Source organism: Triticum dicoccoides, chromosome 6A, assembly GCF_002162155.2.
Source record: "Triticum dicoccoides isolate Atlit2015 ecotype Zavitan chromosome 6A, WEW_v2.0, whole genome shotgun sequence".
In the NCBI taxonomy this organism is placed as follows: domain Eukaryota; kingdom Viridiplantae; phylum Streptophyta; class Magnoliopsida; order Poales; family Poaceae; genus Triticum; species Triticum dicoccoides.
Genome location: NC_041390.1, coordinates 458,474,849 through 458,546,937, shown reverse-complemented (window position 1 = coordinate 458,546,937; position 72,089 = coordinate 458,474,849). Strand labels below are relative to the sequence as shown.

Sequence of the window (72,089 nt, the reverse complement as noted above, 5' to 3'; positions counted from 1 at the left end):
AACGGCGGGCCACGGCCGTAGTAGTTAGGGTTCCCGCCGCGACCGTTGCCGGTTCCGGGAGGGTACCTGGCGCGCGGATCCATGGGTGAGAGGAGGGATCGGATCTTGTGAGGAATCGGCGAGAGAAGGGGCAGATCGAACAGCGACGAGGAGATCGCAAAGGGGAAGTGGATTCGGATGGTGGAATCAAGGTGCTCGGCGCCCGGATCAGGCCGAAATTTGAACCCTTTCTGCCTAGTGTTCGTGCCGGGGAGGAGGAGCGAGACGACGGAACGGAAGGGATGGGAGCGTGGCCGAACGTCTGAAGCTAGGGCAGCGGCGAGTTGGAATTGGAGGAGGGAGACAATTACAACAATGCCCTGCCAAATTTATCTGGGTACGCCTGGAAACGGAAAAAATTACTACTACTTAATCGAGCCATAAACTTCTAAAGCCGAAATCACCATACCAAACTATCCTGATCTATTTTGAACCTTGAGGAAGTTCCCAAACAGGGATTCATCAACATGGCAGATCGAATCAAAAATTGTTGGGTTATTTTTTAAAGAAATCTCGCTTCGCTTTATTAAGCATCTGAAATGTCCATAGATACAGAAATTGGGTCACGGGAATGTCCCAACCATAAGGCCTCGTTTGGTTCCGAGGTACCCTCTCGGGATTCCCGTCGTTTCCCTGGGTGGGAATACCACGAGCAAATTTCGGCCCGGTTTTATGGGACCCATTTGGTGCTAAGCGGGGGAGGCATTTTCTTCTTCGATCCACGCCAGTTCCCTGGGTATGAAACCATCGCCTCGACAGGTCAGGAGAATTCTCCCCATCCTTCTCACGACGAGTCTTAGAATCGTACTCCGCCTTGCGACCTCCTCTGCTAAAATGCGATGGCGCCTACCTCCTCCGCTGATCTCCTCAACCTTCCCAAGCACACACCAAAGGGCCGCGTGAATTTTTCACAGGTATTTTGTTTTGCCAAGATTATTTCACCCAGGGCGTCTTTTCCCTGGAGATTTCTCCCTCCGTGTCCAAACAAAGCCTAAGCGGCGACCTATACCTAGCACATAGGCGTGCTTGACAAAAAAATAAGCTTCAAAATTAAAGTTTCTACTTCAAAAATAAACTTACAACTATGAAAAGCGGTTTTTTTGCATGTATCTCGTGAATAATCATTGCATGTGTTTCCCAGTTCCTTCATCGATATCTTGTATCACACCCTTGCGATCTGTCGCAATGTGAATTCTTGCAAGATTATTGGGTGCGGTTGAGGGAGGGGGCACCACAAGTATTTGGGCCGGCCCACTATACCACAGCAAGGTATGAAATGCTCGTGGTATTAAAATTTTGTTCAAATTTGAAAATATGTTCATGTTTGCAAATTCTGTTCATAAATTCAAAACATGTTCATGTTTTAAAAAACATTTTCAAAAAATGTTCAAAAATTTCAATAAAAATGTTCTTATTTTTAAAAAATTGCGCCATTTTTCAAAATATGTTCATCTTTCAAATTTTGGTCATAAAATCAAAAAATGTTCAGTAATTCAAAATATATTCATGCATTTAATATATTGTTCATAAATTAAAAAAAGTTTTATTTTCTATTTTTGATCACAAATTACAAAATGTTTCGTTTGGAATTTCAAACAATCTTCAAGATGTGTTCTTCAATGATTTCTTCTTACGATCTGATGTCCATATGTGAGTAGTCCGGTAAGATATGGGATGAGGCATAGGCCTTGCAACCCTTTGTATTTGTTGTGGGGATCAATGGAATGGCTTTGAATTAACATCCCATATGTGTAAAATAAAATTGTTCCGTAGATATATCTTGTCTTGTCCGTGATCTTCATCCCTGTAGGTACGCAGAAACATGGAAATCGAGCAACGGGAAGGCTAAGTGCGGGGAGAACATGAAGTGTTATGCTGAACACTAGTGATAGAAAGGTTTAGTACGGTAATACAGATCCAATCCTTAGGGATTTAAGAGGTGTGGTAATCAAACGCCCAAAGCTCTTGTCTGATATTTATTATCTTAATTATCGAGGCAATCCCATGCGATGGATAGGGTCTGCGGTAGGACAACTGATTATTGATGCAAGACTCATGCCGGTCAAGATATTATTTGGACATATCCACTACTAGAGAAAATCTTATACATGGAGGCTTATCAGTAGCGCGTGTTAAAATAAGGCACTACTGCGGTCACTAAGGGCGCTACTGATAATTACATAGCAGTAGCGCGGCTTCAGGAAAACGCACTACTACTATAACTACCACATTATTGCCCACAAGCTAGGTATAGTAGTAGCGAGCTTCCAACAGACTTGTTACTGCTAAGTATATAGTATTAACAAGTTTTTAGGAGAGGGCGCTACTGCTAAGTTTGAATCGTGTCACATGACGGGCCCCACATAGCAGTAGCATGTTCCACAGGAGCGTGCTACTGCTACGTATTTTAGCAGCAGCGTGTTTTCCTAACCCACGGTACTGCTAAAAGTAAACCAAATAAATGAAAATAAAATAAACAAAAAGAAAGAGAAAATAAAATGAAAAACAAATATAAAAGTAAATGAAAATAAAAAAGAAATGGAAAAGGAGAAAAGAAAATGTAAAGAAAAATAAAATAGAAAGAAAAATAAAAAAAGAAAGGCATAGCAGTAGCGCTGGTCTCCAACCAACGCTATAGCTAAGGTAGCAGTAGCGCGGGCTGAGAACCAGCGCTATAGCTATCAGTAAGCAGCAGTAGCGTGTGTACCTAACTGATGCGTCCATTTTGCATCATGTTTTCCTACTGTTATTTATAAAATTTTGTATGTATAATAATGATTTATGAAGTAATTTTAATGCATTTTCTCTCGTAATATGCAAGATTTACACGAAGAAGGAGAATGCCGGCAGCTGGAATTTTGGACCTGGAAAAGTGTCGAGTTCAGCGGGAGTAGCAGCGGTAGTAGGAGCGGTAGTACCGCTCATAAGCGATGGTACCGCACTTACCACCGCTGCTAGTGTCACTCGAGGTTTGTCTTCTCTTCCCCTTCTCCCTGTGCTCGTGTAAGATGCTGAGCATGGTCCCAACGATAATATCGTTGGGCCAAGCGGTAGTACCGCTCCCATGGGCGGTAGTACCGCGCACTGCAGACTTAGAGTGGGGATAACGGTTGGATATTTTCTCCCACTGTAAAAGGTGGTCTTCTTCTTTAAGAAGACTCACCTCTCCCCCCCCCCCAAACTCCATTATTGCTTCAAAGCTCATTTTCGCCCGATCTATTTCCCTATCCAATCAAACTTGTTGATTTTCTAGGGATTGGTTGAGAATGCCCGAATCTACACTTCCGTGCGGATCTTGTTACTCTTGGATGTTTGAGCACACTAGACGGTTGAGGTCACCTTGGAGCCACATTCCAATGTGGTGAAGCTCTGTGGTGTTGTTGGGAGCCTCCAATCAAGTTGTGGAGATTGCCCCAACCTTGTTTGTAAAGATTCGGTCGCCGCCTTCAAGGGCACCACTAGTGGAATCACAACATCTCACATTGTGTGAGGGCGTGAGGAGAATACGGTGGCCATAGTGACTTCTTGGGGAGCATTGTGCCTCCACACCGCTCCAACGGAGACGTATTCCCTTCAAAGGGAAGGAACTTCGGTAACACATCCTCGTCTTCACCGGCTCCACTTGTGTTTATCTCTTACCTTTACTTTGTGCAAGCTTTACTTGTGTTTTATCCTTTGCTTGCACTTGTTGTTGTTGTTGTTGTTAGCATCATATAGGTTGCTCACTTAGTTGTACATCTAGACAACCTATTTGTTGCTAAACCTAATTTGTGAAGAAAAGCAAAAAAATTGGTAGTTGCCTATTCACCCCCCTCTAGTCAACCATATTGATCCTTTCAGTTCCAAGACCAGGTCCATACTAGGTTTGTCAAGTTTAAGCCAACTATTCTACATGTGCAAAATTGGTTTACGCCCGTTGTATGTGAACGTAGAGTCTATCACACCCGATCATCACGAGGTGCTTTGAAACGATGAACTTTGGCAACGGTGCATACTCAAGAGAACACTTTTATCTTGAAATTAAGTGAAGGGATCAACTTATAATGCTACCGTCGTTCTAAGCAAAATAAGATGCATAAAGGATAAACATCACATGCAATCAAAAAATGTGACATGATATGGCCATCATCATCTTGTGCTTTTGATCTCCATCTCCAAAATATCGACATGATCTCCATCGTTACCGGCACGACACCTTGATCTCCATCGTAGCGTCGGTGTCGTCTCGCCAACTATTGCTTCTACAACTATTGCTAACGCATAGCGATAAAAAGCAATTACATGGCGCTTAAGTGAATGACACGCAGGTCATACGATAATTAAAGACAACCCTAAGGTTCCTGCCGATTGTCATACTCATCGACATGCAAGTCGTGAACTTATTACAATACATGATCATCTCATACATCAACATATATCACATCATATCTTGACCATATCACATCACAACATTCCCTGCAAAAACAAGTTACATGTCCTCTACTTCGTTGTTGCAAGTTTTACGTGGCTACTACGGGCTTCTAGCAAGGGCCGTTCTTAACTACACAAAAAACCACAACGGTGATTTATCAAGTTTGTTGTTTTAACCTTCTTCAAGGACCGGCCGTAGTCAAATTCGATTCAACTAAAGTAGGAGAAACAGACATCCGCCAGCCACCTTTATGCAAAATAAGTTGCATATCAGTCGGTGGAACCGGTCTCATGTGCATGGACATGTAAGGTTGGCCTGAGCCGCTTCATCCCACAATACGGCCGAATCAAAATAAGACGTTGGTGGTAAGCAGCATGACTATCACCGCTCACAACTCTTTTGTGTTCTACTCGTGCATATCATCTACGCATAGACCTCGACATGGACGGAGGAGGAACTAGAACTAGAGGGAGACGGGGCACCGCACACGGCTTGGGGATCGTGTTGTATGTTGCCCCTGTCCCTCCTCTCATATATATAGGGTCGCGTTATTCGTCATCCTGGGTGAGGAATAGTTATTCTTCACCCCCTCTTTATTTTGACATCAATGCAACGTATTTTTACGTTTCGTAAATTTTGTCTTATTTCATACATAAAAAGAGAACTTCAGAAAATATGTACTCGTTGTAAAAAATATTTTATGTTACGTAAAATTACGAATGTAAGAACATAGTGTAAAACATACATAAAATTTGATTTTTCTGGTCTTATGACCTTTTTTATTTTTATACCAAATTTTACATATTGAATCAATATGCATGTAACTATTTACATTGTAAACATAATGTATTTAGAAAGCGATCGTAAGATTACCTCGGATGAAGAATAATTTATTCTGCACCCTGGGTGATGAATAGTAACACTATATATATATATATATATATATATATATATATATATATATGAGAGGATGGACTATTATGATCATGGTATTAGAATAACTATTTGGATCACGGAGCGCTCTATATATACGCGCGAGGCGGATGCTCCCGAACCAGTCCGTAGGAAAAAAGAAAAAGCCTGGCCCACCCTATCCTCGGATCTCCCCAACCCTATCGCCTCCCTCCCTGCAACCACTCGGCCCGCCGCCAGCCGCCATCCCCACCGCTGCTTGGCGCGCCGCCTCAGCCTTCCCCAGCGCGCCGCACCTGCTTCCCCACACCTCCTCACGAATACCATCCCTATTACCCTAATAACCCACAAGTTTAGGGGATCACAACAGTTTTCGAGGGTAGAGTATTCAACCCAAATTTATTGATTCGACACAAGGGGAGCCAAAGAATATTATCAAGTATTAGCAGCTGAGTTGTCAACTTAACCACACCTGAAAACTTAATTTCTACAACAAAGTGTTTAGTAGCAAAGTAATATGATAGTAGAGGTAATGATAGCAAAAGTAACGATAGCAAAAGTAATGTTTTTGGTATTTTGTAGTGATGATAACAATAGTAACGGAAAAGTAAATAAGTGAAGAACAATATATGGAAAGCTCGTAGGCAATGGATCAGTGATGGAGAATTATGCCGGATGTGGTTCATCATGTAACAGTCATAACATAGGGTGACACAGAACTAGCTCTAATTCATCAATGTAACGTAGGCATGTATTCCGAATATAGTCAGACTTGCTTATGGAAAAGAACTTGCATGACATCTTTTGTCCTACCCTCCCGTGGCAGCGGGGTCCTATTGGAAACTAAGGGATATTAGCCTCCTTTTAATAGAGTACCGGACCAAAGCATTAACACATGGTGAATACATGAACTCCTCAAATTATGGTCATCACTGGGAGTGGTCCCGATTATTGTCACTTCGGGGTTGCCGGATCATAACACATAGTATGTGACTATAGACTTGCAAGATAGGATCAAGAACTCACATATATTCATGAAAACATAATAGGTTCAGATCTAAAATCATGGCACTCGGACCCTAGTGACAAGCATTAAGCATAGCAAAGTCATAGCAACATCAATCTCAGAACATAGTGGATACTAGGGATCAAACCCTAACAAACCTAACTCGATTACATGATAAATCTCATCCAACCCATCACCGTCCAGCAAGCCTACGATGGAATTACTCACGCACGGCGGTGAGCATCATGAAATTGGTGATGGAGGATGGTTGATGATGACGACGGCGATGGATTTCCCTCTTCGGAGCCCCGAACGGACTCCAGATTAGCCCTCCCGAGAGAGTTTAGGGCTTGGCGGCGGCTCCGTATCGTAAAAGGCGATGAATCTTTCCCCCTGATTTTTTTCTCCCCGAACACGAATATATGGAATTGGAGTTGGGGTCGGTGGAGCTCCAGGGGGGCCACGAGGCAGGTGGGCGCGCCAAGGGGGGGCAGGCGCGCCCCCACCCTCGTGTCTAGGGTGTGGGCCCCCTGGCCTTGATTCTTTGCTAGTATTTTTATTATTTCCAAAAATAATCTCCGTGGAGTTTCAGGTCATTACGAGAACTTCTGTTTCTGCACATAAATAACACCATGACAATTCTGCTGAAAACAGCATCAGTCCGGGTTAGTTCCATTCAAATCATGCAAGTTAGAGTCCAAAACAAGGGCAAAAGTGTTTGGAAAAGTAGATACGACGGAGACGTATCAACTCCCCCAAGCTTAAACCTTTGCTTGTCTTCAAGCAATTCGGTTGACAAACTGAAAGTGATAAAGAAAAACTTTTACAAACTCTGTTTGCTCTTGTTATTGTAAATATGTAAAGCCAACATTCAAGTTTTCAGCAAAGATTATGAACTAACCATATTCACAATAACATTTAGGTCTCATGTTTACTCATATCGATGGCATAATCAACTAGCGGGCAATAATAATAAATCTTGGATGACAACACTTTCTCAAAACAATCATGATATGGTATAATAAGATGGTATCTCGCTAGCCCTTTCTAAGACCGCAAAACATAAATGCAGAGCACCTTTAAAGATCAAGGACTGACTAGACATTGTAATTCATGGTAAAAGAGATCCAATCAAGTCATACTCAATGTAAACTAACAGTAATGAATGCAAATGATAGAGGTGCTCTCCAACTGGTGCTTTTTAATAAGAGGGTGATGACTCAACATAAAAGTAAATAGATAAGCCCTTCGCAGAGGGAAGCAGGGATTTGTAGAGGTGCCAGAGCTCGATTTTGAAATAGATATGAATAATATTTTGAGCGGCATACTTTCATTGTCAACATAACAACCAAGAGATGGCGATATCTTCCATGTTGCACACATTATAGGCGGTTCCCAAACAGAATGGTAAAGTTTATACTCCCCCTCCACCAACAAGCATCAATCCATGGCTTGCTCAAAACCACGAGTGCCTCCAACTAACAACAGTCTCGGGGGAGTTTTGTTTGCAATTATTTTGATTTGATTTGCATAAAGCATGGGATTGGGCATCCCGGTGACCAGCCATTTTCTTGTGAGTGAGGAGCGGAGTCCACTCCTGTTGAGAATAACCTGCCTAACATGGAAGATACGGACAACCCTAGTTGATACATGAGATATTTGAGCATACAAAACAGAATGTTTATTTGAAGATTTAGAGTTTGGCCCATACAAATTTACTTGGAATGGCAGGTAGATACCGTATATAGGTAGGTATGGTGGACTCATATGGAATAACTTTGGGGTTTATGGGATTGGATGCACAAGCAGTATTCCCGCTTAGTACAGGTGAAGGCTAGAAAAAGACTGGGAAGCGACTAGCTAGAGAGCGACAATAGTCATGAACATGCATTAAAATTAATCAACACCGAATGCAAGCATGAGTAGGATATAATGCACCATGAACATAAATATCGTAGAGGTTGTGCTGATTTTGTTTCAACTTCATGCCTGAACATGTGCCAAGTCAAGCCACTCAAATCGTTCAAAAGAGGATACCACCCTATCATACCACATCACAACCATTTAAATAGCATGTTGGCACGCAAGGTAAACCATTATAAGCTCCTAGCTAATTAAGCATGGCATAAGCAACTATAATCTCTAATTGTCATTGCAAACATGTTTATTCATAATAAGCTGAATTAGGAACGATTAACTAATCATATTTACAAAAACAAGAGAGGTCGAGTTCATACCAGCTTCTCCCATCTCAATCAGTCCATCATATATCGTCATAATTGCCTTTCACTTGCACGACCGAATGATGTGAATAATAATAATAGTGCATGTGTATTGGACTAAGTTGGAATCTGCGAGCATTCAATAAACAGGAGAAGACAAGGCAATATGGACTCTTTTGTCAGATCAACAATAATGCATATAAGAGCCACTTTAACAATTTAATTATGGTCTTCTCCTATCGACCCCCAAAGAAAAGAAGAGAAATAAAATTATTTACACGGGAAAGCTCCCAACAAGTAAAATAAGAACAAGAAATCTTTTTGAGTTTTCTTTTTAATTACTACTACAAGCATGGAAATTAAAACTAGCTAAAAGCTACAACTAATTTTTTTCTCGGTTTTTCTTAAGGTTTATTAAACACACAAGAAGAAAGCATAAAAAAGAAATAAACTAGCATGGATATTACAATGAAAAAGTGTGAGCATCGACATCTAGCAATGAGTGTGTGAACATGAATGTAATGTCGGTGAGAAATACGTACTCCCCCAAGCTTAGGCTTTTGGCCTAAGTTGGTCTATTGCCACGGATGGCGTGGCGAATATCCAAAGTTGTAGTTGGGGTCATACTGTGATGGATACTCAGATTGCCACTGGCTGGCAATCACCTCCGGATCCCACTGGTAATCAGACTGTCGTGGAGGATCAAATTGTGGTTCCGGCTCTGGCTCTGCAGCTGGTGTAGGGTTCCGGTAGGCGTGAATGACCTCCAACGGAACAAGGTACTTGCATGCAGATAAATCAAACAAGGAAGGAGCAGGCAGGGTAATAGTCTCAGGATGATGTTTATCAAAGAACAATTTCTATTTAAGCTCATTCCCCTATTCTTAACAATAAAATCATGTGATACCATACTCTTATAATCTAAATAAATAGTAGGCAGCAATTTTTCTTCCTTTTCATAGTGCCTAATAGGTATGTTATAGTATGCAGCAAGGCGTTAAGCATAGACACCTCCAAAGATGGGGCCCTTTGTACGGTTCAGACTTAACCGTTTGACAATAATACCACCCATACTAACAGAGTCGTCACGGAATAAACCATGGAACAAAATGATAATATCAAGAATCACTAAGGTTTCCACAGTTTCCGCGACCAATTAAGCAACGGCTAGCAAATATTGCAAAGTAGCGTAAAAAGGAAAATGTATGCTAGTGATTCTTGCATCGGAAACTTTCCTAGTTTCCCCTACAGTAATAGTGTCAATAAACCTATCCACATCTCTACGATGTGGTTCCTCTAAGCTACCCTCGAAAGGTATTTTGCAAACCCTGCAAAATTCATATAGTGACATCTTCTTAACCACATCATATAAATGAGACTCTACTGAAGGAGGTGATTCCCTAGGATAATAGTAGAAGTTTTGCACAAAAGTATTGGTGAGCAAGAGATACTTTTCGCGTTGGTCGCGGAGGAAGTCGGTGAGGCCCGCATTCTTAGCCAACTCATAAAAATCATCATAAATCCCGGCTGCTCTCAAGAAATCATCGGAAGGCCATTCACACGGCCGAACCTCCGTGGTGCGAGGCAGATTATATCTGGGCCTCTCTACTTCTTCATTTTGCTTTTCGTTCGAGCTTCGGCTCGATGAGACCCTAAAAAATCTCTTCATTATTTTCTGAAAAATTCTGAATTTTTTAGTAACTTCAAATAAAAGTAAACCAAACTCAACAAAATTGATAGCAACTACTCCTACAAGTGCCCAGAGCCTATATCATGCATTAGAACTACTTGGAGCCATATAAATTTGACATGCAAGCTCAAGAACATGGTCACCTAGGCAGCATAAATTTGCAATGAATAAAGCACTAGAACAAAAACTAATTGGACCAATGGAGGAGTCACATACCAAGGAATAATCCCCCAAGGCAGTTTTGTGAGAGATGCTTTGAGCAAGGAGATCAAAAATCACAGCAAAGTGAGCTAGAACTCGTGCTTGAGCTGGCTGGTGATTTTTTGGGACGAAGAAGAAGTGTATGGGTGCAGGAATAAGTGGAGGGGAGCCACCATGGGCCCATGAGGCAGGGGGGCGCGCCCAAGGGGGTGGGCGCGCCCTGGACCCTTGTGGCCTGGTGCCAGCTCCCCCTGCTGTGTTCTCAGTGCCAAATATTCTCAAATATTCCAGAAAAAATCATATTTAAATTTCAGGGCATTTGGAGAACTTTTATTTTCGGGGTATTTTTTATTGCATGGATAATTTAGAAAACAAATAGAAATTACTATTTTTGCTTTATTTAAACTAAATAACAGAAAGTAAAAAGAGGGTACAGAGAGTTGTGTTTTCTAAATTCATCCATCTCATGCTCATCAAAAGGAATCCACTAACAAGGTTGATCAGGTCTTGTTAACAAACTCATTCCGAATAACATGGAACCAGAGAATTTTCGAATAACACTAGGTTACCTCAACGGAGATATGCACATCCCCAACACTAAGAATATCATATTTCTTCTTGACAGTAGGAAGAGGAAATTCAAAACCTCCAAAAATAATCGATGGAATTTTTCCAATAGAATTGATACTGGGGACTTGAGGTTGTTTCCTCGGAAAGTGTACCGTATGCTCATTACCATTAACATGAAAAGTGACATTGCCTTTGGTGCAATCAATAACAGCCCTTGTAGTATTCAAAAAGGGTCTTCCAAGGATAATAGACATACTATCATCCTCGGGAATATCAAGAATAACAAAGTCCGTTAAAATAGTAATGTTTGCAACCACAACAGGAACATCCTCACAAATACCGATAGGTATAGTAGTTGATTTATCAGCCATTTGCAAAGATATTTCAGTAGGTGTCAACTTATTCAAATCAAGTCTATGATATAAAGAGAGAGGCATAACACTAACACCGGCTCCAAGATCACATAAAGCAGTTCTAACATAATTTCTTTTAATGGAGCATGGTATAGTGGGTACTCCCGGATCTCCAAGTTTCTTTGGTATTCCACCCTTAAAAGTATAATTAGCAAGCATGATGGAAATTTCAGCTTCTGGTATGTTTCTTTTATTAGTAAAAATATCTTTGATGTACTTACCATAAGGATTCATTTTAAGCATATCAGTCAAACGCATACGCAAAAAGATAGGTCTAATCATTTCAGCAAAGCGCTCAAAATCCTCACCGTCCTTTTTCTTGGATGGCTTAGGAGGAAAAGGCATGGGTTTCTGAACCCAATGCTCTCTTTCCTTACCGTGTTTCCTAGCAACAAAGTCTCTCTTATCATAACGTTGATTCCTTGATTGTGGGTTATCAAGATCAACATCAGGTTCGGCTTCTACATCATTATCATTGTTAGGTTGAGCATCAACATGAACATTATCATTAACATTATCACTAGTTTCATGTTCATTACCAGATTGTGTTCCAACATCAGAAATAGAGATATCATTGAGATTCTCAGGTGTGTCAATAACAGGTTCACTAGAAGCATGCAAAGTCCTATCATTTTTCTTTTTCTTCCTCTTAGAAGGACTAGGTGCATCAATATCATTTCTCTGAGAATCTTTCTCAATTCTCTTAGGATGGCCCTCAGGATACAAAGGTTCCCGGGTCATTTTACCACCTCTAGTCATAACTCTAACAGCATTATCATTTTTCTTACTATTTATTTCATTGAGCAAATCATTCTGAGCTTTAAGTACGTGTTCTACTTGAGTGGTAACCATAGAAGCATGTTTACTAATAAGTTTAAGTTCACCTTTAACTCTAGACATATAATCACCCAAGTGTTCAATCATATAAGCATTTTGTTTCAATTGTCTACCAAAATAAGCATTGAAGTCTTCTTGCTTAACCATAAAGTTATCAAACTCATCCAAACATTGGCTAGCAAACTTAGTAGGAGGGATTTCAGCTTTATCATATCTATAGAGAGAATTTGCCTTTACTACCCGTGTCGGGTTATCAAGACCATGTATTTATTCAATAGGTGATGGATTAAAACCATATATTTCTTCAACAGGCGGTAAATTAAGACCATGTATTTCTTCAATAGGATGTAAATTCTTAACATCTTCAGCTTTAATACCCTTTTCTTTCATGGATTTCTTTGCCTCTTGCATATCTTCAAGACTGAGAAACAGAACACCCCTTTTCTTCGGAGTTGGTTTAGGAATAGGCTCAGGAGTTGGCCCAGGAAGTGTCCAATTATTTTCATTTGTCAACATATTATTTAATAGAATTTCAGCTTCATCCGGTGTTCCTTCCCTGAAAATAGAACTAGCACAACTATCCAGGTGGTCTCTGGAAGCATCGGTTAGTCCATTATAAAAGATATCAAGTATTTCATTTTTTAAGAGGATGACCAAGCAAAGCATTAAGTAATTAGAGAAGCCTCCCCAAGCTTGTGGGAGACTCTCTTCTTTAATTTGCACAAAATTATATATATCTCTTAAGGCAGCTTGTTTCTTATGAGCAGGGAAATATTTAGTAGAGAAGTAATAAATCATATCCTGGGGACTACGCACACAACCAGGATCAAGAGAATTAAATCATATCTTAGCATCACCCTTTAATGAGAATGGAAATATTTTAAGGATATAAAAGTAGCGAGTTCTCTCATCATTAGTGAATAGGGTGGCTATATCATTTAATTTAGTAAGATGTGCCACAACAGTTTCAGATTCATAGCCATAAAAAGGATCAGATTCAACCAAAGTAATTATATCAGGATCAATAGGGAATTCATAATCCTTATCAGTAACAAAGATAGGTGAAGTAGCATAAGCATGATCATATTTCATTCTAGCATTCAGAGTTTTTTGTTTAAGCTTAGCTAATAATTTCTTAAGATCACTTCTATCATTGCATGCAAGAAAGCCTCTTTTAGTTTCTTCATACATAACATAGCCCTCAGGCACAACATGCACTTCATATTTATTAGGAGAGGCTTCATCATCACTTTCATCAATATTATCAGTTTCAATAATTTCATTCTCTCTAGCCCTAGCAAGTTGTTCATCAAGAAATTCACCAAGTGGCACAGTAGTATCAAGCATAGAAGTAGTTTCATCATAAGTATCATGCATAGCAGAAGTGGCATCATCGATAATATGCGACATATCAGAATTAATAGCAGAAGCAGGTTTAGGTGTCACAAGCTTACTCAAAACAGAAGGTGAATCAAGTGCAGAGCTAGATGGCAGTTCCTTACCTCCCCTCGTAGTTGAGGGATAAAATTTTGTTTTCGCGTCTTTCAAGTTCTTCATAATGATAAGAAAATCCCAAGTGACTCAAAGAATAGAGCTATGCTCCCCGGCAACGGCGCCAAAAAATAGTCTTGATAACCCACAAGTATAGGGGGTCGCAACAGTTTTCGAGGGTAGAGTATTTAACCCAAATTTATGGATTCGACCCAAGGGGAGCCAAAGAATATTCTCAAGTATTAGCAGGTGAGTTGTCAATTCAACCACAGCTGGAAACTTAATATCTGCAACAAAGTGTTTACTAGCAAAGTAATATGATAGTAGAGGTAACGATAGCAAAAGTAACGGTAGCAAAATTAATGTTTTTGGTATTTTATAGTGATGATAACAATAGCAACGGAAAAGTAAATAAGCGAAGAACAATATATGGAAAGCTCGTAGGCAATGGATCAGTGATGGAGAATTATGCCGGATGTGGTTCATCATGTAACAGTCATAACATAGGGTGACACAGAACTAGCTCCAATTCATCAATGTAATGTAGGCATGTATTCTGAATATAGTCAGACGTGCTTATGGAAAAGAACTTGCATGACATCTTTTGTCCTACCCTCCCGTGGTAGCGGGGTCCTATTGGAAACTAAGGGATATTAAGGCCTCCTTTTAATACAGTACTGGACCAAAGCATTAACACATGGTGAATACATGAACTCCTCAAATTATGGTCATCACCGGGAGTGGTCCCGATTATTCTCACTTCAGGGTCGACGGATCATAACACATAGTAGCTGACTATAGACTTGCAAGATAGGATGAAGAACTGACATATTTTCATGAAAACATAATAGGTTCAGATCTGAAATCATGGCACTCGGGCCCTAGTGACAAGTATTAAGCATAGCAAAGTCATAGCAACATCAATCTCAGAACATAGTGGATACTAGGGATCAAACCCTAACAAAACTAACTCGAATACATGATAAATATCATCCAACCCATCACTGTCTAGCAAGCCTACGATGGAATTACTCACACACGGCGGTGAGCATCATGAAATTGGTGTTGGAGGATGGTTGATGATGACGATGGCGACGGATTCCCCTCTCCGGAGCCCCGAACGGACTCCAGATCATCCCCCCCGAGAGAGTTTAGGGCTTGGCGTCGGCTCCGTATCATAAAACGCGATGAATCCTTCTCCCTAATTTTTTTTCTCCCTGAACAAGAATATATGGAGTTGGAGTTGGGGTCGGTGGAGCTCCAGGGGGCCCACGAGGCAGGGGGCGCGCCCAGGGGGCAGGCGCGCCCCCACCCTCGTGGCTAGGGTGTGGGCCCCCTGGCCTTGATTCTTTGCCAGCATTTTTTATTATTTCCAAAAATAATCTCCGTGGAGTTTCAGGTTATTCCGAGAACTTTTGTTTGTGCACATAAATAACACCTTGGCAATTCTGCTGAAAACAGCGTCAATCCGGGTTAGTTCCATTCAAATCATGCAAGTTAGAGTCCAAAATAAGGGAAAAGTGCTTGGAAAAGTAGATACGACGGAGACGTATCATACCCCCGTGCGAACCTCCACCAGGCGCCGCCGTCGAGGTCCATCGGCCTGTGCTCCCTGTTCCCACCGCCGCCAAGGTCCCCAGGATGTCGTTGCCATGCCCATCCATGGAAAGAAGATTCGGCCATCGCCTAGAGTAGCTGTGTCGCCGTCGTTGTTCCAGGCGGGCGGCGGTGTTGTCCCCACCTCCGAGCAGCCTCAACTGAGCAGAGGAGCTCCCGCCCGATCTGCTCGCTTGACGCCAGAGTGGAGCCGCACGCGCGTCTAGGTGGAGGCGGAAGATTGGAGTTGCGCGCGCAGGTCCAACCTAATCTGGTCGGTGTGCTACCCACCACCGCTGGTGGCACGATCCACAGGCCACTAGTAGCCAGTCTCCTTCTCTCTTGTTTTCTCCCCCGACACGACACATGCACAATGACCTCCTCCTTCCCATTCGTCCTTTAGGTGGATTCCTGGCGAGAGTTCATGTCTATCTCACTATCGGACATTGGTCCATTCGGGCATCTGAACCTGAACTGCACCTAGGATTACCATGGGAGTGTGGATTAGCAGGAAAAAATAACATGGTGTCTGTTGTATGAAAAGAATGGATTCAGAGTAGGCCACCGTCGAGCTCCTCTACAAACGAGCTAGCTCCATGGTGTCCCACGACCATGGTGGGCTCTGTACACGACTTGGTTCTAGCGCTCGAGCCGCCGCCGCCCATGAGGTCGCTGTCGGTGTCAAAATCGATGGATCTCTGGTAGGGGGTCCCGAACTGTGCGTCTAAGGCTGATGGTAACAGGAGGTGGGGGACACAATGTTTACCCAGGTTCGGGCCCTCTCGATGGAAGTAATAGCCTACTTCCTACTTGATTGATCTTGATGATATGAATATTACAAGAGTTGATCTACCACGAGATCGTAGAGGCTAAACCCTAGAAGCTAGCCTATGATTATGATTGTCGTTGTCCTACGGACTAAACCCTCCGGTTTATATAGACACTGGAGGGGGCTAGGGTTACACAGAGTCGGTTACAGAGAAGGAGATCTACATATCTGAATCGCCAAGCTTGCCTTCCACGCAGAGGAGAGTCCCACCCGAACACGGGATGAAGCCTTCAATCTTGTATCTCCATAGTCCAACAGTCCGGCCAATTTATATAGTCCAGCTGTCCAAGGACCCCCTAATCCAGGACTCCCTCAGTAGCCCCTAAACCATGCTTCAATGACGATGAGTCCGGCGCACAGATTGTCTTCGGCATTGCAAGGCGGGTTCCTTCTCCTAATACTCCATAGAAGATTTCGAACACAAGGATTGTGTCCGGCTCTGTAAAACAAATTCCATATACCACCATAGAGAGTATAATATTCCACAAATCTAATCTGCTGACAACTTTTCATAACGTGGCATCCTGCCATGGTCTCGTCATTACAAACCATTTTTCCCAGCCTGCCACTACACGTGTTGCGAGGCGGTTTTATTGGCACATCTTGTTGAAGCAGAGATCGTGTTCCCCTTATCATGTGATTCTCATCAATATGGGTGTGGGTAACCCAACCGTGCCATCAATCGCGGCGCTTGGGGAATAAGCGATTTTATGGGGCAAGTGGGGAGGCGCACAGTTTCTACCGCCTTTATAAAGGGACAAGGATTCCTCTTTCACCCACGCCTCCTTCCTCCCCTACCCATCCATTCTCGCGCACTCGAGCTCCAGCGCCCAAGTTCTCATCTTCTCTGCAAAGCCATTCCAAACATGTCCGGAGCGGGAGGCAAGTGGATGGTCTCCTCTGTTACGGAGGAGGACATTACGAAGCTCCGGGAAGCCGGATACCTGGCCGCAGACATCGCGCACCGGCTCCCAGACGCGGGGCAGATCGTCCCTACTCCAGAACCCCATGAGAGGGTTGTATTCCTCACCCACTTCATCCGCGGACTGGGATTTTCCCTCCACCCATTTTTCCGCGGGCTCATGTTCTACTACGGGCTGGACTTCCATGATCTAGCCCCCAATTTCATCCTCAACATCTCGACATTTATCGTCGTGTGCGAGGCCTTCCTCCACATCAAGCCCCACTTCGGCCTGTGGCTGAAGACCTTCAACATGAAACCGAAGGTGGTGGTCGGCCAGCAAGCAGAGTGCGGAGGCGCCATGGTGGGAAAAATGCCCAACGTCACCTAGCTCGAAGGATCCTATGTGGAGACCATGAAGGGGTGGCAATCGGGGTGGTTCTACATCATCGAGCCGCGCGACACCAACTGGGTGACGGCCCCTGAATTTCGATCCGGCTTCCCCACGCGGCTTACCTCCTAGAAAGAGAAGGGCCTATCCCGGGGTTCATCGGTGGAGCTGACCAGACTCCAGAGTTGTGTTAAAAATATGATAAGCAAGAAAGTCAAGCTTGTCAACATGGTCCAGGTCATGCTCTTCCACCGGATCCTTCCGTGTCAAAGACGGGCATTCAACATGTGGGAGTTCGACCCGGCCGAGCACCAGACGCTGCGAGAGCTTTTCGACATGATACACAAAGACGTCTGGAAGGTGCTGTTCAAGGCCGCCGAGGTACCTCCTCCCCTTACCGAGGATCGCGGACTCAGCACAAAGCGCCCTGCCAATCTGGTAAGCTCTTTATATCTCACAAGATGTTCCTTTCCCCAGTACAATCATGTGAGGGATCTGAGCCTCCATGCCATTTTAACAGGACTGGGTAGCGACAGCGGAGCGGATCGATTGTCCGGCCCCACTACCCGAAGATCCAGCAAAGGCTCTCTTAACGAAGATGCTGGTTCCGACGCCCTACGAGGCACCGAAGAAGAAGGCCGCGGGGACCAGGAAAGGTCTCCAACGCAAGGTTGTAGCGGACTCATTGTCCGAAAACACCGTGTCGGTGTACAAAAAGAGGGGTACACTTTTTGTACCCCTATAACTGTGCACGGGCAGTCTGAGCCACGGGCACCACCACACCAAGCAAGGCAAGGGAGGTGAGCCAGGGTAAGACCGAAGCTCAAGAGAACTAGAACGGCGCCAAGGCCAAGACCATGAAGAGCAAAGGGGACGAAGCAGACTCCCCCGACAAGATCCTTGCCGGGAGATAGTTCTAGCAGCCCCGGCAAGACCCTTGCCGCGGCGACTCGTCCCGCGCCTACGGAGCAAATCACCCTTGGGTCCACTGCCCCCAAAGGGCAAGGATTCGGGAGACATCCCCGTGGCGGCATGCAGATCTTTGTGAAGACATTCAAGATCAGATACGCACTAAGGAGACAACAACCCTTGGCGGGATCCCAGCCGAGGAAGACCACAAGGCCCCCGGCAAGCGCCTTGCCGGGGATGACAGCAGGCGCCTCGGCAAGACCCTTGCCGGGGCCCCGGCAAGGCCCTTACCGAGAACACCCGCAGGGCCACCATCAGGCCCACGCCGACTAAACCTCCACCACCGCATGCATGCAGCTGCCGACCCAACCAGCTGGGCAGGCACCTGCGTGGCGGCATGCAGATCTTCATGAAGACCCACCACTGTGCCACCTCAGCTGCCTGCCTACCTACGTGGCATCACAGGGGTCGCTGGCCAGGGCGCCTGTCGACACAAGAAGGAGCGGCGACGGACGAGATAGATCTCTCCCCCGTCCCCGATAAAGCAAGGACACCTAAGCAAGACGCATTAAATGCGCCTTGTCATGTAATGCGAGGGATAACCTCGCATCACTGTACCCTTTCCACCTCCTGTGTGTCACTGTGGCAACCCCTTTTTCTATAAAAGGAGGCCCGAGGCGACCAGAGGAAGGATTCGGCTTTTTGGAGCTCCTCACGCCCCATAGCTAGCTCAAGAACACAGATATACAATCCACCAAAGCAGGAGTAGGGTTTTACGCATCCTCGCGGCCCGAACCTGGATAAACGAACCGTGTGCTATCTGTTTGATCCGCTCTTCTCACGACCCCGCGCCCCGCTAACCACAGTAGGGATTCTTGTGATCCCATAGGTGTCGTTCCCACCGACATCTTTGGTGTGCCAGGTAGGGGGCGCAGTTGTGAGAATCGGCTTTAGCAGTTAGTTCGGCGCTTCTTCATCATCATGGTGCCCAAGAAGAAGATGACGGTGGCGGTTGGACAGTCGGAAGCCGGACAGCCCGTCCCGACGCGGGCGAGCAGCAGACCGGTCGCAGAAAGGACCCGGGGCGCTGCTCGCGAACACCAACACCATCCCAACATCCGAAGTTTGGGAGGCGACGATGTTTGTGCGCCTGGTAATGGGCCACACATCGCCAAATCCAAAGGCGGAGCCAAGCCCTTCGCGGGTGGAGCGGGGCCTTCCAAGGTCATCGCCGCCCCGCCCGAAGGCGACGCAAGGGCCTCCAAGACTCCCACGCCGGCGCCAACAGCGTGCTCCTCCCAGGCAGCGCGCGACGAACGGCGTAATCACGCCGAAGATCCCGGGCGTCGCCGCGGGAAGAGCCCCGAGCGCCACTCCCGGGACGTAGAAGACCTGCCCACTCGCTGAGGCGCTGGTGAAAACGGCATGCGACCGCAGGGTCATGATAGAGCTCCTTCTGGCATGGTCAGAAGTCAAAGCGCGTCGCGATCCGTGCAGGTTTCACTGCCACCGACGCCAGCAGAGGCCCTGGCGCGCGCGTAGTTGCTCCTCGACTTTCCTCCCACTACGGGGAAACTCGACGAATGGAGAGCCACTATCCGAAGCCTTGTTGCGGTGGCCAACAAAGACGAACCAAGTCCGGTGGGGCCCCGGGTCGACGCTCCGATGGAGTCCCACAGACCAGTGGCGGAAAAGCCGGCGGCGCCGCGACCACGGTGCATTCACCTCTTCCCCATCCGGTACCGCGGACGCCGGCTCGTCGCGACGTCGCGGGCGACAACATCTCCATAGCATCGTCTGACCCGCGGACCCACTGTGACCAGCGCCAAGTTCTTCGGGGACGAGCCCATGAAGACGCTCGAACCACTATCGAGCGCCGGCGCGGAGCGCGCCATCAGTCAGACAGGCGAGCAGGGCCTTCTGTGAACCATCCGGCCCCGGAGAGCCCTGGAGGCCTACCTTACGAGGTAGGTTGTCTGGCTTTTACCCGTGAGCTGCGGCAGTTCCAGTGGCCCACTCACCGCACCTTCAAACCTGACGTTGGCGAAAAGTACAACGGCAAGACTCACCCGTCTGAGTTCCTCAGCATCTACACCATCGCGATGCAAGCCGCCGGAGCCCGCGACGATAAGGTGCTTGCGAATTACTTTCCATTGGCTCTTAAACCCAACGCCATGTCGTGGTTGATGCACTTGCCGGTAGACTCTATTTCCTCCTGGTCGGATTTGTGCCATGAGTTTGTGGGCGCCTTTACTGGAGGTCACCAAGCCCATGGCCAAGCAAGCGACCTGCATGTCATTCCCCGGAAGGGAGGCGAGAGTCTGCGCAAGTATATACAGAGGTTGCGCCAGGTACAGTACAATATCCCTGATGTTCACCCTGCCGCCATCATCAGCGCGTTCCATCAGAACATGCGTAACCGCAAGATGCGCGAAGAACTGGCAATGAACAAGGTGAAAGATGTGGCAGAGCTCTATGTTCTTGCTGACAGATGTGCCCGAGCTGAAGAGGGAAGGAAGTACCCCGGCGAAGATGCCAGCGTGGAAACCGACTCCTCAGATGAGGATACTGCCGCCTCGGCGAAGAAAGGCCGGCGCCGCAACAGGAAGCGCAAAGGTAAAGCTGTGCTTGGCGTCGAGGGATCTGACGACGCCGGCTCCGCCAAGAAAACCAAGGCAGATGACCCCGGCAAGGGAATTGCCGGATGTGTCGCCTGCCGGGCCTTGGCGGCTGCCGAGAAGCTAGGAAACTCCGACAAGCAATACTGCAAGATCCATCGCACCAAAGGCCATGATCTCCAGAACTGCCGACAGGTTGAGCTCCTTGCTGAGAAGCAGAGGGCTGAATATGAGAGGCGGTACAAGGAGAAAGGCCAGGACAGTGCCGAGGGGTCCGACAAGAAGCGTGATGGCCATGCGGGCCATCGCGGCAAAGATAAACAGCAGCAGAGGCCCGCCCGGGGCCGTGACTAAAAGCCAGAAGACGATGATCACGAAGAGGACGATGAGTCTGGTGACCAAGAATTTCAGAAAGCTACAGAGGCCATGTGCGTCGATGGCGGCGCCTCGCTGCATACCTCTCACCGCCAGCTTAAACAATGGGCGCGTGAGATTACAGCGGCGGAACCATCGTTTGATGCCCAAAGGCCGCTGAAGTGGTCCAGCACACCTATCATTTTTGACACTGAGGATCACCCTGATCGCACTACTACAGTCGGGTGCTTGCCATTGTTGGTTTCACCAACAATACACAACCTCAAGGTGACAAAGATGCTAGTCGATGGTGGGGCCGGTCTGAACTTAATCTCGCCTGCCGTGATCGAGAAATTGCAGATTCCTGATGAAGACCTCGAAGAGACGGGCACGTTTCAGGGGGTCAACCCAGGAAGAAGTCAACCAAAGGGAAAGGTCACGTTGCCCGTGACTTTTGGGAGTGATCTAAACTACAGGGCAGAAAGGATTGTGTTCGACGTTGCCAAGATCCCCTTGCCTTACAACGGGATCCTTGGCCGCCCAGCGCTGGCCAAGTTCATGGCGGCGTCACATTACGCCTACAACACCCTGAAGATGCCGGGGCCTATGACGATCATCACCGTCCCATCAGACAAGAAGGATGCGCTAATTTGCGCTGACCAACTCTACCAACAAGCAGTTGCAGCAGCCGCCACTGCTAAGGCGCTTGCTCCTGCCGCTGGAGCCCCAGGAAGGCAAAAGAAGAAGACCGATGAGACCTCAGGCACCCACTCCGGCAAGCGCACCTCTTCGGAGTGTAGCGCTCCCGTCGAGGACGTGCCAGAGAGCTCCGCCGACAGAAACAAGAAGTCCAGGGCCACACCGCCAGGAACCAAGAAGGTTTCTGTCAAGGAGGACGGCATGGGAGGAGCTTTTACCATAAGCTCCACCCTTGACGACAAATAGGAAGACGCGCTCGTCACCTTCTTGCGGGAGAATGTCGATGTGTTTGCATGGCAAGCATCCGGCATCCCTGGCGTTCCCAGGGAGGTGATTGAGCACCACCTTGCTGTCTGTCCTCATGCGTGGCCCGTCAAGCAGAAGGTCAGAAAGAAAGCTTTGGAACGACAAGAGTTCATCACAGAGGAGATCCGGAAACTGGAAGCAGCGGGTTTGGTAAGAGGAGTGCTCCATCCAACGTGGTTGGCCAATCCGGTGGTAGTGCGCAAGGCAAATGGGAAGTGGAGGCTGTGTATTGATTACACAAATATTAATAAGGCTTGTCCCAAAGACCCCTTCCCGTTGCCGCGCATCGACCAGATTGTTGACTCCACAGCTGGGTGTGATCTGTTGTCATTCCTCGATGCCTACTCCGGCTACCACCAGATCTTCATGACAAGGGAAGATGAAGAGAGAACGACATTCATCACCCCATGTGGTACGTATTGCTTTATACGGATGCCTTTCGGGTTGAAGAGTGCTGGTTCAATGTTTGCAAGGGCGGTCCAGATTGGTTTTGAACCCCAGCTCCATAGAAATATGGAAGCTTATATGGATGATATAGTGGTCAAAACCAAGAACAGGGCAACCCTCATATCAGATTTACAAGAAACATTTGCAAACCTACGCAAGATCAATCTCAAGCTGAACCCTGAGAAGTGCGTCTTCGGCGTCCCGTCTGGCAAGCTTCTCGGGTTCTTTGTGTCACATCGTGGGATAGAGGCCAATCCGGACAAGATCAAAGCTATAGAGCAGATTGAAGCGCCCAAGCGAATCAAGGATGTGCGTCGGCTTGCTGGTTGCGTTGCCGCCATGAGCAGGTTCATTTCCAAGTCTGCCGAGCGCGCCCTTCCCTTTTTTCAAGATTTTGAAAAAGGCAGGCCCGATGGAGTGGACGCCAGAAGCCGAAGCAACATTGCAAGATTTGAAGAGGTACCTCTCCTCCGCGCCAATACTAGTTGCGCCTAGGCCACAGGAACCGTTGCTGCTGTACCTGGCGGCAACGAACTAGGTGGTCAGCGCCGCACTAGTGGCGCAGAGAGAAATTGATGATGAGGTAATAGCAGCGACGGAGCCTGATGCCACCAATGCCGAGACGACGCAGCCAATTGAAGTGCCGCCGAAGAAGAAAATGATGCAGCACCCGGTCTACTTTGTTAGTTCCCTTCTACAGGGGGCTAGATTGAGGTACTCTGGTGCGCAGAAACTGCTCTTCAGCCTTCTTATGGCCTCGAGGAAGCTGCGTCACTACTTCCAGGCGCATGAAATCACTGTCGTCACTCGCCTCCCTCTGCAACGGATATTGCACAATCCAGACGCAACGGGAAGGATCGTAGAGTGGGCACTGGAACTGTCCAGCTTTGGCCTCAAGTTTGAGAGTACCTCGATGATTCAAAGCCGAGTCCTGGCGGAGTTCGTTGCAGAATGGACCGCGACGCCTGACGAAGAAACTCAAGAGACTGCTCTCCCCGGCAAGGAGGCAAGTTGCGACTAGATCATGTACTTTGATGGAGCTTTCTCCTTACAGGGCGCCGGGGCTGGCGTACTGCTTGTCGCGCCCACCGGAGAGCACCTCAAGTACGTGATTCAGATGCACTTCCCCAGGGAGGTGTCAACAAACAATACGACTGAGTACGAAGGGCTGCTTGCCGGTCTTAGGATCGCGGTGGACCTCGGAATCAAGAAACTCGTCGTCAGAGGTGACTCGCAACTTGTCGTCAAGCAAGTCAACAAGGATTACCAGAGCCCGTTGATGAAGGCCTACGTCGATGAAGTGAGAAAGCTGGAAGAGCGTTTTGACGGTATACAGGCAGAATACGTTCCCCGAGCAGAGAATGATATCGCCGATTACCTGTCAAAACGCGCTGCCCTCAAGCTACCCGTGGAACCAGGTACCTTTGTGCTTCGGCTAACTTAGCCATTCGTTGATCCATCAACAAAGCAGAACAAGAGGAGAAAATCAGGGCCCGACAAGTACTTTCCCGCCGAGCTCCCCAAAGCCGCCGGCAAGGATGTTGCCGGAGACACTGAGCCCGCCACGGGATGGCTAGCTCCGACAGAGCATCAAGCTCTTGCCATGGAGACAGCCGCTCCGATAGCGGAGGAAATGCCTTTAGTCCTCGCCGTCGAGCCCCAGGCTCCAGCGTGGGCACAACATACCATTCGATTCCTCCAAACAGGGGAACTTCCTGAGGAGCAGGAAGAAGCGGAAAAGGTAGCCCGTCGCTCTAATATGTACCAGTTCGTCGATGACGTCCTGTACAGAAAGAGGCCAAACGGCGTGAAATTGAAGTGTATCCCTCGAGAGGAAGGACTGGGGCTGTTGGCGGAGATACATGGAGGCATATGTGGATCCCACATCGGGTCAAGGGCCCTTGCCGGCAAAGCGTTTCGGCAAGGCTTCTTCTGGCCCACCGCCCTCCAGGATGCGACGACACTAGTCACCAGGTGTGAAGCGTGTCAGTTCCATTCAAAGAAGCTTCATCAGCCAGCTCAAGCCCTTCAAACCATTCCTCTCTTCTGGCCTTTCTCGGTCTGGGGGCTCGACATACTCGGCCCTTTCCCCCGTGCTGTCGGGGGCTTTGAGTACTTGTACGTTGCAATCGACAAGTTCACAAAGTGGCCAGAAGTGGAAGCAGTGAGGAAGGTCACAACATAGTCAGCCGTCAAGTTCTTCAAAGGACTGGTGTGCCATTTTGGTGTACCCAATAGGGTTATCACCGACAACGGCACACAGTTCACAAGCCACACCTTCATGCAATATATTCAAGACCTCGGCAGCAAGGTCTGTTTCGCTTCCGTTGCTCACCCACGAAGCAATGGTCAAGCTGAGAGGGCAAATGCTGAAGTACTGCGAGGCCTGAGGACAAAGACCTTTGATAGACTGCAGAAGAGTGGAAGGCGCTGGATTGATGAATTGCCGGCGGTTCTTTGGTCAATCAAAACGACACTAAATCGAGCCACCGGCCAGACACCCTTTGCCCTGGTATACGGGGCAGAAGCAGTTCTCCCCACGGAACTCAAATACGGGTCACCTCGAGTACTTGCTTATGACAAGCTTGAGCAAGAGCAATTGCGGCAAGATGACGCAACGCTCCTTGAGGAAGATCGTCTTCGGGCGGCTGTGAGAGCAGCGCGCTACCAGCAAGCCTTGCGCCGCTACCATAGCCGCAAGGTTCATGCCCGAAGCTTTGAGGAAGGTGACCTTGTTCTTCGGCGCGTTCAATCAGCCAAGAATTCCAACAAGTTGACGCCAAAGTGGGAAGGCCCTTATCGGGTAATACGAGTCACCAGGCCCGGCGCAGTCCGCCTGGAGACCGAAGATGCCATTCCGGTGAGTAACTCCTGGAACATTGAGCATCTTTGCAAGTTTTACCCGTGAGGCGCGGCTTGTCGGGCCCCCCGGCAAGCCACCTTTTGTATGAGCCTTGCCGATGACGCATGTAACCCTTTGTACAAAGCCAGGCGCAGACCCTGAGTATAAATAAATGAAGCGCTGGCGCCCTAAGTTACAGCATGCATGCTAGGTCGAGTCTCGTCCTTGGTTAGGGTTGATAGTGCTTAGCGGCGACTAACCCCTAGCTTAGAGGTCGAGTGTGCGTCACTTTGTCTTTCTTTTGTCTTCTTTGGTTCACAGGACACACAGATATCTGTGCCGAACCACTTGGAGAGAAAAAAAAGAGGAACAGACCAGCATCTAGCCCCAGCAAGCCAGTATTGCCGGGGGCTGCAAGAGCAAAGATTCACCCACGGCGAACCAGGGTTGCCGGGGACTACAGCTTCAGATAAGTTCTTCATCCCTTATCATGCATTATATTATGGACTAAGGTATGTGAAACCTCGTTTTCCCCTAAGCTACCGTGCTCCCCTAACTCTAGGCCCTAGGGCTCGTTCCTGGGGCCAAGTTTGGTCGTAGTCACGGCAGCGAAAGGATGAAACAAGGAGCCTGAACCCGCCTCATCCCTGCCTCCACCAAAGGCGTGAGGAAGGTCAAGCAAAGTGGGGAGACGACAAGGCCTGTTGCCGGGCAAGGAAATGTTTATCTTGAAGATATCAAGGATTTACTCCTTGTCGTGGGTTCCACCCGCAAACAAATGACCCGGCAAGCATCCCTTTTTCATTAAAAAAACATTCCACTCAGGTACAGTCCATAGGGAATGAAAAACATGAATGATGGGATTACAAGTTTTAAATTCAACAAAGGCCCGAAGGCTTACAAACTAAAAAGAGATAAGGTGCCATAATACCTTTCTTGTCCCTCTCCTCAGGAGGCAGGTCAAGGAGGCGAAAAGGATAAAAGGAGCGCCTAGGCGAGCTACGGGTGGCAGAAGACACCAAGAGAACATCTTGGTGGCCGTCCAAAGGCTGGATGGTGATGGCGGCGCTGGAAGCAGAGCTCGAAGACGAGGCGGTAGGACGTCAGCACACGTCGAAGGCATCGATGCCCGCGTACTCCGACTTGACGGCCTTGCCGCCCGCCCTCTTCCTCTTCCACAGCCTCCCAACGCCAGCCGCCCAAGGAGACGACCCCGAGAAGTTCAGGGAGCCGGCGACATGGATGATGGGGTCGCCGGTGCCGCACGGAGCGGCACCCGACACCTAGTCGGACCCGTCATCCTGCCGCCTACTACCCTCGCCATCGCTGCCGCTGTCCTCCTCGTCACTCCTGCCCGAGGAGGAGTCTTCACTATTAGAAGAGCTCTCCACGCAGCACCTTGCACGGGTCCCAAAGAGCCCAAAGACCTTGACAGAGGGAAGGCCACCCTCCATCAGCTTAAAATGGAGAGTGAGCCCCTCCATCAAGCGGTGGATATGAGCAAATGTCTTCCATCCCCGACGAAGATACATCACGTCAGGGGCAGGGAAGTCGACACGGACCCGCGTGCCACTGATCCCGCAGCCCCTCATGTGCAGCCGCAACGACTCCGGCGGATCCAACTCCATCTCCCGTGCAAATGGAGTTGGGAGACGAAGGCGACGGCGCGGCGGCCGGCACAGCCTGATGAAGAACTCACAAGGGTCATCCCCAACATGGCCCTCCATTGGAGGAGGAGCTGCTGGCGAAGGCGAGGCCGGCGCGCCGCCCCATCCTCCTCTTCCCCGAGCGCCCCGGCCTCGCCCACGGACTCGCCCCCTCCCCTTCCCCTCGCGGCTGGATCTGCCACTGCAGGCGCAGGAGAAGGAGGGACGCGTTGTCGAGCGGCGACCCTCGCTGCGACTGTTGAAGGACCGTGATTCCCTCTCTCCATGACAGATGGAAGGGAGGAGTAGAAGCTGAAGGAAGAAGAAGATGAAAGAATGCGGGACGCCATCCCCCCTCCCGCTCTTTATAAAGGATCGGGGTTGGGGCTCGGCCGCCCCGCTCGGCCAATCAAGATACGGAAGGCGCAGGGAGCCAGGACCGACCCGCCGCCCCAACCAGCGACGGCCCGGTTTCCCGCCTCCACCGTTTGCCACCCCAGGCGCATGGGAGACACGTGGAGGACGTGCAGAACCGAGGGGACGGGTGAGACGACCACTCCCCACCCTGTGATCGTGGGGAGTGGATGCCTTGAAGACCGCGCCTCAGCCCCATTTGGTAAATGGGCCGCGCCTTCGCGCCTACCTCCGTTTATGGGGAAGGCGTGAGCCGCCCCTTTACTACGATGTGACGCATGCCTGCGGGAACCAACCCCATGCATGCCGCCCACGTCACACGCGCCTTCCCACGCCGCGCCACACGCGGGAATCGTGGGGAGCGCAGCACGCGAAGAATCTTACCGCGGTAAAAACTGCCCCGCCTGCCTGCGCACCGTTTTTTGGCCTAGCCCAACAACGCGTTGCGCTTATGTGTGGCCCAGGCCCGGGGGCTCCTGTCGGTGTACAAAAAGAGGGGTACACTTTTTGCACCCCTATAACTGTGCACGGGCAGTCTGAGCCACGGGCACCACCACACCAAGCAAGGCAAGGGAGGTGAGCCAGGGTAAGACCGAAGCTCAAGAGAACTAGAACGACGCCAAGGCCAAGACCATGAAGAGCAAAGGGGACGAAGCGGACTCCCCCGGCAAGATCCTTGCCGGGAGACAGTTCTAGCAGCCCCGGCAAGACCCTTGCCGCGGTGACTCATCCCGCGCCTACGGAGCAAATCACCCTTGAGTCCACTGCCCCCAAAGGGCAAGGATTCAGGAGACATCCCCGTGGCGGCATGCAGATCTTTATGAAGACATTCAAGATCAGATACGCACTAAGGAGACGACAACCCTTGGCGGGATCCTAGCTGAGGAAGACCACAAGGCCCCCGGCAAGCGCCTTGCCGGGGATGAGAGCAGGCGCCTCAGCAAGACCCTTGCCGGGGCCCGGCAAGGCCCTTACCGAGAACACCCGCAGGGCCACCATCAGGCCCACACCGACTAAACTTCCACCACCGCATGCATGCAGCTGCCGACCCAACCAGTTGGGCAGGCACCTGCGTGGTGGCATGCAGATCTTCGTGAAGACCCAGCACTGTGCCACCTCAGCTGCCTGCCTACCTACGTGGCATCGCAGGCGTCGCTGGCCAGGGCGTGTGTCGACACAAGAAGGAGCGGCGACGGACGAGACAGATCTATCCCTCGTCTTGGTAAAGCAAGGACACCTAAGCAAGCTGCATTAAATGCGCCTTGTCATGTAATGCGAGGGATAACCTTGCATCACTGTACCCTTTCCACCTCATGTGTGCCACTGTGGCAACCCCTTTTTCTATAAAAGGAGGCCCGAGGCGACCAGAGGAAGGATTCGGCTTTTTGGAGCTCCTCACGCCCCATAGCTAGCTCAAGAACACAGATATACAATCCACCAAAGCAGGAGTAGGGTTTTACGCATCCTCGCGGCCCGAACCTGGATAAATGAACCGTGTGCTATCTGTTTGATCCTCTCTTCTCACGACCCCGCGCCCCGCTAACCACAGTAGGGATTCTTGTGATCCCATAGGTGTCGTTCCCACCGACACACCGAGGCGCACTCCTACCATGAAAACAAGGAGGCGGAAGAGGAAAGTTCTCCCCCCAACCGGGGGCAATAAAAGGAAGGTCGCCCCATCTGGGGAGGCCGAAGGGTCCAAGAAGGGAAGGACCCTCCTTCCGGACCACTCCACAACAGCCGCTTACAGCGACGAGGAGTGGTTGCCCAGGGACAAGCCCCTGGCAAAGTTGTAAGTATCCGGATACTATAATAGTTCTGGTATGTTTTGTTTTATTGCTTCTTATCATGTCAAACATGATTGTGCAGTCCATCCAAAGCCCATATCAACGTATCCTCTTCGGATGGGTCTTTGGGCCAGCCGGCGATGAACAACGATTCACTCCCGACAGCCACCTCCCCCCGGCCCACAGACGACATCGATGTGTTGTCTCAGAGGGTACCAGACCAAGGAGAGATAATTCTGGAGGCGCCCCAAGGCGACATCCCAGATGCCGGGCGCATGGGGGTAAGACCCCCATGGGTTCTAATGACGGGGGCCGCAAGAAGTTTGACCCCCAGCCGGATACTACACCGGAACCTCCAGTGGTTCCGGATTTTGTCAGGCGACCCCTCGCTAAGGAGGGAGAGCCATCTGTGTCGATGGCCTTTGTCCATCCAGAGGCATCAGACAACTTGTTGGAAGCACTTCGCGACGCTTCCATTGACGAAGAGCACCGCACCATCATGAGTGCGGTGGTCGAGAAGGTTCGGTCCGCCAAAAGCGGATTGACCGAAGCCTGTGCCAGCCTCCTAACAGGCTTTGAGGTAAGTAATCAAATTATGAGAAAATATCACAGCATAGACAGTAGCCCCTGATGCTCTGTTTGGTATTCGCAAAGAAAGGCCGAACAGAGGATCAAATAACAATCACAGGAGTCTAATCAGAATATGTCTATGTGAATAAGCAGGCTTCACTGTTGGCCTCTGCCGCTCGTACTGCAGAGGTCTCCGGACTAAAGCGGGACCTTGAGCGGTCCGAGGAAGAGCTCGGCCTTACCAAGAGGTAGCTCGAAGAGAACAAAGGTAAGTGATATCCTGTCTGTATATTGATAAAGAAAAAAGTGGGCATTAGATCGTAGGATCATCATGAATTTTGCTAGGGGCCACGACCGAAGTGGCGGCCCTGAAGAAGGCGCTGTCCGAGGCCGAAGACAGAGCGTCCAAGGAGCGCATCAAGCGCGAGAAGCAAGAGGCCCGAGTCGGCGAGGTTCAACAAGAGCTCCAAGATCTCATCAAGAAATACGAGTCCTTGGAGCGTGGCTCTAGGACGCAGGGGCCCGAACTTGCGAAGGCCCTCGAGAACGCACAAAATGCCAAGGCCAAAGCCCAAAGGCCCTCCAGGAGATTCATGCGGTTAAGAAGATAGCGGCGGGTAAGGCCTTCATTTTGCAAAGCAAGCATGTGAAGGAGACTTTCCTTTTACTTACCCGTATTCGGAGCTCTCCAGGAGCGTTCGCAGATCTACCACGTAGCATATCAGATGCCACGGAGTTCTACCAGGCCGAGGAAGGGAGCTTGATGGAAAAGTTGTTCTGGTCTCAATATGCTGGGACTGAACATCCGATGCCCTTGAGCGACCAGCTGAAGCAACTGGTCGAGCTTCACAAGGCGGACGAACTGGCCATGAAGGGTCTCATAGTCCGGATGTGGCCTGGCGAGCCCCTGCCTGGCAGCTACTTCGGCCTGGTAAAGCGGCTTGTGAATGCCTGCCCACGGTTTGAAGTCATAAAGCGGTCCGTCTGCATTGAAGGTGCGCGCAGGGCCTTTGCCCGTGCGAAAGTGCACTGGGCGAAGATGGATGCCGAAAAGCTGGTGAAGGAGGGACCACCGGAGGGCAAGGAGCATCGCCACCCCGAAAAGTATTATGATAGTGTCCTGAAGGGTGCCCGCCTTGTGGCGGAGGAATGTGCTAAGGATGTAATATTTGAATGAATGTACTCATGCGATCCTGTAATATGAAAACGAGTTCATGTGTGCTATATAACGCTTGTCGATTTAAAATATTACCTTCTGCGCGGCCGTTTATAAAATCTGAGAGTTGGCCAGTCGTCGGCTTCTGCCCCCATGTAACTAGTACTAAGGTGTTCGGGGTAAATCTTAAACACTCTTTATCCAAAAAAATTGGTCCTTTAAGGAGGTGTTTAGCGCAATGAACAAGGCAATCGGACTATACAGCTTTATCACTCTCACTTAGCCATAGAAGTCCACAATTTTAAATTTTAGCGAAGCCCCTAGTATTCGGAAGGCCGAACTTGGGGCGCTATATACGCCTAAATCGGACAAGGCCGATTCCTCGCCCGAAGTGTAAAAAATCTTTAAGGATTTGAGACCTCTCGAACAGCGACCAACTCTCGCCGCATGATGACAGTCAGTTTTCGGCTTTCTCTATTGAGGTGCTCGTCCGGAAGAACCGGGACACAATCGCAGTAGTTCTCCCAGTGCTACCTTAGCCGATATAGCGGAACGTAAGGTACCAAAACATGGGAGCTGGGAAAACCCAACTATTGACCCAAGACATGATTCGGAGCTAATGCATATAATGCTATAAGTTCGGGGTGCCACACTATCGAAAGTGTTCGGACTTTTGTTTCCATGTTATGGGGTACACTGAAGCCCCTGGCGCACTGGACGTACCAGAATGTACGGGGTGCAATTTCTCGTAAATAAGCAGACAGGGAAAAAAGATGAAGAAATGCAATAATAGGCTAACATTGTACATTGTTATTTAAATGATACGTCAAAGCGTATGTATACAAGTAGTGCAATAGGCAAAAATAGGACTATTTGACATGTCCTATCCAAGGGCAAGCTGCGTGTGGGTATGTAAAACAGGTATAGCGATCGTTAGCAGAGACCACCTGGGGATTCCCTTGTACGTCAAAGCTTCTTGCTTCTTGGTGTTTCCTTCCCGTGATGGGTCCGATAATTAGGCTATCGGAGAGGGCCTTCAGAGAATAGGGTCCTGAAAGGAAGAAAATGGTAAAGATATACGGGTCCTGAGGCGGTTGAGCCGCATTGTGGGCCGTGCCATAGCCGTGCCTCCGCCTATGCCCATGGTATCTTTAATGCGTAATTATGTACGCGCGACACAAATTTCGACGCTTGACTGGGACTAGGACGGAGGCCGAATTGCTAGGCGAGCTCTGAATGTGCCGGGCGATCCTGTTGCGGGGTACTCCGGACTCGCTTGAAGGTGTCCGGGGGCTTTATCGCCGAATTTGTGGTTTGCCTCAGAAGGCTGCTTTGTACTTCTGCTACGAGGGCCGCAGTGTGCTCCTCCGTACGGAGCGAGCGTTCTATGTTTCCATTAACTGTTATAACCCCGCGAGGTCCTGGCATTTTGAATCTGGCGAATGTGGTTCGTCCGAGCAGTGCGTGATAGCCACTGCAGAAGGGGACGATATCGAAGATCAACTCCTCGCTTTGGAAGTTGTCTGGAGATCCAAAGACCACTTCTAGTGTGATTGAGCCCGTGCAACATGCCTCTACACCTGGTATGACACCTTTAAAGGTGGTTTTTGTGGGTTTGATCCTCGAGGGATCGATACCCATTTTGTGCACTGTATCCTGATAGAGCAGGTTCAGGCTGCTGCCACCGTCCATAAGGACTCAAGTGAGGTGAAATCCGTCAATGATGGGGTCAAGGACCAATGCGGCAGAACCGCCATGACAGATACTGATAGGGTGGTCCCTGTGATCGGAAGTGATCGAACAAGAAGACCATGGGTTGAACTTTGGGGCGACTGGCTCCATCGCATAGACGTCCCTTAGTGCACGCTTCTGTTCCCGCTTGGGAATATGGGTTGCATATATCATGTTTACCGTTTTCACTTGGGGAGGAAATTTCTTCTGTCCTCCTGTGTTCGACGGCCGGGGCTCCTCCTCGTCATCGTTATGCAGCCCCTTTTCCTTGTTTTCGGCATTCAACTTGCCGGCCTGTTTGAACACCCAGCATTCTCTATTGGTGTGGTTGGCTGGTTTATCGGGGGTGCCGTGAATTTTACATGAGCGATCGAGTATGCGGTCCAAACTGGACGGGCCCAGATTGCTTCTTTTGAACGGCTTTTTCCACTGACCGGACTTAGAGCCACTGAATCCGGCATTGACTGCCGTGTCTTCGGCGTTGTCGCTGTTGTTGCGGTGCTTGTGTCCGTTGCGATGTGGCTTGCCATTGCTATCTCTGGCATCTGAATTGCCAGGATTTCTTGATGTGTTGTTGCTGCGAGCTAGCCAGCTGTCCTCGCCCGCACAAAAGTGGGTCATGAGTGTCGTGAGGGCTTCCATGAACTTCGGCTTCTCTTGGCCGAGGTGTCGGGCGAGCCACTCGTCGCGGATGTTATGCTTAAATGCCGCTAAGGCCTCGGCATCCGGACAGTCAGCAATTTGGTTCTTTTTAGTTAGGAACCGAGTCCAGAATTTCCTGGCTGACTCCCCGGGCTGTTGGGTTATGTGACTCAAGTCATCAGCATCCGGTGGTCGCACATAAGTGCCCTAGAAGTTGTCAAGGAATGCGTCTTCCAAGTTCTCCCAACTGCCAATGGAGTTTGCCCGCAGGCTATTCAGCCAGTGCCGAGCCGTCCCTTTGAGTTTTAGTGGGAGGTACTTGATGGCATGTAGATCGTCACCACGGGCCATGTGGATGTGGAGGAGGAAATCTTCAATCCATACTGCGGGGTCTGTTGTATCATCATATGATTCAATGTTCACGGGTTTAAACCCTTCTGGGAATTCGTGATCCATTACTTCATCGGTGAAGCATAGGGGGTGTGCGGCGCCTCTGTGCCGGGCTATATCACGACGCAATTCATACGAGTCTTGTCTGCTGTATTCGGCCCGGCCGGATTTGCTTTTAGTATATCCGGCGTGACGGTCGTCGGCACGCGTTGGGGCGCGCCCCCGTGATCCGTAGATCAATCTTGTATGTCCTGCTTTGTTTTCCAATACGTCTTGCAGGTCCTGCGTGTAGCCCCGGGCCTTGGTGTTTTTGTTTGACTAGCGACGGGGTGTGGGCTGGACTTCGGGCTGATACGCCGCTTTGTCTCGGCCACGAGGTGGCCGGTCAGCCACATCATATGCTGGTAGTCTAGGCTTTAATGCTTCCTCCTCGAGTTGGGGTAGCAACCTGCGCTTTGGGTAACTTTTGGTTGGGCGCTCGAGTTTGTATTCCTCAGCTGCCAGGACCTCGGTCCATCTATCCGCTAGCAGATCTTGATCAGCTTGAAGCTGCTGCTGCTTTTTCTTCAGGCTTTTTATTGTGGCTATAAGCCGGCGCTTGAAGCGCTCCTGCTCAACGGGATCCTGAGGCATGATGAATTCTTCGTCGCCGAGGCTCACCTCATCTTCGGAGAGGGGCATGTAATTGTCATCCTCTGATTCTCCGTCTGTCGCCTGTTCCTTAGGGTTGGCTTGCCCATCCTCCCGCTCGAAGCCTGGCTGGAGGGGATTGCCTTTGCCTTCGGCACTATCCGCAACATTATTGTCTCTTGTGTCGGTATCGCTGCTTTTGCTATGGCAGGGCTTACAGCGGCACCGATGACGCCAGTGCTTAGATTGCTTCTCGAGGGGATTATCCTCCGTTGCCTTATTGCCATCGCTTTCTTTGGGGGTGTCCACCACATATATATATATATATATATCATATGATGAGGTGGCTGTCCAGCGCCCTGTGGGCAGTGGTTCCTGTTCTTCTCCTACATCATTGTCCATACCGTCGATGTCTTCGAAGCCAAAATCAAGCATGTCGGTTAAGTCGTCAACAGTGGCTATTAAGTGGGTGGTGCATGGGGAACGAATTTCGTCGTCCGCTTCCCACTCAAGCCGGACATAGTTCGGCCAAGGGTCTCCTGACAAGGAGCGAGACCTCAATGAATTTAGCACGTCACCCAAGGGCGAGTGCTGAAAGATATCCACGGAGGTAAACTCCATGATCAGTGCCTAATCAGATTCGATAGGCACGGACGCAAGCGGTTCGAAGCCTGTGGCCGGGGATGAATCCAAGGGTCCGATGACACAGGTTTCATAGGAGGTGAAGTTAGTATTCGGCTCTATCGCCACTAAGTGTGTGGCCTCTGCTACCTCTTTTAGCACTGCGTTGGTTTTCCCCGAAGAGGAAGGGATGACGCAGTAAAGTAGCGCAAGTATTTCTCTCAGTTTTTGAGAACCAAGGTATCAATCCAGTAGGAGGCTACACGCAAGTCCCTCGTACCTGCACAAAACAAACAAATCCTCGCAACGAACGCAAAATAGGGGTTGTCAATCCCTATAGGGCCACTTACGAGAGTGAGATCTGATAGATATGATAAGATAATATCTTTGGTATTTTTATGATAAAGATGCAAAGTAAAATAAAGGCAAAGTCAAATAGCAAAGTAAATAACTAAGTAGTAGGAGATTGATATGATAAAGATAGACCCGGGGGCCATAGGTTTCACTAATGGCTTCTCTCGAGAGCATAAGGATTCTACGGTGGGTGAACAAACTACTGTTGAGCAATTGACAGAATTGAGCATAGTTATGAGAATATCTAGGTATGATCATGTATATAGGCATCACGTCCGAGACAAGTAGACCGACTCATGCCTGCATCTACTACTATTACTCCACTCATCGACCGCTATCCAGCATGCATTTAGAGTATTAAGTTAAAAACAGAGTAACGCCTTAAGCAAGATGACATGATGTAGAGGGATAGACTCATGCAATATGAAGAAAACCCCATCTTGTTATCCTCGATGGCAACAATACAATACGTGCCTTGCTGCCCTTACTGTCACCGGGAAAGGACACCACAAGATTGAACCCAAAGCTAAGCACTTCTCCCATTGCAAGAAAGATCAATCTAGTAGGCCAAACCAAACTGATAATTCGAAGAGACTTGCAAAGATAACCAATCATACATAAAAGAATTCAGAGAAGATTCAAATATTATTCATAGATAGACTTGATCATAAACCCACAATTCATCGGTCTCAACAAACATACCGCAAAAAGAAGGTTACATCGAATAGATCTCCACAAGAGAGGGGGAGAACATTGTATTGAGATCCAAAAAGAGAGAAGAAGCCATCTAGCTACAAACTATGGACCCGTAGGTCTGAAGTAAACTACTCACACTTCATCGGAGAGGCTATGGTGTTGATGTAGAAGCCCTCTGTGATCGATGCCCCCTCCGGCGGAGCTCCGGAACAGGCCCCAAGATGGGATCTCATGGATACAAAAAGTTACGGCGGTGGAATTAGGGTTTTGGCTCTGTATCTGATCGTTTGGGGGTACATGGGTATATATAGGAGGAAGAAGTACATCGGTGGAGCAACAGGGGGCCCACGAGGGTGGAGGGCGCGCTTGGGGGGGGCAGGCGCGCCCCCTACCTCGTGGCCTCCTGTTGATTGGCTTGACGTAGGGTCCAAGTCTCCTGAGTTGTATTCGGTGATAAAATCACGTTCCCGAAGTTTTCATTCCGTTTGGACTCTGTTTGATATTCCTTTTCTTCGACACCCTAAAATAGGCAAAAAACAACAATTCTGGGCTGGTCCTCCGGTTAATAGGTTAGTCCCAAAAATAATATAAAAGTGGATAATAAAGCCCGATAATGTCCAAGACAGTAGATAATATAGCATGGAGCAATCAAAAATTATAGATATGTTGGATACGTATCAAGCATCCCCAAGCTTAATTCCTGCTCATCCTCAAGTAGGTAAATGATAAAAACAGAATTTTTTACGCGGAGTGCTACTTGGCATAATTTAATGTAATTCTTCTTAATTGTGGTATGAATATTCAGATCCGAAAGATTCAAGACAAAAGTTCATATTGACATAGAAAATAATAATACTTCAAGCATACTAACAAAGCAATTATGTCTTCTCAAAATAACATGGCTAAAGAAAGTTATCCCTACAAAATCATATAATCTGGCTATGCTCTATATTCACCACACAAAATATTTAAATCATGCACAACCCTGATGACAAGCCAGGAAATTGTTTCATACTTTTGACATTCTCAACACTTTTTCAATCTTCGCGCAATACATGAGCATGAGCCATGGATATAGCACTATAGGTGGAATAGAGTGGTGGTTGTGGAGAAGACAAAAAGGGGAAGATAGTCTCACATCAACTAGGCGTATCAACGGGCTATGGAGATGCCCATCAATAGATATCAATGTGAGTGAGTAGGGATTGCCATGCAACGGATGCACTAGAGCTATAAGTATATGAAAGCTCAAAAAGAAACTAAGTGGGTGTGCGTCCAACTTGCTTGCTCATGAAGACCTAGGGCAATTTTGAGGAAGCCCATCATTGGAATATACAAGCTAAGTTCTATAATGAAAAATTCCCACTAGTATATGAAAGTGATAACATGAGGGACTCTCTACTATGAAGATCATGGTGCTACTTTGAAGCACAAGTGTGGTAAAAGGATAGTAACATTGTCCCTTCTCTCTTTTTCTCTCATTATTTTATTTTTTGGGCCTTTTCTCCTTTTTATGGCCTCTTTTCTTTCTCTTTTTCATTTGGGCTTCTTTGGCCTCTTCTATTTATTTTTCGTCCGGAGTCTCATCCCGACTTGTGGGGGAATCATAGTCTCCATCACCCTTTCCTCACTTGGGACAATGCTCTAATAATGATGATCATCACACTTTTATTTTTCTTACAACTCAATAATTACAACTCGATACATAGAACAAGATATGACTCTATATGAATGCCTCCGGCGGTGTACCGGGATATGCAATGATGCATGAGTGACAAGTATGAAAGAATTATGAACGGTGGCTTTGCCACAATTACTATGCCAACTACATGATCATGCTAAGCAATATGACAATGATGGAGTGTGTCATAAACGGAACGGTGGAAAGTTGCATGGCAATATATCTCGGAATGGCTATGGAAATGCCATAATATGTAGGTATGGTGGCTGTTTTGAGGAAGGTATATGGTGGGTGTATGATACCGACGAAAGGTGCGCGGTATTAGAGAGGCTGGCAAAGGTGGAAGGGTGAGAGTGCGTATAATCCATGGACTCAACATTAGTCATAAAGAACTCATATACTTATTGCAAAATCTACAAGTTATCAAAGCAAAGTATTACGTGCATGCTCCTAGGGGGGTAGATTGGTAGGAAAAGACCATCGCTCATCCCCGACCGCCACTCATAAGGAAGACAATCAATAAATAAATCATGCTCCGACTTCATCACATAACGGTTCACCATACGTGCATGCTACGGGAATCACAAGCTTCAACACAAGTATTTCTCAAATTCACAACTACTCAACTAGCATGACTTTAATATCACCATCTCCATGTCTCAAAACAATTATCAAGTATCAAACTTATCATAGTATTCAACACACTCATAAGAGAATTTTTATTATTAATCTTGCATACTAAGCATATTAGGATTTTAAGCAAATTACCATGATATTTAAGACTCTCAAAATAATCTAAGTGAAGCATGAGATATCAATAGTTTCTATAAAACAAATCCACCACCGTGCTCTAAAAGATATAAGTGAAGCACTAGAGCAAAATTATATAACTCAAAAGATATAAGCGAAGCACATAGAGTATTCTAACAAATTCCAAATCATGTATGGCTCTCTCAAAAGGTGTGTACATCAAGGATGATTGTGGTAAACTAATAAGCAAAGACTCAAATCATACAAGACGCTCCAAGCAAAACACATATCATGTGGCGAATAAAAATATAGCTCCAAGTAAAGTTACCGATAGAAGTAGACGAAAGAGGGGATGCCTTCCGGGGCATCCCCAATATTTGGCTTTTAGGTGTCCTTAGGTATCTTGGGGGTTCCATGGGCATCCCCAAGCTTAGGCTCTTGCCACTCCTTGTTCCATAATCCATCAAATCTTTACCCAAAACTTGAAAACTTCACAACACAAAACTTAAAGTAGAAAATCTCGTGAGCTCCGTTAGCGAAAGAAAACAAAAGACCACTTCAAGGTACTGTAATGAACTCATTGTTTATTTATATGGGTGTTATACCTACTATATTCCAACTTCTCTATGGTTTTTAAACTATTTTACTAGCCATAGATTCATCAAAATAAGCAAACAACACACGCAAAACAGAATCTGTCAAAAACAGAACAGTCTGTAGTAATCTGTAGGTAGCACAAGATCTGGAACCCCAAAAATTCTAAAATAAATTTGTGGACGTGAGGAATTTATCTATTAATCATCTTCAAAAAGAATTAACTAAATAGCTCTTTCCAAATAAAAACGACAGCAGTTCTCGTGAGCACTAAAGTTTCTGTTTTTTACAGCAAGTTCAACAAGACTTTCCCCAAGTCTTCCAACGGTTCTACTTGGCACAAACACTAATTAAACACAAAAAACACAACCAATATAGAGGCTAAATAATTTATTTATTACTAAGTAGGAGCAAAAAGCAAGGAATAAAAATAAAATTGGGTTTCCTCCCAACAAGTGCTATCGTTTAATGCCCCTAGCTAGGCATAACAAGCAAGAATAGATCTAGGTTTTGCCATCTTTGGTAGGCAATCCATAAGTGGCTATCATAATAGATTCATAAGGTAATTTAATTTTCTTTCTAGGAAAGTGTTACATGCCTTTCCTTAACGGAAATTGGAATCTAATATTTCCTTCCTTCATATCAATAATTGCACCAATCGTTCTAAGGAAAGGTCTACCAAGAATAATAGGACATGAAGGATTGCAATCTATGTCAAGAACAATAAAATCTACGAGCACATAATTCCTATTTGCAACAATAAGAACATCATTAATTCTTTCCATAAGTTTCTTAATAGTGGAATCCGCAAGGTGCAAGTTTAGAGAGCAATCATCAAAATCACGGAAACCTAACAAATCACACAAAGTCTTTGGAATCGTGGAAACACTAGCACCCAAATCACATAAAGCATAGCATTCATGATCTTTAATTTTAATTTTAATAGTTGGTTCCCACTCATCATAAAGTTTTCTAGGGATAGAAACTTCCAATTCAAGTTTTTCTTCATAAGATTGCATCAAGGCATCAACGATATGTTTAGTAAATGCTTTATTTTGACTATAAGCATGAGGAGAATTTAGCACGGATTGCAACAAGGAAATACAATCAATCAAAGAGCAATTTTCATAGTTAAATTCCTTGAAATCCATAATAGTGGGTTTAGCAACATCTAGGGTTTTAATTTCTTCAATCCCACTTTTATCAAATTTAGCATCAAGATCAAAAGATTCAGAATTCTTGGAACGCCTTCTAGGTAAAGGTGGATCATATTCAGTCCCATCATTATCAAGATTAATGTTGTAAAACAAAGATTTAATAGGGGACACATCAATAACTTTTAGATCTTCATCATTATTTTCATAGGAACTAGAAGAACACGCTTTTATAAAGGCATCTTTCTTAGCACGCATCAATGGAAATTCTCATAGCTTTGAGAAACTCATTGATATCATGCTTAGGTGGAATAGATCTAAGTTTCAAAGAATCAACATCAAGAGCAATTCTATCAACGTTCCTAGCCAAATCATCAATCTTAAGCAATTTTTCTTCAATCATAGCATTAAAATTCTTTTGCGAAGTAATAAATTATTTAATATTAGAATCAAAATCAGAGGGCATCTTATTATAATTTCCATAAGAATTATTGTAGGAATTACCATAATTATTAGAGGGATTACTAGGATAAGGCCTAGGATTGAAATTTCCTCTATACGCGTTGTTACCAAAATTGTTCATACCAACAAAATTCACATCCATAGATTCATTATTATTCTCAATCAAAGTAGACAAGGGCATATCATTAGGATCAGAGGAAACACTCTTATTAGCAAATAATTTCATAAGTTCATCCATCTTTCCACTCAAAACATTAATTTCTTCTATCGCATGCACCTTTTTATTAGTAGATCTTTCAGTATGCCATTGAGAATAATTAACCATAATATTATCTAGGAGTTTAGTAGCTTCTCCTAAAGTGATTTCCTTAAAAGTGCCTCCTGCGGCCGAATCCAAAAGATTTCTAGAAGCAAAATTCAATTCGGCATAATTTTTTTGTATAATTATCCATAAATTTAAACCATGAGTAGGGCAATTACGTATCATTAATTTCATTCTCTCCCAATCTTGTGCAACATGTTCATGATCAAGTTGCTTAAAATTCATAATATCGTTTCTAAGAGAGATGATCTTAGCGGGAGGAAAATACTTAGAGATAAAAGCATCTTTGCACTTGTTCCATGAATCAATACTATTTTTAGGCAAAGACGAAAACCAAGCTTTAGCACGATCTCTAAGCGAAAAAGGAAATAGCTTCAATTTAACAATATCATTATCCACATCTTTCTTCTTTTGCATGTCACACAAATCAACGAAGCTATTTAGATGGGTAGCAGCATCTTCACTAGGAAGGCCGGAGAACGAATCTTTCATGACAAGATTCAGCAAAGCAGTATTAATTTCACAAGATTTAGCATCGGTAAGAGGAGTAATCGGAGTGCTAATAAAATCATTGTTGTTGGTATTGGTGAAGTCACACAATTTAGTATTATCTTGAGCCATCGTGACAAGCAAGCAAACTAACACACAAGCAAACAAAAAGCAAGCGGACAAAAGGAGGCAAATAGAGAAAGAGAGGGAGGCTAGAGAGAGAGAGGGCAAATAAAACGGGAAGGGTGAAGTGGGGGAGAGGAAAACGAGAGGCAAATGGCAAATAATGTAATGCGGGAGATAAGGGTATGTGATGGGTACTTGGTATGTTGACTTTTTCGTAGACCTCCCTGGCAACGGCGCCAGAAATCCTTCTTGCTACCTCTTTTAGCACTGCGTTGGTTTTCCCCGAAGAGGAAGGGATGATGCAGCAAAGTAGCGTAAGTATTTCTCTCAGTTTTTGAGAACCAAGGTATCAATCCAGTAGGAGGCTACACGCAAGTCCCTCGTACCTGCACAAAACAAACAAATCCTCGCAACCAACGCAAAATAGGGGTTGTCAATCCCTATAGGGCCACTTACGAGAGTGAGATCTGATAGATATGATAAGATAATATCTTTAGTATTTTTATGATAAAGATGCAAAGTAAAATAAAGGCAAAGTCAAATAGCAAAGTAAATAACTAAGTAGTAGGAGATTGATATGATAAAGATAGACCCGGGGGCCATAGGTTTCACTAATGGCTTCTCTCGAGAGCATAAGGATTCTACGGTGGGTGAACAAACTACTGTTGAGAAATTGACAGAATTGAGCATAGTTATGAGAATATCTAGGTATGATCATGTATATAGGCATCACGTCCGAGACAAGTAGACCGACTCATGCCGCATCTACTACTATTACTCCACTCATCGACCGCTATCCAGCATGCATTTAGAGTATTAAGTTAAAAACAGAGTAACACCTTAAGCAAGATGACATGATGTAGAGGGATAGACTCATGCAATATGAAGAAAACCCCATCTTGTTATCCTTGATGGCAACAATACAATACGTGCCTTGCTGCCCTTACTGTCACCGGGAAAGGACACCGCAAGATTGAACCCAAAGCTAAGCACTTCTCCCATTGCAAGAAAGATCAATCTAGTAGGCCAAACCAAACTGATAATTCGAAGAGACTTGCAAAGATAACCAATCATACATAAAAGAATTCAGAGAAGATTCAAATATTATTCATAGGTAAACTTGATCATAAACCCACAATTGATCGGTCTCAACAAACACACCGCAAAAAGAAGATTACATTGGATAGATCTCCACAAGAGAGGGGAGAACATTGTATTGAGATCCAAAAAGAGAGAAGAAGCCATCTAGCTACAAACTATGGACCCGTAGGTCTGAAGTAAACTACTCACACTTCATCGGAAAGGCTATGGTGTTTATGTAGAAGCCCTCCGTGATCGATGCCCCCTCTGGCGGAGCTCTGGAACAGGCCCCAAGATGGGATCTTATGGATAGAGAAAGTTACAGCGGTGGAATTAGGGTTTTGGCTCTGTATCTGATCGTTTGGGGGTACGTGGGTATATATAGGAGGAAGAAGTACATCGGCGGAGCAACAGGGGGCCCACGAGGGTGGAGGGCGCGCCTAGGGGGGGCAGGCGCGCCCCCTACCTCGTGGCCTCCTGTTGATTGGCTTGACGTAGGGTCCAAGTCTCCTTAGTTGTATTCGGTGAGAAAATCACGTTCCCGAAGGTTTCATTCCGTTTGGACCCCGTTTGATATTCCTTTTCTTCGAAACCCTAAAACAGGCAAAAAACAGCAATTCTGGGCTGGGCCTCTGGTTAATAGGTTAGTCCCAAAAATAATATAAAAGTGGATAATAAAGCCCGATAATGTCCAAAACAATAGATAATATAGCATGGAGCAATCAAAAATTATAGATACGTTGGAGACATATCAGCCTCCGTGGCGGGGTCCATCCACCCGTCCTCGGATGGCACGATCTGCTCCGGATTGAGGGCCGGAGTAGCCGCAGGCGTGATCTCCCGAACACCGTCTAACGGCAGGGCTAAGTCATGCTCGTGGTGACTATGCGGCGCACCTGACACGGGCTCGAATCCGTCGAAGATCAAGTCTCCGCGGATGTCGGCAGTATAGTTCAAGCTTCCAAACCTGACCTGATGGCCAGGGGCATAGCTCTCGATCTGCTCCAGATGGCCAAGCGAGTTGGCCCGCAGTACAAAGTCGCTGAATACGAAGATCTGTCCGGGGAGAAAAACCTCACCCTGGATCGCGTCGTTGCTGATGATCGGAGGAGCCATCAAGCCTTTATCGTGATGGCACAGTGGAATTCTCAATGAAAGCACCAATGTCGGTGTCAAAACCGGCGGATCTCGGGTAGGGGGTCCCGAACTGTGCGTCTAAGGCTGATGGTAACAGGAGGCGGGGGACACAATGTTTACCCAGGTCCGGGCCCTCTCGATGGAGGTAATACCCTACTTCCTGCTTGATTGATCTTGATGATATGAGTATTACAAGAGTTGATCTACCACGAGATCGTAGAGGCTAAACCCTAGAAGCTAGCCTATGATTATGATTGTTGTTGTCCTACAGACTAAACCCTCCAGTTTATATAGACACCGGAGGGGGCTAGGGTTACACAAAGTCGGCTACAGAGAAGGAGATCTACATATCCGAATCGCCAAGCTTGCCTTCCACATAAAGGAGAGTCCCACCCGAACACGGGATGAAGCCTTCAATCTTGTATCTTCATAGTCCAACAGTCCGGCCAAAGTATATAGTCCGGCTGTCCGAGGACCCCCTAATCTAGGACTCCCTCAGTCGCCTACGGCTGCTATGCAGCTAGGTCGAGGGAGCAGTGCCATGCTGTGCTGCGGTACGCGCAGCCTGTAATGCTCCTGATAGCTAGGTGCTCCATCACGGGCAGTTCTAATATACTAATACTAGTTGGCCGTATAGATTTAGTAGTGGTACAGTGTTGTAGGTTCCTGAATTTTGGTCTTGATGTTTGGCCGTACTTGACTTCCAGTTTTTTACAGTATACAGGAGCATTTTGGATTTGGTCTTTTCTGTAGTCTGGCACCTTGTTATATGTATTTTAAAGTGCACAAAAATAGCACTTACAGTCAAAATTAGTTGTGCAAAGTGCGGATGCTCCACAGGTGCTTGTTGTAATCCGAAATCCATTGAAAACATAGTAAATTTCGTACGTTTAAAAAGCCTTGGAAACCAAAACGGAATTCAACAAAAAAAATGCTGGCGAGTTCGTCGGAAAACCACACGAAGTTCAGTAAGTATAATTTTAGAGGTTCAAGTAATATGAGAAGACTGGAAGTTTGCAGAAGAAAAATACTGTCGGTGCAGTTGCCGTCAGCTACATCGGCCGGAGCCTCTTGCTGCTCCATGAATCTGACCAAACATGCACCGCCGACGCGGATCCACACCATCCCAATACCCGACCTTCCAGGGATGCCTATCTGACCTTCAAGGGGTGCCAGCAGTGTCTTTCATCATTGTGTGTCGCTGATACGGGCCATCTGCCGACGAGCTATCGTGTAAAACCCGAGCAACGGCCGGGCCTCACGTGCCAGCGACGGGCCCTGAACCTTCGCGCGACAGCTCCCCTTGCTTACCCTTGCCGTCGAGCGTGAGAGTTGAGCAAGGGCTCTTTATCCTGATCTGGGTTTCATCACGGTTGAACAAGCACACAGAAAATTTGGGCAAAGAAATGACATATGTTTGCAACACAATTTTGTTCTCGAATGCATGCAAGATGTAAAAGTGAACGAAAATGTACGAGTTGTGTATGGCCAATCTCGGCAATGTGGCATTCAATCCGGTAGCGCCTCACACACACACACACAGAGCTCCCTGCGAACGCGTGATTTTTTTCCTCTCTAGTAACTAACATGTTTGGTGAATTTGTGAAGTCCTGCTACTACCAACAGAGAAGGAAAATCACCACTGAACACCATTTTGAGATAAATGGTACCAACTTACCAAACTAGGAAAGCCGACAGTGTGTCACCAACCAATTCTTTATATAAGATGGTCGTGTGTGCATTCGTGTGGTTTGTGTGTGTGTGGTGCGTTCGGTGTGCTCGTGTTATGTGTATGCTTCTCCTTTATTTTTTTAAATAAATCAGAAGTTCATACATACAAAAAACATAAGTTAAAAACCTAGATTTTCCTCGTTACTAAATAATAAACCAAGAAGTTCTTATTCTTTGCACGTACCTAGAGCCAGGGCTCCGCCTCCTCCTCCAAGAAAGAAAGTTAGGGTTCATGCCTCTCGCCGGCGCCGACGCAGGTCCGCCTCGTCTCCGGTGGCCGTAGGGCCATGGAGGCGCGGTGGATCCTGGCAAGGGTTGGTGGGAGGGCTCTGTTTTTAGTTGTTTTTTTCAATCTTGTTAGGGTTTGTGTCCTACTCAGGAAGGCGAGACGGCGGCGGCTCCCTAAAGATGGAATAAAGGTCTCCCCGCCTAGCCCCCGTTCCGGTGGTGTGTCTGGCATCGTTGGTGGGCGTGTGGAGGTGTGTCTCTGGTAGATCTATTTTTGGTGGATTTTCTTGGGTCTCGTCGTTGTTCGTCTACGTTCGTGTGTCTTTGGTTTGGATCCTTCTGATCTACGTTATTTTTCATTGGCGGCGGTTGCTGTTCTGGGGTGCTGGTCCTATGGGGCCTTAGCACGACGACTTCCCGACTGACTACTACAACAAGTTGTGCCCGGCTCCCGTGATGGAGGGGCGATGACGGCAGCGCGCCTTCGGCTCGCTTCGGTGCTTGTAGTCGTCGCTAGGTGGTCTACGGATCTGGATGTAATTTTTATTTCCGGTGTTCGTTGTACTGCCATGATTGAAGATGAATAGATTGAAAGTTTTTCCGCAAAAAAAGTTCAATTGAAAAAAGGGAGTAGTTTAATATTATTACTAAAACTCTAATTTTTCCCGTTACTAATGAATAAACCAAGAAATTAAGTTCAAAATAACCAAGAACTCTTACTATGTTTATTACAAAATTAGTATTTCTTCGGTTACAAATGAATAACACCAGGGAGTCCAAATTGAAAAAACCAAGAAGCTTAATTTTAAAAAATGGAATAGTTCAATGTATACGAAAAACCTAGATTTTCCTCGTTACTAAATAATAAACCAAGAAGTTCAATTTCAAAAAATGAGGCAGTTCGATATTTATTACAAAAACTTGAATTTTTTCCATTACTAACGAATAAACCAAGAAGTTTATTTAGAAATAATGAAGAAGTTCGACATTTACTAAAAAAAACTCCGCGTTTATGCGTGAAAACTCACTTATTCCCTTTGTATGAAAAAATACACACACAATTTCAAATTTTAAAAGTAGAGCATTTTGATGTCTATAAAAAAAATTTGTTTTTCCATGTTACAAAAAGGATGACGTCGTTTTGGCCTTTTATAAAAAGGGCTTAAAAATGACGGTGAATTTGAAAAAAAAATTGACTATACAAAAAAATTTCGCAAGGATTTTTCCCGTGACGCTATTTTTGTATGTTGGTACCCAGCTTGATGATGTATTGGTGTGCTACACTTGATGATGTATTGGTTGTGCACGTAGCACACAAAGTGTATGTGTATTGTTGTGTGTAATTTTCTTGAATTTCAATAGCATGCGAAGTTCTTGTGGGAAAGGTTCACCATGTATTTAGATGTCCAAAATACATAAAAAATATGTTGTTTTTTGGGTTTTAAAATAATTCTCTCAAACCAGAGAGAAGTTCAAAGTGATAATAACCAGAAGTTCATGTACTACATGGTGTGTATTTCATACAAGAAAAAAAACAATAAAGTGAAACAGAGTGAAGTTCAAATAGACATGCCCCAAAAGTTTAACTACTTCATGCAGTGCAAAAAACAGCACGTCAAAAACAAAGTGAGGTTCAAACAGACATACCCGAGAAGTTCAACTACTTCACGCGGTGCGTTTCCATTCGCAATGAAGGCAGAAACCATGATCTCGTCATTTCTCTAATTTACTTCAAAACGACAGGAATATCATCTGTGTAAGTTCAAGTCCTCGATCGGAGAAAGTTAAAAAAATATTGTGAGAGAGGTGTGTACAAAAAGAATATCATTTGTGTAACACTGACGAAATGGATGAGAAAATTATAAAGAAAAATATGTCATAGAAGTTCAACGTGAAAACAGCAGGAAGTTCGACTACTGTAGTGAATGAATTTGAGATGAAAAACATTTAAAATCGTCGCGAGTATGAAAAAAATGATCAACACAGGAAAGTTGCGTGTTTACATCAACTTTCCACCGGTATATTACTTGCTCAATTCCGGTGAGTGTTTTAGTGAGTGGATGGAGAGCTATGGGCAAAAAAAGCACGTGAAAAACAGAGTGAAGTTCAAGTAGACATGCCGAGAAGTTCAGGTTCTTCACGCGATGCATTTTCAAAGAATCTGTTTCGCGATAAAGGCAGAATGAATGATCTCGCCATTTTAATCATTACTTGAAAACGGTTAGGAATCAGAGAAAACCATCAACATGATTTTTTTTCGCATTTCCTTAGCTTTTCAACAGTATATTATTTGCCCCATTCTAATAAAGATGTAGAAATTACGGCGAAAATATGTTTTTAGCCATTTTCAAAATTGACTTAAAACAGTAAGGAACTGGGAGAAACAATATATACCAAAAAGTTTCGCATTTCCTCAATCTTTCCAACGCCATATCATTTACTACATTCGGAAGTATGGTTAAAAAATTAGCTCGAAAATACGAACTCGGTGGAACTTGGACCGTTTTATAAATCACTTTTAAACCGTTCAAAATTATAAAAAACTTTCAACATGAAAAAGTAGCGCATTTTCATAAGCTTTCTAACACCATATCATTTGCCTCAATTGGATTAGCCGTTTAGAAATGACACCGAAAATACGAAGTCGGCTGTTCGGTTTGCGAAATTTTACGATTTTCCAAATTACTCTTTAACCGTAGGGAATTAGAGAAAAACTTTCAACATGTGGAAGGAGCGGTTTTGCAGCAGCTTTCCAATGCCACATTATTTGTCTCATTCCGATAAACCGTTTTAAAATGCGATCGAAAATACGATTCATGTTTTTTGTATGAAGAAAAAACGGTTTTCAAAACTGCTCTTAAACCGCTTACATTTTGCCAAAAATTTAACTTGGGTCATGATATTGGTGTCCATAGCTTTCCAATGGTATATCGCAAGCCCCATTTGGGCAATGTTGGCGGAAGTTCAACCTAGCACTGGGAGAAGTTCAGATCGAACAAGTCAGGCAGTGAAATTGAAAAAAAACGCAATTTCAACATGCCCCGAGAGCAAAATCCACCAACGAGCGAGATTCTTATTTAAAACTGGTATTTAGTTGCTAAAAAACGTTTCTAGATTGCACTAACATCATATAGAACACGACTAACCAAAATTATTTGCGGGGGAGGCCATGGTTGCGAAGATAGCCCGAAGGTCGGGTTCGTACAGAGGGAAGTTCAGACGCGTTACTCAGACAGTTCAGGTAGTGATCAGAATATTATTTTGATCCTGTGATCAGAATAGTGTTTATGTGTGTGTATATATATATGCGAGGATGAGAGGCAGCCTAGGGCGCCCCCAAGAGGGCCGGTGGCCACCCTGGGCTCCTGCCCTGGCGGCGCCCCCTTCCTTTCTTGGCGCTAGGAGAAGACAGGAGGGAAGCCCCCTTCCTTTCTCTCATGTGGAAGGGAAGGCAGGAGGGGATAGCCCTCCCTCCTTTCATTCCCTAAGGACCGGCCCTAGAGGTGGGGCGCATTAACCCCTTGTGGGCTGGTGTGCTTCCCTCATTGGCTCAATAAGCCAAATAACTCCCCGTGGCCTTCCCGGAACCCCTTCTCGTGATCCGATAAATACCCGGTGCATTCTGAAACCTTTTCGGAGACCAAATAGTATCGTCCTATATATCAATCTTTACCTCCGGACCATTCCAGAGCTCCTCGTCATGTCTTTGATCTCATCTGGGACTCCGAACAACATTCGGTCACCAAATCACATCACTCATATAAAACTATATCGTCAATGAATGTTAAGCATGCGGACCCTACAGGCTCGAGAATGATGTAGACATGACCGAGACACTTGTCCGGTCAATAACCAATAGCGGTACTTTGATGCCCATATTGGTTCCTGAAAGTGCGTTATATCGACTAGAGGGAGGGTGAATAGGCGATTTTTATGAAAGTCTTCAAAACATGGAAGTTATGAAGACAAACGATAGAGATAAACCTATTACCCTGCAGCGAAAGGTAGACTACACTGGGCAAGCCATAGTTAAGTATTCAATAGAGTGAAAGAACAATGACTAATAGCAGCAATGCAGTAAGGATCAGGTAGGAAGATATTGTGAAGCCACACAGAACACACAGTCACTCAGTGAAGACAAAAGATAGTGCGAACATACAATGACTTCACAAGGAGTAACAGTAAGTAAAGGTAAGGGAAGATGAAACCAGTGACTCGCTGAAGACAATGATTTGTTGGACCAGTTCCAGTTGCTGTGACAACTGTACGTCTGGTTAGGGCGGCTAGGTATTTAAACCTTAGGACACACAGTCCCGGATACCCAGTCCTGAACACGCAGCTCAGGACACCCAGTCCTCACCGTATTCCCCTTGAGCTAAGGTCACACAGACCTCGCCAATCACTCTGGTAAGTCTTCAAGGTAGACTCCCAAACCTTCATAGACTTCGTTCACCGGCAATCCACAATGTCTCTTGGATGCTCAGGACGCGACGCCTAACCGGCTGGAGGATGCACAATCCTCAAGTATAATAAGTCTTCAAATCACACAGACAAGAAGATTTAAGTGATGCCTAATTCTCTTTGGCTCTGGGTGGTTAGGGCTTTATCCTCGCAAGGAATTCTCTCTCAAAGGCTTCGAGGCGGGTTGCTCTTAAACGACAAAAGCCGTACTCTGAATCTGAGCAGCCAACCGTTTATGGTTGTAGGGGGTGGGCTATTTATAGCCACTTGGCAACCCGACCTGATTTGTCCGAAATGACCCTGGGTCACTAAGGAACTGACACGTGTTCCAACGGTCAGATTTCAAACTCACACGGCAACTTTACTTGGGCTGCAAGCAAAGCTGACTTGTCCGACTCTGGACAAGATTCGCTCTCATAGTCTTCACTCGAAGACATAGGTTTTGGTTAGGCATCACTTCAGTCATTCTGACTGGTTCTCTTGGACCCCAGTTAACAGTACGGTGGTTCCTATGACTCAATACAGAAGAAAGAGAACTACGAAATATCTAAGTCTTCGAGCTCCATAGGCTTCATGTGGTGTCTTCTCTTGTCATAGTCTTCAATGTGAATATCTTCATATACCACCTTTGACTTCAATGTCTTCATACATTTTTAGGGGTCATTTCTGGTAGGAAAACCGAATCAATGAGGGACTTCTACCTGTGTTATCCTGCAATTCTCACAAACACATTAGTCCCTCAACTAGGTTTGTCGTCAATGCTCCAAAACCAACTAGGGGTGGCACTAGATGCACTTACAATCTCCCCCTTTTTGGTGATTGATGACAAACTAGTTGAAGTTTTCAACGGGGAATATAATCTGTGAAATTGTAAAGGATAAGGAATTGTCTTCATAAGTTGCAAGGGCTCCCCCTAAAGATGTGCATATAAGTAATTTGCTTTTGGAATGCAAATGCACATGGCAGGTTGTACTTATGGAGATCCACTTCAACTTATGATGACAATCCACTATGCATGTGAAGGTATATGAAGATAATGACATGCATAATGGAAAATGGGCGTCTGCAGAATGATCTATATGCGGAATTTATCGTCGCACATGCGGAATTTATCTTCGCAACATAAGGTGGCAGATAAGTAGCAGACGACCATCGAGTTTAAGGTGTTACAACTCAAAGAACCAAATGTAGCAAAATGAGAGTTGTAAGCACGAAGCAAAATATAAAGCACCCGCCCATATAAACCCGCTTGAAGACTATCAACCTCATATGCTTCTCCCCCTTTTGTCAGTAAGGACCAAAAAGGTTTGAAGACATAGAGCATCTACTCGTTCCCATGAGGAGTAGATGAAGCAGCAGGGTCGTTGGTGGTGTTTGGCGGTGCTGAAGAGCTTGGAGCAGAGTTGAAGCGTGCTGTTGGAGGTGGCGGTGAAGTAGCATCGTCTTCATCCTCGATCACTCTGGCAGTCACAGTTGCAGCAGAGGAAGAGAACTCAGAGTCTTCAAGGGATGGAGTTCGTCGCAGCATTGCCCTTCGAGGAGGTGTGGAGTTAAACTTGAATCGCTCAGTGAAGCCATCCTCTTGAAGATCATCTTGAGAACACATCAGCGTTAGCCCTTTCCATGTGCGGTGAGAGGTTTCATGGGCAACAAAAGCATTCTTGGTGGCAAGATTGCGAATGCGATTAACATCCACCAAGAGGCTTTGCATCTGACGCTTCAGCCAGTCATGATGCCTATCCTGTTTCTGATGAAGAGCCATAAGAAGCTCTCGGTCGTTGAGAACACGAGTGCGCTTCTTGGGTCGTGGAGCAGTTGTACTATCAGTGGCTTCAGTGGGAGCAGGATGTGGTGCACATGTAGTGCCAGGCAAAGGATACACACGAGTGACTGCTTCAACTCCTTCAATGTTCTGAGAGAAACTCTGATGCTCTACATTCTGAAGACTTAGAGGTTCCTTGGCTGGCTCAGGATAGATGGCTTCAATAGAGATATCCACATCAGGCAGAAAAATCCGATGATTGCGAGCAGATGGCTGATATGAGATAGCGGAGTGAAGTTTGATTAGCCGCATTACCCATGGGGCGTAGAACTTCAAGCCAAATAGATCAGAGCCTGATGCAGCAAGTTGGCGAATGAAGAAGTCCTGTGCATTGAAGCATTTTCCATGAAGAATATAGAAGACCAAAGTCTTCATTGCACCCTCAAGCTTGACATGTGGAGAGTGCCCTTTGATGGGCCAGAGAGTTCGCCTAATGATGTGATAAATGGTTCTTGGCAGATACTAAAGGTCTTCAACGAAGAACTCCATGGGATAAGCAGCATCTTGGGGCAATGGCTTCATCATACTGAGCATCTGACTCATATCAGGTTCAGGCTTCTGAAAGATGCTCTCAATAGCTTCACTATGAAGCTGACAGCCATGCTCGTAGAGATCGCCAGGAGTGGGCAAACCAGTGAGCTCAATGATGTTAAAGGCTTTGGCTTCGTGATGAACATTTCCTGTCATCCACTCCAGGACCCAAGTCTTCGGATCTCTGCTATACCCGCGGATGTGAAGTGTGGCATAGAATTGGAGCAGCAACTCTTCATTCCAATGCTCTTGGTCAGTAACGAACGGCAGCAGTCCAACTTCCTTGAAGCAATCCAGAGCTTCTTCTAGACAGGGCAGACCAGCTATAGCTTCAATGTCAAGGCGCTTGTGTGGGAAGATGTGACCTTGGTTGTAAAGAATGCATGAGTAATAGCTTCGCTGTGGATAGCTCCAGAACCGATCAGATGATATCCTTTCCCTTGAGTAGGGGTTCCTGGAGCTATTGAAGAATGTGTTGTCTGCTCTGAAGCCATTGATATTGAAGGAACCAGGTGCTGATGCAGGACCTGGGAACCTTGGCAATCTTGGGATTGGCTTTTGTACCTGAGGCCTGTGCTCAACATGATAGTCGAACTGGGGACCAGCAGCAGACTCAGGAACAGAAGTGGCGGGATCAGTGGCTTTGCTGTCTTCTGATGCTTTTGTTGGGGAGGGCTCCACATTAGCTTCATTGATGGTGGTGGCAGCCGCAAGATTTTCAATCACATTCTCCTTGAGAACCGCTTCTTGGTGGGACAGGGGAGTGGCAACTTGTGGGACTTCTTCTTCATCGGCTGATGCAGCCGGAATGTCTTCAGCAGCTTTAGCTTCAGACTCAGAGACTGGAGGCCTTGGTCCTTTGCGAAGCCTGCGTAACGCTGGCGACGCTTGTGGAGTTGGAGTTGGCTGGGCCTCAAAGTCATCTTCCTCTTGTGGGCGATCAACCCATGAAGCATCCTGAGCGATTGGCGTCAGAGGACGACCAATGCTGATGAGTTCGCTGTTCTCGAGCTGAGGAAGGACTGCACCATCTTCTACATGGTCATGGTGACCAATGTCTTCAGCAGCGATGGGATCAGCTGCTGGAAAGTCTTCAACTTCATGAGCCTCTGTGAAAGCAGGCTCATGGATTGCCAGTTGGCGTTCAGCGTCAGGACGAACCATTGAAATGGGTTCAACAATCAAAGGCTCTGTGGGAGCAGCCCGATCTTTCTTGGTCTTCCTCTTCTTCTTGGAGGGGGCAGTAGGAGAGGCTTCAGGATGTTTCCTCTTCCTGGCTTCAGCCTCAGCAGTCCTCGTCTTCTTGAGCTCTGAAGCGGTTGACCGGCTTTTTGGCTTCGAGCCAGTAATTCTAGTTGGGAAGACAATGGGAACTGCTTCCTGCCTTGGTGCGTCGGGTTCAGCCGTAGCGGGTTTCTTCTTCTTCTTTGCGGCCATCCTGGGGTCGATGCCAGGACACCCAAGGGCCTTGCGCTTCTTAGCCTCATTGTAGGCTTGCACACATCTGTCAGCCAGAACCTTCATGCGCTCACGCGAACCCTGAGCTTCTACACGTTTCTTTAGAAAGGCTTCCTTGAGCTCGTGCAACATGATCTTGAAGTTCTTCACGTCTTCCACGCTGAGCTTGGCCATATGCTTCTTGAACTGAGCCTTTTCATAGTCAATCTTTTGCTTCAGTTCAACAATGCGCTGGGCGACAGCTAGCTCTGAAGCAATGGCGCCTTGGAAGGCGACACTGAGGCCAATGGGTAGTTGCAGATCTTCAAAGCTGATGTTTGGCGTGTCAAACCACTCGTCAATGAAGTTGTGGATGATGGTTACATCAAAGAGAGGCAGATCATTGAAAATTTCTGCTTCTTCTTTGCTCTTGATGAGTTGCTCAAGAGCGTCATCTGCAAGATCTTCATCACTTGACAGATCAATGGCATCATTGCGCAGAATGGCAACAGCAGTTAGCCTTGGCTGGTGTGTGGCAGAGGCATCTTGACCTTCTGGGGCTTGGAGATGCGTGATAAATCTTCGGACTGCACACTGTCTTCAGGAGGTGCAGTTGTCAGTGGCTTCGCCCGTGAGATTTTTGGTGAAGGGGCAGGCTTTGAAGCTTTAGGCTTCTTCAACTTCTTTGTCTTCGGTGCTGCAGGCGCTTCATCTGATTCAGCGTCAGCTGCAGGCTCATTCACTGCAGTCCCTTGAACCAAGATATGGGTGATGAGGCCTTCAAGGTTGTAGAAAGGACCGATGACATTGGGTTCTGCATCTCGTGTGCCATCAACCCTTGGAGCTGAGGGACCAGGGTTGAAGTCTAGTCCCAATGTCTTCTTGTTTTGCTTCGCTGAGTTCTGGGCAAACTGGAAGTTGCGCTTGAACAGATTGTCGTCACGACACCATAGTAGTGACAATGGGTGTGCATCAGCAGGCTGTGGCCCACGGACCATGCAGGGATAGAAGCCTTGTTCAATGGCTTCATCTCTGGACCTGGGTAGAAGATTCTTGTATAGGATGTCTCCCCACGGTTTCTTGATGGCATTTTTCTCAGCATATTCCTGGGTTACAAATCGGTATTTGAACCATTGTTCTGCCCAATATCTTTGAATCCATTGGATTCGGTCTTGCGCTGATTGTAATCCTCTTCAGGATCTGTCTTGTACAGTTCTGAGAGGTCATCTGGCAAATCTCTAGATGTTTCTCCATGATGCTTTCTGCCACCCTTCCTTGCTGATTTTTCTGAAGCCATGAACTTTAAACTAAAAGGCTTCAACACGTTCAATGGCTTCAAAGGTTTTCGCTTGCTGGACAAACAGGAACTGGCTTCGGGAGAATTTATGTGATGTTGTAAGAATTCTGCAAATGAATGCAGACTATGAGAACCAAAGGATTCTCCCTCGGACATGTACCTGTGACAGCATTAAGGTGCGAGGGAAGGGGAAGAGGTCATATGCATTCTCAGAAGATTTTGAAGATAAATCAGTTTAGAAGACATTGACCTCATCGTGCGAAGACATTCACTCATAGATAAGGAGTTGGTTCCAGATTTGTACGAATCCATAGATCAGTACAAGTAAGGAATCTAACTACTTTGTGAAGCATAAGTGAATATACTAGGCATGTTATGAGATGCAGTATGAGAGAGATCTAACTTGTGTGAATAGAAACTGCTTGTGGTAGAAAGTGACAAAGCCATAGGATCAACGGTGCCATAAAAAGGAAGTTTTATTTACCACACTAAGAACTGCTAGATGGAGTGGAAGATGAGGCCGAGTAGTTCAATCTTCCGTGCCCTAACTTGGCGACGGAGGACACCTATGGCGACAGCGGAGAGGACGATGTCCGCGGTCGGCGTGAAGACAGCGTCGGAGAGGTTGCGGCAGTGAAGCGCTTCGTCGTCGGCATCGTCGAGGGATAGCAGTGGCGCTAGGGTTCGTGCAAGAGTGGAAGAAGAGATAATGACCGCTGTGAAGTGTGTATTTATAGGTACAGGGGCGGCACTGCGTTATTACACAGGTGCCCCTGGCGATTCGCATCTGAGGAACACGTGGCCATTATGCGGAATTTTGGGGTTTGTTCCACGTCCCACGCACGCCTGGATTGTCGGGTGGTCGTTCCTACTTCTCCGGGTTTCATGTGGAGGAATGAGCATTGAAAACGGACTTAATGGTTGTCTCTGTATCTTCTGCTGACAAGGACGCAGAGAAGACATTCGACAGTTTCAATAGAATGCATATGATTTGGAGAGATAGAATTTGAGATAGAAAGCATTGAGAGGTTAGGGTCCGATCACATTCACTTAGTTCAAAAGATTCAACAAGAAGACATAGCTATAAGTGAATGTTGTAGAGGACAGAACACTAGTATATATATCTATATAATCAACACAGTGAAGATAATCATGAAGATATGTTGAGATTGAAGCCAAACCAAATGTGAAGACATAGCAAATATAACGCCTTGAGTGAAACACTTCAAAATAGAGCATTTGGTGGTGGCGTTACCCACCGTATAGGAAGTATTAGACCCAGACATGGCGCACAATTATCGTGGCACTCCGAAGTCAAATTCCACATTAATGTATTCACACTTAGAATGTATGTCTTCATTGATTGAAGATATACTTTACTTCGTGTGTTGCACATCTAAGTCATCAATATGCATAAGGGTTAGGATGTGTGCCTGATCACAGGACATTTGAGGATTCCAGGATATTTAGCTCACACTGTAACTTGCAAAATCTCTTCTCATCCAAGGGCTTGGTGAAGATATCCGCCAATTGATCTTCAGTGTTGACGTGTATGATATCAATATCTTCCTTCACAACATGATCTCTGAGAAAGTGATGACGAATTTCAATGTGCTTTGTCTTCGAGTGCTGAACTGGGTTGTTGGCAATCTTGATGGCGCTTTCATTGTCGCAGTAGAGTGGCACTTGCTTCAGATGAATGCCATAGTCTTTGAGCGTTTGCTTCATCCATAGAAGCTGAGCGCAGCAAGATCCAGCAGCAATGTATTCAGATTCAGCAGTGGAGAGAGATACACAGTTCTGCTTCTTTGAAGACCAACATACAAGTGATCGTCCCAGAAAGTGACATGTGCCTGATGTAGACTTGCGATCAACTTTGTCACCAGCATAATCAGCATCCGAGAATCTAACCAGATCAAACTCTGAGCCCTTTGGATACCATAATCCTAGAGTTGGGGTGTGAGCCAAATATCGAAGAATTCGCTTCACAGCTAAGTGATGCGACTCCTTTGGTGCCGCTTGAAATCGAGCACACATGCAAACACTAAGCATAATATCTAGCCTAGATGCACATAGATAAAGTAAAGAACCAATCATGGAGTGGTATACCTTTTGATCGAACTCTTTACCATTGTCGTCGGGACCCAGATGATGTTTGGCTGGCATTGGTGTCGTGAAGCCTTTGCAGTCTTGCATACCAAACTTCTTTAGGCAATCTTTGAGATACTTCTCTTGAGATATGAAGATGTCGTTGCGTTGTTGTCGTATTTGAAGACCGAGGAAGAACTTCAGCTCTCCCATCATGGACATCTGATATTGCTCTTGCATCATATATCCAAACTCTTCACTGTACTTCTGATTGGTGCAGCCGAAGATAATGTCATCCACATATATTTGGCACACAAACAGTTCACCATCATATGTCTTCGTGAAGAGAGTGGGGTCTAGGGAACCAGGTATGAAGCCTTTGCTCTCCGGGAAGTATTTGAGTGTGTCATACCAGGCCCGAGGGGCTTGTTTGAGGCCATACAGTGCCTTGTTGAGCTTGTATACCATGTCAGGATGTTTTGGATCTTCAAAGCCAGGCGGTTGTGCAACATACACTTCTTCTTCAATCTTGCCATTGAGAAAAGCACTCTTCACATCCATTTGATATAGAAGTATGTTATGATGATTTGCATAGGCCAGCAGTATGCGTATGGCTTCAAGTCTAGCCACAGGAGCAAATGTTTCATCGAAGTCAATGCCTTCCACTTGAGTATATCCTTGAGCAACGAGACGAGCTTTGTTTCTGACAACTTGACCATGCTCATCTTGCTTGTTGCGGTATATCCATTTGGTGCCTATTATATTGTGCTTCCGTGGATCAGGACGCTTAACCAGTTCCCATACATTATTCAGCTCAAACTGTTGAAGCTCTTCTTGCATAGCTTGAATCCATTCAGGTTCCATGAAGGCTTCTTCAACTTTATGCGAAGTGCGAAGTGCCCACAGAATGCGAAGTGCCCACAGAAATTTGCTAGCTGAGTTGCCCTTGAACGAGTGAGAGGACCGGGTGCATTGATGCTATCAATTATTCTTTCAGTCTGCACTTCATTGGCAACGCGAGGATGTACAGGGCAAAGATTTTGCTCTTGCTGATCATTGTCGTTGTTAGAAGGAATGTCTTCAGGCTGAGCATTGTCTTCATGTTGATCAGGTGCTGAGATGATAAGTTCTTCTTCAGGATGAGCTTCAGAAGGTATAATTTCTCCAGTTCCCATTAGCTTGATTGAGTCACTGGATGGAACTTCATCTAGCACATTGGGCAGTTGCTCTCTTTGTGAACCGTTGGTCTCATCGAACCGCACATCCACTGTTTCAACCACTTTGTAATGAAAGAGATTGAAGACTCTGTAGGAGTGCGAATCCTTTCCATATCCAAGCATAAAACCCTCATGTGCTTTTGGTGCAAACTTTGAGGTGTGATGTGGGTCCTTGATCCAGCACTTGGCGCCAAACACTCTGAAATAACTGACATTTGGCTTCTTGCCAGTAAGGAGTTCATAAGATGTCTTGTTCAGAAGCTTGTGAAGATAAACACGATTGATAGTATGGCATGCAGTGTCAATGGCTTCAGGCCAGAATTTTCTTGGAGTCTTGTATTCATCTAGCATCGTTCTGGCCATCTCAATGAGTGTTCTGTTCTTGCGTTCGACGACGCCATTCTGCTGTGGCGTGTACGGAGTCGAGAATTCATGTGTGATGCCCAAGGTATCAAGATATGTATCAAGGCCAGTGTTCTTGAATCCAGTGCCGTTGTCACTTCTGATGTGCTTTATCTTGGTGCCATAGTTGTTCATTGCTTGATTGGCGAAGTGTCTGAAGACATCTTGCACTTCAGTCTTGTAAAGGATTATGTGCACCCAAGTATATCTAGAATAATCATCAACAATGACAAAGCCATAGAGACAAGCAGTAGTAGTAAGAGTTGAGAAATGAGTGGGACCGAAAAGATCCATGTGAAGCAGTTCGAAGGGTCGAGTAGTGGTCATGATTGTCTTCGAGGGATGTTTGGCCCTCGTCATGTTTCCTGCCTCACAGGCACCGCATAAGTGATCTTTCTTGAACTTGACGCCCTCGATGCCTATGACATGCTTCTTCTTGGCCAAGGTGTGGAGGTTCCTCATGCCAGCATGCCCAAGCCTCCGATGCCAGAGCCAGCATTCTGAAGCTTTTGCTAGAAGACATACGGCAAGCTGTGGTCCTGCTGAGAAATCTACCACGTACAAATCATCCTTTCGATACCCTTCAAATACTAGAGACTTGTCAGATTCCATTAGAACAAGGCAACGATATTTTCCAAATATTACGATCATGTTTAAACCGCAAAGCATTGAGACAGACATTAAGTTGAAGCCAAGGGATTCAACAAGCATGACTTTATCCATGTGTTAATCCCTTGAGATTGCAACTCTACCTAGACCCAATACCTTACTTTTACCAGTGTCAGCAAATGTGATGTGGCTCTTGTCGGATGGACGTAAGGTTGAGTCCATAAGAAGACTTCTTTTGCCAGTCATGTGATTTGTACACCCACTATCAATAATCCATTCTGAAGATGCTGGTGTCGTACCCTACAGTGCAGTTAGGGGGATAGGCTTCACCAAGAGCATTGTGAAGCAAAAACATTTGACGAACCAGTGGGTTATGAAAGCTTAGATCCAGATTAGGACTAATAGGGAGAGTAGCAAGCGATTCAGGAACGAAGTACATAGTAAGACCATTCGGGCATTTGATCTTGCGCCCTACAAGATGTTTAAGGTCCCCAACAATAGTGTTAGATGATTTTGGTTTTCTGCTGGAGACCTTTCCCTGCAAAAGAGAGTTAAGCTTTCTTAGCCACCCACATCTTCAAGGGTGGCTTAGAAGCAATAAGTCTAAGTGCAGCATCTGAGAACTTTGGCTTTGGAGCCCTAGCAAACAGTCTTGCAGGCGGACAATAGTACTCATAAGAATAAGCAGAATAGTTCTTGGTCTTATGAACATGGCGGTTTGATGAACCGCTCTCATATTCATATGCCTGAGTATGGTTTCCCTGCAAAACATTTGCGTTAGTGCGACTCAGGTGAGTCCTCTGTCTGTATGAAGCCTTTGGACCGTATGAAGCCTTTGGTCTGAGGTTTGTCTTCTTCACGTGAGGTGTCATGATGACATTCACAGGAAGATTCTCCAGACACCTTTTCGGAACCCAGATCTTCTTCATAGGCGGTCCATTCCTGCAGTTAGTACCAATGTACCTGGCAAACACTTCACCATTCTGATTCTTAAACAGTTTATAGTTTGCATCAAGGGCTTCATCAATGATAATTGGGTTAGCACAAGTGAAGCCAGATAGATTGGATGGATCTGCTGAAGGTTCCTTTGCAGCAACCCACGTGGTTTTGGGGTACTGCTCAGGTTTCCAGTAAGAGCCATCAGCATTTATTTTCCTTACAAACCCAACACCCTCTTTCCTCGGGTTTCTGTTCAGAATCTGCTTTTTGAGGACATCACATAGTGTCTGATGCCCTTTAAGACTTTTGTACATCCCTGTTTCAAGCAATGTCTTCAACCTAGCATTCTCATCAGCAATAGCAGTGGTATCCTCAGCAGAGGGGTTAGTTACCACATCAACAGTTGAAGATATTGCAATAGTAGTAGCAGTAGAACATTCAGCAACAGAAGTAGCATTATCATGCTCAATGCATTTAAGACATGGTGGTTCAAATCCTTCCTGAGCGGAATTGATCTGTTTGGCGCGAAGTGACTCGTTTTCCTTTTGAAGATCTTCATGAGCCGCTCTCAATTTCTCAAGATCTTGCTTCCTTTGAAGATAATCATAGGAAAGCTTTTCATGAGTTATTGAGAGAGTTTCATGACGACTTTCAAGTTCCTGATACTTAACATGAAGATTTTTTATGTCTTCAATTAAGGATTCAGATCGAGTCATTTCCGCACCTAACAGATCATCGCTTCTATCTAACAGTTTTTAAATATGTTCCATAGCTTTCTGTTGTTCAGTTGCAATTTTAGCAAGTGTTTTGTAGTTGGGTTTTGAACCACAATCAGAGTCATCGTCACTGGATGTTTGATAGTGAGTAGTGCGTGTGTTTACCTTGGCACCGCGTGCCATGAAGCAGTAGGTAGAAGCGGAGTAGTCCTTGTCATTTGCATCGGTGTCGGTGATGAAGTCATTGTCTTCAGTGTTGAAGATGGACTTGGCAACATATGCTGTAGCCAGACTTGCGACGCCTGAATCGGACTCCTCCTCAGACTCCACCTCCGCCTCCTTAGAAGCGGACTCCTCCTCTGAATCCATTTCCTTGCCAACAAACGCACGTGCCTTGCCAGATGAGCTCTTCTTGTGTGATGAAGACTTTGAGGAAGACTTGGAAGAAGACTTTGAGTATTTCTTCTTCTTCTTGTCGTCAGAGTCATATTCCTTGCTCTTCTTCTTCTTTTTGTTCTCATTGTCCCACTGTGGACACTCAGAGATGAAGTGGCCATGTTTCTTGCACTTGTGACATGTTTTCTTCTTGTAGTCGTGAGCAGAAGCTTCATCATTCCTTGAGCTTGATCGGGAAGACTTTCTGAAACCTTTCTTCTTGGTGAATTTTAGGAACTTCTTCACAAGCATAGCAAGTTCCCTTCCAATGTCTTCAGGATCATCCGAACTGCTGTCAGATTCTTCTTCAGATGAGGAGACAGCTTTTGCCTTCAAGGCACGAGTTCGCCCATAGTTTGGACCGTAGATATCTCTTTTCTCAAAAAGCTGAAACTCATGTGTGTTGAGCCTCTCAAGTATGTCAGACAGATCGAGTGTCTTGAAATCAGGACGTTCTTGAATCATCAGGGCTAGGGTGTCAAACGAACTATCAAGTGATCTCAGTAGTGTCTTGACGACTTCATGTTTGGTGATCTCAGTAGCGCCGAGGGCTTGAAGCTCATTTGTGATGTCAGTGAGTCGGTCAAATGTGAGCTGGACATTCTCATTGTCATTTTGCTTGAAGCGGTTGAAGAGGTTGCGAAGGACACCGATTCTTTGATCTCTCTGGGTTGAGACGCCTTCATTGACCTTGGAGAGCCAGTCCCAGACCATCTTAGATGTTTTCAAAGCACTCACACGGCCATACTATCCTTTGGTCAGATGACCACAGATGATATTCTTGGCAGTAGAGTCCAGTTGAACGAATTTCTTGACATCAGCAGCAGTGACACCTTCTCCAGCCTTGGGAACGCCGTTCTCGACGACATACCATAGATCGACGTCAATGGCTTCAAAATGCATGAGCATCTTATTCTTCCAGTAGGGATATTCAGTTCCATCGAAGACGGAGCACGCAGCGGAGACTTTAATTATCCCTGCAGTCGACATAGCTAAAACTCCAGGTGGTTAAACCGAATCACACAGAACAAGGGAGCACCTTGCTCTGATACCAATTGAAAGTGCGTTATATCGACTAGAGGGGGGGGTGAATAGGCGATTTTTATGAAAGTCTTCAAAACGTGGAAGTTATGAAGACAAACGATAGAGATAAACCTATTGCCCTGCAGCGGAAGGTAGACTACACTGGGCAAGCCATAGTCAAGTATTCAATAGAGTGAAAGCACAATGACTAATAGCAGCAATGTAGTAAGGATCAGGTAGGAAGATATTGTGAAGCCACACAGAACACGCAGTCACTCAGTGAAGACAAAAGATAGTGCGAACATACAATGACTTCACAAGGAGTAACAGTAAGTAAAGGTAAGGGAAGATGAAACCAGTGACTCGCTGAAGACAATGATTTGTTGGACCAGTTCCAGTTGCTGTGACACCTGTACGTCTGGTTAGGGCGGCTAGGTATTTAAACCTTAGGACACACAGTCCCGGACACCCAGTCCTGAACACGCAGCTCAAGACACCCAGTCCTCACTGTATTCCCCTTGAGCTAAGGTCACACAGACCTCGCCCAATCACTCTGGTAAGTCTTCAAGGTAGACTCCCAAACCTTCACAGACTTCATTCACCGGCAATCCACAATGTCTCTTGGATGCTCAGAACGCGACGCCTAACCGGCTGGAGGATGCACAGTCCTCAAGTGTAATAAGTCTTCAGATCACACAGACAAGAAGACTTAAGTGATGCCTAATTCTCTTTGGCTCTGGGTGGTTAGGGCTTTATCCTCGCAAGGAATTCTCTCTCAAAGGCTTCGAGGTGGGTTGCTCTCAAAAGACAAAAGCCATACTCTGAATCTGAGCAGCCAACCGTTTATGGTTGTAGGGGGTGGGCTATTTATAGCCACTTGGCAACCCGACCTGATTTGTTCGAAATGACCCTGGGTCACTAAGGAACTGACACATGTTCCAACGGTCAGATTTCAAACTCACACGGCAACTTTACTTGGGCTGCAAGCAAAGCTGACTTGTCCGACTCTAGACAAGATTCGCTCTCATAGTCTTCACTCGAAGACATAGGTTTTGGTTAGGCATCACTTCAGTCATTCTGACTGGTTCTCTTGGACCCCACTTAACAGTATGGTGGTTCCTATGACTCAATACAGAAGAAAGAGAACTACCAAAGATCTAACTCTTCGAGCTCCATACGCTTCATGTGGTGTCTTCTCTTGTCATAGTCTTCAATGTGAATATCTTCATATACCACCTTTGACTTCAATGTCTTCATACATTTTTAGGGGTCATTTCTGGTAGGAAAACCGAATCAATGAGGGACTTCTACCTGTGTTATCCTGAAATTCTCACAAACACATTAGTCCCTCAACTAGGTTTGTCGTCAATGCTCCAAAACCAACTAGGGGTGGCACTAGATGCACTTACAGTTCCTACATATTCTACGAAGATCTTTATCGGTCGAACCTTTATGACAACATACGTAGTTTCCTTTGTCTTTCGGTATGTCACTTGCCCGAGATTCGATCATCGGTATCTCCGTACCTAGTTCAATCTCATCACCGGCAAGTCTCCTTACTCGTTCCGTAATACATCATCTCGTAACTAACTCCTTAGTCATTTTGCTTGCAAGCTTCTTGTGATGCCGTATTACCGAGAGGGCCCAGAGATACCTCTCGGATACACTGAGTGACAAATCCCAATTGTGATCCATGCCAACTTCAACATACATATTCGGAGATACCTGTATAACATGTTTATTATCACCTAGTTGTGTTGTGACATTTGATAGCACAGAAGGTATTCCTCTGGTATCCGGGAGTTGCATGATCTTATGGTCGAAGGAATATGTATTTGACATTAAGAAAGCAGTAACAATAAACTGAACGATCATATGCTAAGCTAACGGATGGGTCTTGTCCATCACATCATTCTCCTAATGATGTGATCCCATTATCAAGTGACAACACATGTCTTTGGTTAGGAAACCTTAACCATCTTTTGATCAACGAGCTAGTCTAGTAGAGGCTCACTAGGGACGCAGTATTTGTTTATGTATCCACACATGTATTTAAGTTTCTGTCAATAAGATCATAGCATGAATAACAAACCTTTATCATGATTAAGGAAATATAATAATAACCATTTTATTATTGCCTCTAGGGCTTATTTCTAATAGCAATGCGTTTGGAGCTTGTAGCGCAACACACAGACAATTCCAGCTTGCAGCGTTGTTGTGCAGCATGAGTCGTGTTGGGGACGTAGTATTTCAAAAAAAAATCCTACGATCACACAAGATCTATCTAGAAGATGCATAACAACTGATAACCCACAAGTATAGGGGATCGTAACAATTTTCGAGGGTAGAGTATTCAACCCAAATTTATTGATTCGACACAAGGGGAGCCAAAGAATATTCTCAAGTATTAGCAGCTGAGTTGTCAATTCAACCACACCTGGAAACTTAATATTTGCAACAAAGTATTTAGTAGCAAAGTAATATGATAGTAGTGGTAAAGATAGCAAAAGTAACGATAACAAAGTAGTGTTTTTGGTATTTTGTAGTGATGATAACAATAGTAACGGAAAAGTAAATAAGCGAAGAACAATATTGGAAAGCTCGTAGGCAATGGATCGGTGATGGAGAATTATGCCGGATGCGGTTCATCATGTAACAGTCATAACCTAGGGTGACATAGAACTAGCTCCAGTTCATCAATGTAATGTAGGCATGTATTCCGAACATAGTCATACGTGCTTATGGAAAAGAACTTGCATGACATCTTTTGTCATACCCTCCCGTGGCAGCGGGGTCCTATTGGAAACTAAGGGATATTAAGGCCTCCTTTTAATACAGTACTGGACCAAAGCATTAACACATAGTGAATACATGAACTGCTCAAACTACGGTCATCACCGGTAAGTATCCCGATTATTGTCACTTCGGGGTTAACGGATCATAACACATAATAGGTGACTATAGACTTGCAAGATAGGATCAAGAACTCACATATGTTGATGAAAACATAATAGGTTCAGATCTGAAATCATGGCACTCGGGCCCTAGTGACAAGCATTAAGCATAGCAAAGTCATAGCAACATCAATCTCACAACATAGTGGATACTAGGGATCAAACCCTAACAAAACTAACTCGATTACATGATAAATCTCATCCAACCCATCACCGTCCAGCAAGCCTACGATGGAATTACTCACACACGGCGGTGAGCATCATGAAATTGGTGATGGAGGAAGGTTGATGATGACGATGGCAACGGATTCCCCTTTCCAGAGCCCCGAACGGACTCCAGATCAGCCCTCCCGAGAGAGTTTAGGGCTTGGCGGCTCCGTATCGTAAAACGTGATGAATCCTTCTCCTTTGGTTTTTTTCTCCACGAAAGTGAATATATGGAGTCCAGGTTGAGGTCGGTGGAGCGTCAAGGGGCCCATGAGGTAGGGGGGGCGCCCACGGGGGCAGGCGCGCCCCCCACCCTCGTGGACAGGTGGGGCACCCCTGACATGGATCTTCCTTCCAATATTCATTATATATTCCAAAATAATTTTCCATTGATTTTCAGTTCATTCCGCGAACTTTTATTTCTGCACAAAAATGACACCATGGCAATTCTGCTGAAAACAGCGTCAGTACGGGTTAGTTCCATTCAAATCATGCAAGTTAGAGTCCAAAACAAGGGAAAACGTGTTTGGAAAAGTAGATATGACGGTGACGTATCAACTCCCCCAAGCTTAAACCTTTGCTTGTCCTCAAGCAATTCAGTTGATAAACTGAAAGTGATAAAGAAAAACTTTTACAAACTCTGTTTGCTCTTCTTGTTGTAGATATGTAAAGCCAACATTCAAGTTTTCAGCAAAGATTATGAACTAACCATATTCACAATAGCATTTAGGTCTCATGTTTACTCATATCAATGGCATAATCAACTAGCGGGCAATAATAATAAATCTTGGATGACAACACTTTCTCAAAACAATCATGATATGATATAATAAGATGGTATCTCGCTAGCCCTTTCTAAGACTGCAAATCATAAATGCAGAGCACCTTTAAAGATCAATGACTGACTAGACATTGTAATTCATGGTAAAAGAGATCCAGTCAAGTCATACTCAATGTAAACTAACAGTAATGAATGCAAATGACAGTGGTGCTCTCCAACTGGTGCTTTTAAATAAGAGGATGATGACTCAGCATAAAGTAAATAGATAGGCCCTTCGCAGAGGGAAGCAGGGATTTGTAGAGGTGCCAGAGCTCGGTTTTGAAATAGATAAGAATAATATTTTGAGCGGTATACTTTCATTGTCAACATAACAACCGAGAGATGGCGATATCTTCCATGCTACACACATTATAGGCGGTTCCCAAACGAAATGGTAAAGTTTATACTCCCCTCCACCAACAAGCATCAATCCATGGCTTGCTCGAAACAACGAGTGCCTCCAACTAACAACAGTCCCGGGGGAGTTTTGTTTGCAGTTATTTTGATTTGATTTGCATAAAGCATGGGACTGGGCATCCCGGTGACCAGCCATTTTCTCGTGAGTGAGGAGCGGAGTCCACTCCTCTTGAGAATAACCCGTCTAACATGGAAGATACGGACAGACCTAGTTGATACATGAGCTATTCGAGCATACAAAACAGAATGTTTATTTGAAGGTTTAAAGTTTGGCACATACAAATTTACTTGGAACGGTGGGTAGATACTGTATATAGGTAGGTATAGTGGACTCATATGGAATAACTTTAGTGTTTATGGAATTGGATGCACAAGCATTATTCCCGCTTAGTACAGGTGAAGGCTAGCAAAAGACTGGGAAGCGACCAGCTAGAGAGCGACAAAAGTCATGAACATGCATTAAAATTAATCAACATCGAATGCAAGCATGAGTAGGATATAATGCACCATGAACATAAATATCGTAGAGGATATGTTGATTTTGTTTCTGCTACATGCGTGAACATGTTCCAAGTCAAGCCACTCGAACCGTTCAAAAGAGATACCACCTTATCATACCACATCACAACCATTTTAATAGCATGTTAGCACGCAAGGTAAACCATTATAAACTCCTAGCTAATTAAGCATGGCATAAGCAACTATAATCTCTAATTATCATTGCAAACATGTTTATTCATAATAGGATGAATCAAGAACGATGAACTAATCATATTTACAAAAACAAGAGAGGTCGAGTTCATACTAGCTTTTCTCATCTCAATAAGTTCATCATATAATCATCATTATTGCCTTTCACTTGCACGATCGAACGATGTGAATAATAATAATAGTGCACATGCATTGGACTAAGTTGTAATCTGCAAGCATTCAATTCAAGAGAGAAGACAAGGTAATTTGGGCTCTTTGTCAGATCAACAATAATGCATATAAGAGCCACTTTACATTTTAATTATGGTCTTCTTCTCTCGACCCCCAAAGAACAAGAAAATAAATAAAACTATTTACACGGGAAAGCTCCCAACAAGCAAAAGAAGAATGAGAAATCTTTTTGGGTTTTCTTTTTAGTTACCACTACAAGCATGGAAAGTAAACTAATTAAAATCTACAACTATTTTTTGTTTTTCTTAAGGTTTATTAAACACACAAGAAGAAAGCATAAAAAAGGAAAATAAACTAGCATGGATGATACAATTAAAAAGTATCAGCACCGACAACTAGCAATGAGTGTGTGAACATGAATGTAATGTCGGTGAGAACTACGTACTCCCCCAAGCTTAGGCTTTTGGCCTAAATTGGTCTATGGCCACGGCTGGCCTGGCGGATATCCATAGTAATAGTTGGGGTCATACTATGAAGAAGCCTCGGATTGCCATTGGTTGGCAATCACCTCCGGATCCCAATCAGACTGTCATGGAGGATCAAATTGTGGTTCCGGCTCTGGCTCTGTAGGCGATGTAGGGTTTCGGTAGGCGTGAATGGCCTCCAATGGAACAAGGTACTTGCCTGCAGATAAATCAAACAAGGAAGGAGCAGGCAAGGTGATAGTCTCAGGATGATTTTTACCAAATATTAATTTGTACTTAAGCGCCTTTTCCCTATTCTTAACAATAAAATCATGTGCTACCATACTCTTATAATCTAGATAAACAGGAGGCAGCAAATTTTCTTCTTTCTCATAATGCCTAATAGGTATGTTAAAATGTGCAGCGAGGCGCGAGGCGAAGATGCCTTCAAGGACGGGGCCCTTAGTACGATTAAGATTTAACCGCTTTGCAACAATAGCGTCCATACTAAATGTGTCATCACAAAATAAGGCATGACACAAAATAACAATATCAGTGGCACTCAGGTTTCCACAGTTTTCGCGCCCAATTAAGCATCTACTAGCAAATATAGCAAAGTAACGTAGAACAGGAAAGTGTATGCTAGTAATTCGTGTGTCGGAAACCTTTCTCGTTTCCCCTAGAGCTATGGTATCAATAAACCCATCCACATCATCACGATGTGGTTCCTCTACGCTACCCTCAAAAGGGATCAAACAAACCCAACAAAAGTCATGAAGTGACATCTCCTTATGCTCATCATATAAATAAAACTCCACCGTCGGTGGTGAGCTCCTTGCATGGAAATGAAAGTTTTGCACAAAGATCTTGGTGAGTAAGAGATACTGTTCACGTTAGTCGTGGAGGAAGGCGGTGAGGCCTGCATTCTCAGCCAACTCATAGAAATCATCATAAATCCCGGCTGCTCTCAAGAAATTATCACAAGGACATTCACACAGCCAGACCTCCGCGGTGCGAGGGAGATTATACTTGGGCCTCTTATCCTCCTCACTTTGCTTATCCTTCGAGGTTCGGCTCGATGAGCCCCACAAAAATCTCTTCATATTTTTCTAAAAATATCTGAAATTTTTAGTAACTTCAAAATAGAAGTAAACCAAACTCAACAAAATTGATAGCAACTACTCCTACAAGTGCCTAGAGGATATATCATGCATTAAAAATACTTTTGACCATATAAATTTGACATGCAAGCTCAAGAACAGGGTCACCTAAGCAGCAAAATTTTGCAATGAATAAAGCACTAGAACAAAAACTAATTGGACCATTGGAGGAGTCACATACCAAGGAACAATTCCCCAAAGCAGTTTTGTGAGAGGTGCTTTGAGCAAGGAGATCGAAAATGGCAGCAAAATGAGCTTATACTCGGGTTTGAGCTGGTTAGTGGTGTTTGTGGGAGGAAGAAGGAGTGTGTGGTAGCTGGAATAAGTGGAGGGGAGGCACCATGGGCCCACGAGGCAGGGGGCGCGCCCAGGGGGGTGGGCGCGCCCTCCACCCTCGTGGCCAGGTGCTTGCTCCCCCTGCTGTGTTTTTAGTGCCAGATATTCTCAAATATTCTAGAAAAAATCATATTAAATTTTCAGGGCATTTGGAGAATTTTTATTTTCGGGGTATTTTTTATTGCATGGATAATTTAGAAAACAGAAGAAATTACTATTTTTCTTTATTTAATATAAATAACAAAAAGTAAAAAGAGGGTACAGAGAGTTCTGTTTTCTAAATTAATCCATCTCATGCTCATCAAAAGGAATCCACTAACAAGGTTGATCAGGTCTTGTTAACAAACTCATTCCGAATAACATGGAACTGGAGAACTTTCGAATAACACTAGGTTACCTCAACGGGGATATGCACATCCCCAATAATAAGAATATCATATTTCTTCTTGACAGTAGGAAGAGGAAATTCAAAACCTCCAAAAATAATCGATGGAATTTTTCCAATAGAATTGATACTGTGGACTTTAGGTTGTTTCCTCGGAAAGCGTACCGTAGGCTCATTACCATTAACATGAAAAGTGACATTTCCTCTGGTGTAATCAATAACAGCCCCTGTATTATTCAAAAAGGGTCTTCCAAGAAAAATAGACATACTATCGTCCTCGGGAATATCAAGAATAACAAAGTCCGTTAAAATAGTAACGTTTGCAACCACAACAGGCACATCCTCACCAATACCGATAGGTATAGCAGTTGATTTGTCAGCCATTTGCAAAGATATTTCAGTAGGTGTCAACTTATTCAAATCAATTCTACGATATAAAGAGAGTGGCATAACACTAACACCGGCTCCAAGATCACATAAAGCAGTTTTAACATAGTTTCTTTTAATGGAGCATGGTATAGTTGGTACTCCTGGATCTCCTAATTTCTTTAGTATTACACCTTTAAAAGTATAATTGGCAAGCATGGTGGAAATTTCTTCTTCTAGTATCTTTCTTTTTATTTGTAACAATATCTTTAATATACTTAGCATAAGGATTCATTTAAAGCATATCAGTCAAATGCATACGCAAAAATATAGGTCTAAGCATTTCAGCAAAGCGCTCAAAATCCTCATCATCCTTTTTCTTGGATGGTTTCGGATGAAAAGGCATGGGTTTCTGAACCCATGGTTCGCTTTCTTTACCATGCTTTCTAGCAACGAAGTCTCTCTTATCATAACGTTGATTCTCTGATTGTGGGTTATCAAGATCAACAGCAGGTTCAATCTCTACTTCATTGTCATTACTAGGTTGAGCATCAACATGATCATCATTATTAACATTATCACTAGGTTCATGTTCATTAATAGATTGTGTTTCAGCATCAGAAATAGAAATATCATTGGGATTCTCAGGTGTGTCAACAACAGGTTCACTAGAAGCATGCACAGTCCTGTCATTTTTCTTTTTCTTCCTCTTAGAAGGACTAGGTGCATCAATAATATTTCTCTAAGAATCTTGGTCAATTCTCCTAGGATGACCTTCAGGATACAAAGGTTCCTGAGTCCTTTTACCAGTTCTAGTAGCCACTCTAACAGCAAAATCATTTTTATTATTTAGTTCATTGAGCAAATCATTCTGAGCCTTAAGTACTTGTTCTACTTGAGTGGTAACCATAGAAGCATGTTTACTAATAAATTTAAGTTCACCTTTAACATTAGCCATATAATCACCCAAGTGTTCAAGCATATCAACATTGCGTTTTAATTCTCTACCAAAATAAGCATTGAAGTTTTCTAGTTTAACCATAAAG

At 45.5% G+C, this 72,089-nt stretch overlaps 1 protein-coding gene across 1 annotated transcript in view; it reads right to left on the bottom strand.

Annotated features, from left to right (window-relative positions):
- Positions 1 to 323, bottom strand: part of LOC119317254 (DEAD-box ATP-dependent RNA helicase 8) — a 7,993-nt gene extending 7,670 nt beyond the window's left edge. The window contains exon 1 of the mRNA XM_037591686.1: positions 1 to 323. This exon is cut by the window's left edge and continues 279 nt beyond it. Within this exon, the coding sequence (XP_037447583.1) occupies positions 1 to 83 (83 nt within the window). The 5' untranslated portion in view covers positions 84 to 323.
- Between the last annotated feature and the right edge of the window lie 71,766 nt (positions 324 to 72,089).